Genomic DNA, 72,089 nt, shown 5'->3' with positions numbered 1-72,089 from the left:
CGACGCGATGCCCGCGATTTTACATAGGGACCAATGTTAAATGTCCCAATTGACCCGCGATGACCACGATTTACCATAGGAAACAATGTTAAATGGATCAATTTCCCCAAATTATCATAGGGAACAATGGGAAATGGGGCAAAAACACCCCTGAACATAAAAATGTCCCCCCAAAAGTAGTTAACACCACCCCGCCATCAACGTGAACCCGAAGCGTGGCGAGCGCAGCGAGCCCGCGAGGGGCGGCGGTACGCGTCCTCCGACCTTTTCATGCCCTACTATCCACTAGGGCGTGGAGTGAGAATAGAATAGTGTGGCGAGCGCAGCGAGGCGAGCGCAGCGAGCCCCGCCAGGGGACGCGGATACCTTCACAGTTATACGCGTCCCCTCGCGGGCTTCCCAGGTGTCCATGGCGACGCGGACACCTGGGAAGCCCGCGAAGGGACGCGTTTACCTGTGAAGGTATCCGCGTCCCCTCGCGGGGCTCGCTGCACTCGCCACGCTTCGGGCTCGGTGGCTCGCTACGCTCGCCACACTATTCTATTCTCACTCCACGCCCTAGTGGATAGTAGGGCATGAAAAGGTCGGAGGACGCGTACCGCCGCCCCTCGCGGCCTCGCTGCGCTCGCCACGCTTCGGGTTCACGTTGATGGCGGGGTGGCGTCAACTACTTTTGGGGGGACATTTCAATGTTCAGGGGTGTTTGTGGCCCATTTACTATTGTTTCTATGCTGATTTGGGTAAATTGATCCATTTAACATTGTTTCCTATGGTAAATCGTGGTCATCGCGGGTAAATTGAGGCATTTAACATTGTTCTCTATGGGAAAATCGCGGGCATCGCGTCTGGCCCATCGCACCCGATTTTTTATCGGCCGCGATGCCCGCGATGGCCCCGATTTTACCCCCGATGCCCGCGATTAAAATCGTGGGCGCCCAGATAGGAAACAAGTACCAGATATTCTTGTATCTCAGAATCTGTGGCCGTCTCCCCAGACTCATACAGTCCCTGATAATAGTCCCTAAACACCTCAGCCACATCTCTAGGAGAGTGGCATATCTTCCCCTGTTTATTTCGGATGCCTGATATCAAGTTACTGCTTTTTACATCTTTGGCTATGAATGCTAGTTGTTTTCTGCCTATGTCTGATTGATAATATTGTTTATGTTTAGAAAATTGCATCCTTCTTTTAGATTTGCTATATAGATATGTAGCCATTCTTGCCTAATATCTGTTAAGTTGTTTCTATTAATAGTCGCTCCTGATGTAATATATTGAAGTTCCGCCTTTCGGTATATTCTTTCTAAATCCTGTTCCTCTTTTCTTCCATTTCTTTTTATCTCTGTTATTTTTTTAAAGAATGTGCCTCTCATTACTGCTTTAAAGGCGTTGTGTCTTATAGCTGGATTTTCAAATGAGCTATTATTGATAACATATTCCTCCCAGCTGGATATCAGCTCACCATTATTAACAATCACATCCAACCAGAAGGGATTCAACTTTCATGCTATCACGCCCCGGTCCATTCTCATATTTATTTTTAGCAATATGGGCGAGTGGTCTGAAATGCCTTGCACAAGGTATTTTATTTCTGTTACCGTGGGGACTAATATAGAAGATATTAGTGCGAGATCTATTCGCGAGTATGTATTGTGGGTGGTTGAATAGCATGAATATTGCAATCCCTCCTGATTCCATAGCCGCCAGATGTCTATCCACCCCAATTCATTAACCAGTTTTGAGAACGGGGTAGGGTGTGTATTTTCCGGAACCTCTAACCTCTGTCCGTTCTCTTTCCACCTGTCAAAATTTTTACACATCACATTATTGAAAACCCCCATACATATAACTGGAATATCTGGAGATTCGGATGTAAACTGAATTGCCTGTCGGAGCACATCGTTCTTATACCGGGGGTGGTATATAAATTGCTATTATATGTAGTAGCTTATGGTTGATACTGGCTTTAAGAAACACAAATCTACCATATGGGTTAATCAAACTCTTTTCCAATTGGAAGGCAACTGTCCGTTTAATTAGAACCGTCACCCCTCTGGAATTTTGCGTAAATGTTGAATTGAACATATGTCCAATCCATGGTTTTTTTAATGAAAGAACCCGTTCGCCATATAGATGTGTTTCTGACAGGCAGATCAGATCCACTCCATATTTTCTTATTTGTGTCAGAACAAGAGACCTTTTAACTTTGTTATTTAAGCCTCTAACATTCCAGCTCAATACGGAGTACCCAGTCATTCCCCTTTTTGCATATATCTTTTAAGGATATTCATGTTGATGGATGCTAGACGATTACATATAATGGTATTTGTTCCTTTTGATGACCTTACATATACACATTTAAAAAATAACATACATATTATACACACTTTACTACATAAATTCCCACATATACCCGCCTCCCTAACCCACCCTGTATAACCTCCAAGACACAAGGTATACCTAATTCCCATCCTCCACTTAATCACTCTTTGGGGTAAAGGAGACAAGTCCTCCTTTAGCTATTTTTAGCATTTAGAGAACACTCCCACCCTATATATATATATTTTTTTCCCTGTTGGAAACCACAGAGGGAAAATAAAAAATAAAAAACCTCACTATTTGTAGCTTCTGCAGTTCATCTTAGGCGTCTCATTCTTATTGATATAGCATCTGCAGTTCACCTTCTCTTATTAATAGAGAGAGAAAAAAAAAAACGAGGTCCCGCAGAGAGACATCACACATTTATGTCCACATACATCTATCCATTTTAATTTTTAGCTTGTGGCACCTGCAAGGCTGGATTTAGAAAGAAATGGGTTATATTTTCATGTATTATTCTTAATTTAACGGGATATATCATAGAATATTGTATATTCCGGGTTCTCAATTGTCTCTTGACTTGCAAAAATCCTGCTCTATTTTTCTGTACCTCGAGGGCAAAGTCTGGATAGAACGATATCTGGTGGTTGTCATGTTGTATTTGGCCTTTGGCCCGGGCTAGTTGCAGCACTGTATCGCGGTCCTTAAAGTGCAACAGTTTGGCTATTAAGGTGCGTGCAGGAGCTCCAGGATAAGGCATTCTTCCTGGGACCCTATGCGCTCTCTCCACAGAGAACTGCTTGGTAAATGCGTCTCTAGAAAATAGTTGCAGTAGCCAATTTTCAACAAATTTCTCTGTGTCCACACCTTCTGTGCGCTCCGGTAATCCAACTATGCATATATTGTTGCAGCGCAACCTCCCCTCCATATCTGAGAGTTTGGAATGGGTGCTTGATATCTGTGTGGTTAAATCAGAAACTTTTTTAGTGGGTTAACATCATCCTCAAGTTGATATATGCGTTTTTCTGTCTCATCTACCCTTTCCCTGATTTTTTGAAAGTAATGCCTTAGTAGAGAGACATCTAATTGGACCTGGCCAATTTTTTCCATAACCTTTTGCTCTGATGCAGTAATAGCTTGCAATATCTGTTGTGTGGAGTGGCTTGGTTCATTAATAGAGCTTTCTGCCTCTACATGTGAGGATGGTGAGCTGGACACACTCTGGCCGGCTGTTTTTGTGGAACGTGCATATCTTTTCAATTTTGCGGCTGCGGCTGCTGCAGTCCCTGTCTTCCCCATTTTAAAGATCTACGACTCTTTTATATACTCTAGAATTTTTATAGAGCCCTAGGGGGAGTTTCTATGGGAGTTTATATGTTATAGAGTTTTTTGACTTGACTGGATTCAGCTTAGTGGCAAATATCAAGCCCACCAGGGTCAGTGTTAGTTTTTACTGCACCACTCTTTAGACCAGAGCTCTCAGGAACACTTTTAAACAGTTTTTGTGAGCAGGTATATTATACATTCAATTTGGGCAGCTCTTACCCCTTCCTCTGCATACTCCTGCTCGTTTGGTCAGCATCTGCGGGTCTGTGCCTGTGGGTCTGCTGCTCCAATGAGCTCCTGCTGGTCTGTTGGTACCTGCTGGCCGCTTTTCATATAGGGCGGTATTCGATACCTCCTCACTCCTGTCCAGCTGGCGTCACCCGGCTCTCAGATCTTTCTAGAGGGTCTCAAAGGGGCTCTCAGGGGCTTCTGGGGACTCTCAGCAACTTTATCCTGCCGCCGCACCACTCGCTCACTTGCCGGTCCTCTGGATGGTGACTGCATCTCCCCTCCTTAGCGGCAGCCAAAGTCTCTGCCCGGCACACTCGCCTGTCTCTTCAGGGGGAGAGTAAGGAGCCTCTCTGCAGCTCTCCCGGCCGTCCGCAGCAGCGCTGCTGCCTCACACTCGCGGCATCCTCCCGCTTCCTCACCACACAGTGTCTCGCGGTAGTGTCGTAATCCACCTGCGGCGTTTGCCTGGATATGCGTCACTCTCGCCGGCTCTCGTCGGATCTCGCTTTTCAGCACTGGCATCCCGTCACTGCCCAGACACCGACGCCTGCCTCATAGACCTCCGCAGCCTCACCAACTTTGCCAACGTTACCAGGTGCCTTGTGTATTTCTTTGAGCGCTTGCTCTGTAACCTTTTTTTTCCTCTGCGGGGGTTTCCAAACTGGGTAATACAGGATTTATCAGGAGCTATTGTGGGAGCTGCAGCACACTGCTGCTATTCCATGCTACACCAGGCTCCTCCCCCCAAAAAGCCAGACCGCTCCATGCATATTTAATGAGTGGGGACCTAGCGCAGTGCATATGTTATGAGCAGGACCCGCAAGATTTTGTCTGTTGCCCTCTAGCAACGCCGGTAGTTCCTCATTTTGGTGCCCTTGCCAGCAAGAACATTGTAACCCCACTCCCCATGACCTCTTCCACATCTCTATTTTCATCAACCTCAGAGGGCAGTATTCAATGAGGATAATTCGCCCTGTTTCACAGCGAATTTGTGCTATTTTCGCGTTGGAAGGTGATTTTTTTGGGGTCAGAAAGCAAATCGCCCTATTCAACGTGCACGTTCACTTTTTTGGGCTTCCCCAGAGATTTTAAAATTATTGCTCCATGTCTGTCTACTATATATCTATTCTACCGTTTTCCCTGATAATAAGACACTGTTTTATTTATTTATTTTTCAACCAAAAACACCATAGGGCTTATTTTACAGCCACCATGCCCCCAGTCCTGCTTTTACAGCCATCATGCTTCCAGTCCTGCTTTTACAGCCACCATGCCTCCAGTCCTGCTTTTACAGCCACCATGCCCCCAGTCCTGCTTTTACAGCTACCATTCCCCCAGTCCTGCTTTTACAGCCACCATGCCTCCAGTCCTGCTTTTACAGCCACCATGCCACCAGTCCTGCTTTTACAGCCACCAGTCCTGATTTTACAGCCACCATTCCTCCAGTCCTGCTTTTACAGCCACCAGTCCTGCTTTTACAGCCACCATGCCTCCAGTCCTGCTTTTACAGCCACCATGCCCCCAGTCCTGCTTTTACAGCCACCATGCCCCCAGTCCTGCTTTTACAGCCACCATGCCTCCAGTCCTGCTTTTACAGCCACCATGCCTCCAGTCCTGCTTTTACAGTTACCATGCCACCAGTCCTGCTTTTACAGCCACCAGTCCTGATTTTACAGCCACCATGCCTCCAGTCCTGCTTTTACAGCCACAAGTCCTGCTTTTACAGCCACCATGCCTCCAGTCCTGCTTTTACAGCCACCATGCCCCCAGTCCTGCTTTTACAGCCACCATGCCCCCAGTCCTGCTCCTCACCTACAGCACTTTTCAGTATTTCAGGCTTTCCCACGGCACCTCTGCTGATTTACTCCGCTCCCGCCGTGTACAGAAGCTGCGCGGATGTGCGCAGTGATGTCATGCGCAATGCATTGCTGGGACCGGGAGCTGGAGACGGAGTCTTCAACGGTACAAGGGCTGAAACAGTGCTGTGCAGCATCCCTCAAGCAGGGCCGCGGTGAGGGGGATAGTGGGGGTATTGAATTTAGTGCACGGACTCAGGTAATGGGAATAGGGCTTATTTTGGACTAGTGCCCAAAAGTAAGGGTAGGGCTTATTTTCGGGGTAGGGCTTATTTTCGGGATAGGGCTTATTTTCGGGATAGGGCTTATTATCGGGGAAACACGGTAGTACATTGCCCTCAATCCAATGTGCATTAAAGAGAGAGAAGAGTGGCTGAGGGCTGCATAAGCCAGAGGCCATATAAGAGCCCTGACTTAGGTTCACAGAAAGTTCAGCAGAGAAAAACTTAGGCTAAACTGTTCTGTCTGGATACAAGCTGGTGATCAGGCAGGGACCTATCAGGGGGTTAAGGGGAGTAGCCAGAAGTAGGTTATATAAGTCAGGTGATCATGTGAACTCTTCCTTTTTTTACCATTTTGAAGTGCTGGAGCTCCTGCGCAGATCTGGTAAGAGTTTTCTTTCCTGTCAGTTTACACTTGATTTATTAGCATGCCTCGCCCGAGACGCTCTGCCCCCCCTCCCCGCCGCCTGGTGGGCGCGGCCCGGCCGTTATCTGCACCGGGGTACCGCCGTCCTCGGGTTAGGGTGTTGGGGGTACAGGGTGTTGCGGCTCCCCCGGGGTCCCCTATTTGGAGCCCGTCCCTGGGGCTTAACCAGTCTCTCCCCAGTATACTACCTCCGGTGAGCGTGGTCAGCGCTTCCCCGGAGGGTGGTCACCCTTGCGGGTGCTCAGGTTGTGGAGGTTGGCGGGGTTGTGGGGTCCTCTCCGGGTCCCTCGGCGCTTGCGCAGCCTCCCCTGTTACCCCAGGCCACACCTGTCATGAGCGCGCGGCCTGAGGCTTCCGGCCCGGCGCCAGAGTCTGCCCCGTCACTCTGGCGGTGGGCGGGCTTCCGGCGTTGTCGCAGGTCCCGGCTGGCGCTGGGCCTGTGACCTCAGCTCAGGCTTCAGGCGGGCCTTCGGTACCGTCGCAGGCCCCGGAGCCGGCTGGCGCGGGGCCTGTGACATCAGTACAGGCTGATGGCGGGCCTCCGGTTTTGTCGCAGGCCTCGGCGCCGGCTGGTGCGGGGCCTGTGACATCAGGGCAGGCTGTGAGACTCCCAGTGCTGGTCATCTCGGTGAGTCAGGCCGCGGCATCAGAGAACGTGTGGCCTAGCAGCTTTAATAGAGAAAATGTGGTGTGTGCTTCTCCCCTTGCGGGGAGCGAGCAGGTTGTTCCCGGTGCTGGTGGAGTGAGTTTTAGTGCCTCACTAGGTTCAGGGGGGGGAGGTGCTTGGCGGCCCCGGGACCCCTCGCTCCCAGGGAGCAGGGATAGCAAGGGTTATGTTGCAAGACACCCCAGTAGGGACTGCAGCAGCAAATCCTGCTGTGTTATTTATTGTGGGCCCCAGGCCCCCGGTTAGTGTGGGTGTGGGGGGGGGGAGTCAGTTTGCTGCCCTCCACATTAGGGTCAGTCACATGGGCAGCCAGGCTTTACCCATGGGCAGTTTGGACAGAGGAATGGGGATTAATTCGGTATGGAACCCCGCGGGTTACACAGCAGCACCGCCGGGACAGATGGTGTATTCCAGCAGTACATTAGCAACATCAGTCCATTTGCATGGTGCTGCCCCCGGGGCACATCCAATGGTTTCCTGGGGAGGGGGTATGTCCACCCCTTTATGGCATGGTTCCCACTCAATTTCAGTGGCACAGGGCTCCCCCATCATGGGTTTCCCTGGGCCGTGGGCGCCCCCGGGGTCCCCTTATTTTCAGTCGCCTGTGGGCGGGGGTTATGGGTCGTGGCCTCAAGTTGCACCTTGGAGACATCAGGCTGTTTCGGGGGTGGTACCGCACTATTCCTCAGGTTTTCAGGGTGTCCCCACCAGTCAGCCTCTTTTGTGGTCCACGGGGGCGCAGGGTCACAGCCCGCATAGTTCTGCCGGGCTCGGGTGGGAACATGGTTTCGGCCCTTCTGGACCCTGGCAATCTCAAAGGGGGTCGGGAGTGTCATTGCCGTATGTCGGGGGTAATGCTTTTAGATCGCAGGGTGGTTATGCTCCATTGGGGGTCCTGCCTCTGCCTAGGGGTCCCCCACCCAGTGCCACGGTGTCAGCACCACCTCCCCCACCATTGGCCTCTCCGGTGGGGTCAGGAGGAAGGGGTAGTTTGTTGTCTTCTCCCCCCCTCCCGTTGTGTGTTCTCAGGATACGAGCGTCCAGGCATCGACAGTGATTTCCAGGAGAAGGAGTCGGGAGGTCAGAGAGGAGTCGAGGACGGCAACGGGGATTACGTCAGCTGGTTCCGGGTTGGCCGTTGCGGCCGACGAAGCTCCGGGGACGTCTGGTGCTGGTGAGTGTGCAGTTCCTTATTCCTCCTGTGATTCGACTGATAGTGATAGCACTAGCGGGGGGTCGGATTATCTGTGTCGCCTGCGTAAGCTGGCTAGGCTCATTGCACGTCACGTAGCGAAGGCAACAAGTAACGATAAGGTCGCTGGTTCTGCTCCGCCTCCTCCGGAGCCCCCGTTGTTTACCGAAATGGTGCATTGTGCTAATACCGCGGTGACTAGGGGTCTCCGGAAGAGGATGAGGGAGAAGATTAAGAAGGGGAAATACGTTGACATGTTCACCCTTACGGAGGACATGAGACAGGCCTTTGATAAGGCAAAAAAGGCTGATGGAATTGGTGAAAATGCCTTCAGGAATTTATATCAGTGGTTGAGGGGTTTCCTGGTTTTTGCAGCCTGTTACGCGGAGACCAGGCCTGCTGAGTATCCTAACGTTGTGAAATATTTGTTTTTGGTGCATGAAATGTACCTTAAAACAAAGGGTTACTCCTGGAGGGATTACGACTAAAAGTTTCGCCGAAAGCAGGATGGGAATGCTGTGTTGCCCATGGGTTTTAAGGACGTAGAGGTCTGGTTGGAGGTCACGCAGCAGACCAAGCCCCCTGGCGAAGTGGCGGGGTAAAAAGCGGCTGTGGCCGCATCTCCAGCCACTAAAGTAGCGGGTAAGGGTCAATGCTTTGCATTTAATGATGGCAAGTGTAATAGGGGGCGAATTGCCGTTTTCGTCACTCCTGCAGAGTTTGTGGGGCCAATCACCCAGCAAAGGACTGCACCGCAGCTCCAGCTGGCAAAACAGCCGATGCCGGGGAGGCTGGGGGAAGTCTCAAGTAAGGCGTTTTCGCCGGTTGTGATTTCCGAGCTTGGTAAATGGCTCAGGGGATATCCTGATGCCGCAGTGGCTCGTTTTTTGTTTGAGGGTTTCAGTTCAGGTTTTCGGTTGCCTATTAAGGGTGTAGTTCATGTTGTGGCTTATAGGAATTTGAAGTCTGCTAGGGATTTCCCTCATATTGTTAGGGAGAAAGTTGATGCGGAAATCAGGTTGGGGCGCATGTGTGGCCCTTACAGTGCGCCTCCTATTCAGAGATTGTGTATTTCCCCGGTGGGGGTGGTTCCCAAGAGCACCCCGGGAAAATGTAGATTAATACAGCATCTTTCTCACCCCCATGGTGGCTCGGTTAATGATGCAATACCGGAGGAGCTCTGCAGGGTTAGGTACCAGTTGTTTGAGGAGGCCCTTTGTTTGGTTCAGGATTGTGGGCGGAATGCATTAATGGCGAAAGTGGATATTGAATCAGCTTTTAGGTTGCTCCCGATTCACCCTGATTCTTTGCGGTTTCTGGGTTTTAAATTAGGTGGGGAGTTCTTCGTTGATAGGTGTTTGCCTATGGGTTGTTCAGTGTCCTGCGCTTATTTTGAAAAGTTCAGCTCTTTTCTTCACTGGTGCATTCAGGGAGCCTCGGGTTGTCAGGGTATTGCACATTATCTGGATGATTTCCTGTTTGTAGGTCCTGAAGGTAGTCCAGTTTGCAGGAGGTTGTTAGAGACCACGGAACGGGTTCTAGGGTTGTTGGGGCACTGTCTTTGTTATCTTGGGATTGAAATTGATACGGAGGCAGGGTGCTGCCGTTTACCGTCTGTTAAGGTGCATAAATGGTTGGGGCGCATAGAGGATTGTTTGGCCAAAAGGAAAGTGTGGTTGAATCAAGTTCAGTCTTTGCTTGGATGTTTCAATTTTGCATGTAGGGTGATCCCAATGGGGCGAGCTTTTTGCAGGAAACTGGAACGGGCAACCGCTGGGGTTGCTAGGCAGCATCATTCGGTGTACCTATCCAGGGAGATTAGGGATGATTTGCGAACTTGGTCTTCGTTTTTGGAATCATTTAACAGGGTGGTGTTGTGGCCAGCTCCTCCGTGCTATAACAGTGCGTTACAGCTTTTCACCGACGCATCTGGGAGCGTGGGCTTCGGGGCATTTTTTGGTTTGGAATGGTGTGCTGAGGGGTGGCCTGCCTCATGGGTTGACAGGGGTTTTCACTAGGAACTTGCTACTATTGGAATTGTTTCCGATTGTGGTGGCCCTGGAGTTGTGGGCTCACGAGTTAGCAGACAAACAGGTTGTTTTTAGGTGTGATAACATGGGTGTTATGCATACCATCAACAATCAAAGGACTTCGTGCCCACTAGCCTTGCGGTTGCTCAGGCATTTGGTCTTACAGTGTTTGTGTTTTAATGTGGTTTTCTCAGCCTGTCACGTTCCTGGCATTGATAACAAGATTGCGGATGCCCTGTCCCGTTTTCAGTGGGTTAGGTTTCGGGAGTTGGTGCCGGGTGCCGCAGCTGTAGGTTTACCCTGCCCACCTTTATATCTGGCAGATTATTGAGCCTGTATAGTGGGATTGGCCAGGAACGCTTTGGCACCTTCTACGCAGAAGGCTTATGATGCGGCTTGGAGGGATTGGCAGGCCTTTCTATGTAGGTATGGTCGGGAAGGTGAGTCCTTGGAGGATAGGTTGTGTGTTTTTGCATGGGAACACTACAAAGCAGGGAGGGCAAAAGGGGCCATGTCTGCTGCCCTTGCGGGCATTGCTTTTCATTCGCGTCTAAGAGGGCAGGAAGACCCAACTCGGTCTTTTGTCTTGAAAAAGGCAATGAAAGGTTGGGCAAAGGCGATTCCGGTGGGTAAGGATTCGCGGCGGCCTATCGATTTAGCTTTATTAAGGGAGTTGGTTAGGGTCTTGGCGGAAGTCGGAGAGTCCGATTTTGAAATCTTGCTGTTTCACACGGCTTTTGTTTTGGCATTCTTTGGAGCTTTTCGGGTCAGCGAGCTAGTGGCCAAGAGCAAGAAGGATGGTAAGTCTGGTTTGCTTTTCAGTGAGGTTCAATTGCACAGCGGAAGTGTGCTTTGCAAGATAGCTAGGTCCAAAACAGACCAGGTGGGAAAGGGTAGATGGGTTGCTTTGCAAGCTCAGAGCGAGGTGGGGATTTGCCCAGTCCAGTTGGTGCAGGCTTATTTGGGGATCCACCCAGTGGGAGTTGGGGGTCAGTTTTTGTTGCATGAAGATAAGTCTGCGCTTTCTAAGTTTCAATTTGCAGCTGTGTTAAAGCGTTGTCTCAGTGCATTTGGGTTCCCACCTCAAGAGTATGGTACCCATTCCTTTCGGATTGGTTCGGCTACACAGGCGGCGGCAGCTGGGTTGTCCCCAGGGGCAATCCAGGCGCTAGGCCGGTGGAAGTCTGATTCGTATAAAAGTTATGTTAGATTGGATAAATTGTAGTTGCGCCTGTTGCGCCAACCCTAAAACGAAGTTTACTCCTGGATTTTGAACGAAAGAGTTCAGGAATCGTGGGTGTGAAGGTTGCTTTTACTTTTTCCTCCGAGGGGGCCTAAATTTAATTGGCAAACCAAGGTCTACGGGAGGTTTTTTGAGTTTTCTCCTTCACATGGGTTGAATATTTAAGTTTGTGTGTTTGATAAGTTACTGACGGTAGGGATTCTTCTTTTTTCAGTTTCAATGGAATCCTTGGGACAGATATGGCTCATTGGCCATTCCTTTATTTACTGGGCAGGGAGGAACCCGATGGGGAGGAGGTCACATGACTGTTTAGGCCATAGGACAGTCAGGTGGATAGGTGTCAGAGGCATGCGCTGGGGAGAGTTTTTGAATGAGCTCTTCAGGCACGAGAGGAATTGGGGTCATCCCCAGTGGTTGGTCATCCACCTGGGTGGCAATAACATGGGGATGGTCAAGGGCATAGACTTGATTTTGAGTATCAAGTCTGATTTGGTGGCTGTGCAGGCTCATTGGCCCAATGTGAGGATAGTTTGGTCCGAAATTATTCCTCGGTTCCATTGGCGGGGTGCTGTCCAGTCCTCTATTGAGAAGGCACGGAAAAAGGTGAATTCAGCTATAGGCGTCTTTTCGAGAGCTATGGGTGGTATGGTGGTAAGACATCCTTTACTTGTGCTGGATAGTGTGAGATATTATAGAGAGGATGGGGTGCATCTTTCCCCTGTGGGAAACTGCATTTTTCTTGAGGACATCTTCCGTTTGTGGGCTTGAGTAGTTGGGGTGTTTTCCCAGGTAGTTATATTTTTCTTTTGGGGATGGCGGCGGCGGTTTGTTAACCTTGTTGTGGCGGGAAGTCGCTACCAGGCAGCGGTCAAAGAGGGGCACAAGCGGTCATCGTGGGGCACCACCCCTTTCGTAGGACGGCGGGTGGTCCTTCCCATGTGGGTGGTGAACCCCTCCTGCAGTTCTGTTTTACGTATATCAAGTTGACTGGGCTGGCGTGTTGGTAGCTGCTTAGTCTTTGCCATCCTCCAACCTTTAGTTTAAAGTTAGGGACTCGATACCCAAATTCAAATTCCAAATTTACTAGTCTAGCTTACAAGGTCTTCAATAAACATTCCTTTTGACCTTTTTAAACTTAACTCTTGGAGTCTGTGTGGTTATTTCTTGTGCGTGTGAGTTATTTGGTGTCGTCTCATTCATTTTAGATAAGGGTTTTTCATTAATAAACAATGTACAGGTATTTAAGTTATGGGCTGCTTAAGCAGCGGCGTAGCTACGTTTTGGGCGCCCCCCCCCCCCCCCGCCGTTAGGGGGGGTGCGCCCCCCACCGCCCATTCAAACCCCCCCCCAATCCCCCGCAGCCTTACCTTTCGCGCTGGTCCCGGCGGCTCCGTTCTTTTGCTGAGGACCACCACAAAATGGCCGCCCCCAAACAGCAGACAGTTTCAGAGAACTGTGTGCTATATGGGGACGGCCATTTTGTGGTGGTCCTCAGCAGAAGAACGGAGCCGCCGGGACCAGCGAAATAGGTAAGCCTGCGGGGGATTGGGGGGAGGTGTAACTATAGCACCGCAGCCCCCGGCACCCCCATATGCACAGCGCCCCCCCGCGGTGGCGAGGGCTGCGGTGCTATAGTTAGCCCACTGTGCTTAAGGCAATGTTATTAACTGAGCCCTAGGGGTCTATTTATTAATGTGAAGCCCCCTGAACCATGATGGTATTACCATATAATGCTAATGATTGCTTTCTCATGCCTATTTACTGTACAAAGGATATTACTATTATTTATTATTCAGATAAAACATTTCATCCTAAATGAAAATACCAAAAACATATTTTTACATTTGTTGTTATGTTTATGTAAGCTGATACTGTGAAGTGTGGGCTTGTGGTGCCACTGTGCTTCCATAGGGTCCCAAGACTAATCGGTGAGGCAACAATAGCTGCCAGACGGGATCACTGGTGAGCTCACTATCGCTCAGTCAAGAGTTTTCTCTGATAAACAGTGCTATGAAATGTTTTCTACCATCACTTATGTTAAATAGACCTCCAAGTATCTCATACCCTCCAACATCTGAGGGGAAGAATTCGGTACACAATAGGAAAGGGGGCGTGACCACTGGGAAAGGGGGCGTGGTAAAGCCTCCTTTCATATACTTTCATATACATGTAACTGTAAAGTTCGTGCAGCCTGGCTGAGCACCCTGCCCCACGGTACAGCAGCTGATGCAGCTGAGCTCATGTCACATGGTGGCTTGGTGGGCTGCTGGCATATTAAATAAGTATATTTAATATACGTTTAATAAATAAGTATATTAAATATACTTATTTAATATGCCAGCAGCCCACCGTGTAACATGAGCTGCAGCCTGCAGCAGGTCAGGCATCACACCACTGTGGACAGTTAGTACTAGTTACAGCCAGAGCCACACTTGCTGCATTTTAACTTACAGTGTGTGTTGGCAGCTGAGTGGCAGCAGGCTCCGACCTCCGATGGCATCGCCGGCGGTCGTGCAAGATGGATCCCCCACAGTGTGAGCGCCGGGGCTGGCCACCGCATCCCTCACTAAGCAGTTGATTCGCGCCGGCCTCTCCCAGGGTGCGCGGTGCCGGCGCGCGACGTCATGATGCGCGGCACCGCGCATTGCACTATTGGGAAGGAACGTGTGAGGAAAGGGGAGAGCTCAGCCGGCGCAGTCCGTCGGTCCAGGACTCCAGTCCAGGCAGGACATGAAGCCGGGGAAAGGAAATAGTTACAGTAGTTACTAATGTGAGTCTGACCGCTGAAAATGCGGTACATTCGGTACAATTGCAATTTGCCGGTACAGACTGTTAAAAAACGGTACTGTACCGGCAAATTCAGTACTGTTGGAGGGTATGGTATCTGCCTGAATTACTTTGTATCAGAAGTATTGAGCAGTAATACAGCATACCTCTCAACTGTCCCAATTTTGGCAGGACAGTATATTTTTTGGGCACTGTTCTGCCTGCAGTGGAGCAGGTAGTAAGGAGTCCTCCTACACACAGGATCTATTCACTGGAGAAAGAGGGACGAGGGCGATGCCAGTAGATCACATGGCCATTCCCTCCATACTGATTAAAGTGGTGGGCATGACATGCGATTGTGGCATTCTTGGTAGCTTTTACATTTGGCTGTTGTGTCACACTTGGGGGGTTTGTGGGACTGACAGGAGAGGAGGAGCTTAGGAAGTGTTGGTGGGATTCTGGGGAAAGCTTGGCAGCCGTATGTAGTAAGAGAGACTCGAGGATACTGGATGAAACTGAGGAGAACCAAATAAGGTTTTGAAGGTTTAATGAAAGAATCTTGCAGTACAGTTCCATAATCGCATTTGCAATGGTCTGAAAAAAACAAGCATGCATGTAACGATACTGATAGCTAGTGGAGGATACTGGACATGAACTGGAGCCGGATCAATATAGAATAGCAGACTGAGGATAAAGTCATTATGGAGTAACCTGAAGACTTACAGAATGTGGTAGGGATACAGTGATAACAATACTGGAAGACTTGTAAGATGAGACTGAAGAAATGCCGTAAAGACTTGCGATGATGGTTTGCGTTATAATATTGAAGAATACTTTGAAGAATAAAACGGGCAGTACGGATGGCGTAATGGTTAGCATTACTGCCTCACAGCACTGAGGTCATGGGTTCAATACCCACCATGGCCCTAACTGTGCGGAGTTTGTATATTCTCCCCGTACTTGCGTGGGTTTCCTCCGGGTACTCCGGTTTCCTCCCACAATCCAAAAAATATACTGGTAGGTTAATTGGCTCCCAACAAAAATTAACCCTAGAATGTCCGTGTGTGCATGTACATGTGGTAGGGAATATAGATTGTAAGCTCCACTGGGGCAGGGACTGATGTGAATGGTGAAATATTCTCTGTAAAGCGCTGCGGAATCTGTGTGCGCTATATAAGAAACTGCTAATAAATAAAATAAATAATAATAATAAGAAGTTGTGGAACTGTTTAGAAGACGAGAATTCTGTGAAGACTTTGCAACTGTGATTTAGAAAATGAGACTTAAAATGTTGTGAAGACTTGGTAACTGTGACTTGAGACAGCACTGAAGGAAATAACTACTTGGAAATGATTCTAAAGAACACTGTGCAAAACTGGTGACTTGGAAACGATGCTGAAGAACACTGTGCAAAACTGGTGACTTGGAAACGATGCTGAAGAACACTGTGCAAACTGGTGACTTGGAAACGATGCTGAAGAACACTATGCAAACTGGTGACTTGGAAACGATACTGAAGAACACTGCGCAAAACTGGTGACTTGGAAACGATGCTGAAGAACACTATGCAAACTGGTGACTTGGAAACGATGCTGAAGAACACTGTGCAAACTGGGGACTTGGAAACATTGCTGAAGAACACTGTGCAAACTGGTGACTTGGAAACGATGCTGAAGAACACTGTGCAAAACTGGTGACTTGGTAGCCATGCTGAAGAATACTATGCAAACTGGTGACGTGGAAAGGATGCTGAAGAACACTGTGCAAAACAGGTAACTTGGAAAATATGCTAAAGAACACTGTGCAAACTGATGACTTGTAAACGATGCTGAAGCACACTGTGTGGAGTACTGACAATACTGAACCCTGACACAGACAAGGCTGAACCCCTGCAACAACCTGGCTGGCACAGAGGGCAAACAATGTAAACCTGTAGCCATTCTTTCAGACAGGGAACATGGAATGTAATGTGGCAGGGGATACAGATTACCAGCTTAGCAGCTCTTCTAACACACCCATGAGGTGGCTGCTCAATGTCGTTTTTTTGTGGGGTGTCGCCAGTAGCCCTAATCCCCAGCTTGTTCACGTCAATTCCCTCCAGTTTCAAAACAGAAAATAAAGTAAAAGAGAACAACACTGTAAACATGTAACAATGATTGTTACACTAGACACTTCTATATTGCTGCAGGAGTCTTGGTAATTTAGTAATTCAGCGTTTTGGTATCACATAACATTTAGCACATTAAACACATTATTAGAGCCCTAAAAAGGGCTAGGTTAGAGAGACGCTAAATACACTTATATAGTATGAGGAGAGACTGTACACATATCGTGCACCCACACGGCCGTGCTGCCGCATGCGTTTCGCTTCCCGATTTTTCAAGGCAAAAGTTTTGCTTTAGCGGACACACTAACTATCAGCGGGTATCGCTGACATATTCTGAGCGCCGCAGGATCACGTATTGGCTTGGCGCCGTGTGTCTCCAGCCCGGTTAAGGGCTCTGATACCATTCTTTACTGCAACAGTAATTTACATATGTATTAAATACCGCTAAGATCTCCTAGTTCAAAGCGGGTACATACATAATAAATAAACACCGCAAACACGCTGACGGGTGCAGTGGTTCAGCACCACAGATGACTGGTTGCCATATATTGAAACAGTCAGGCTTGACTAGTGCTCATGTATAGATAACCAAGGTACAGGGTTATAATGCTCCTAGTATGAGGTACACCATATGTCCACTAAAAATATACAATTTAAGCACAGTTTGACTATATAAAAATTGACTGGCTTATGTAACACTGAGGACATTAATTGGTTGTGTACTATCATCTGAAGCACATATATACACCCCGGACAAGTGCGGGGAGGTGATTTACAGCCCTATTATGAGCGAGAATCCTAAACTCAACTAAGTCGACATATGATGTGTTGACGCATCCACTAGACCTGTCAGCGGTCGCATTTTCTATTTTTACACATGCGCTGCCTCAGCACAAGCATCTGGCCATCAGAAGGCATTAACAAATGATGTAATAAGGGTAAGAGGAAGAATGTTATTTTGAGAACAGGACACTGTGGGCCTTATTCTGATCGGTGCGGATTTCTCCGCATGCGGTCGTCCCGCCGATGGTTATCGTCTGCGCATGTGCAGAGGTCACTCTTCGCATGTGCAGGCGATTTCGCCGCACGTATTCTTTACACGCCGCACAGGGGGCGTAGAGGGGCGTGAGGGGCTACTAAGCCTCATTACCCTATGCATACGCCCCGCGTTTCATGGGCGTTCCCATGCAAACGCGGGGCGTATGCATGGTAATGAAGCCGTGACGCGTGTGTAGGGGGCGGGCATCTGACATCGCCGGATGTCAGCTGCCCGCCCCCATACATGATTTCACACGGACAAGTGTCCGTGTGGTCTTGGGTGGCGGGACCTAGTGGAGCGTGCGGCCCTGCATTCGATGTTCGGCGACCATCGAATGCAGGGGCTGCTCCCAAGACGGAGGAGGCGTATCCCCGTCCACTTTCATGCGGATCGCCACATATCCGCGTACGGACGGAGGTGGCGATCCGTATGGAAGGCGGGGATTCGCCTGCACGGTCGTGGCCGCATATTCTGATCGGGCCGCACCGATCAGAATAAGGGCCTGTATTACTAATACCAAGCAGAGCCGGCCTTAGGCATAGGCAAACTAGGCAATTGCCTAGGGCATTTGGAATGCCTAGGGGCATCAGCAACTTCTGCTGATTAAAATGATATGCAGCATGCCTATATTCTGTGTGTGAGTGAGGCTGTATCTGCATATGAAATAGTGTATTCATGAAAATCACTGTAACATAGCATTCCGTATGCAGGTACAGCCATAGTCGCACACAGAATATATTCATGCCACATATCATTTTAATCATAGGAAGCTCCTTGTGTGTCTTGGTCACATAACAATGCAAATAAGATGAATTTTCAGCAAAAAAGGCACCCAACATTAGCAGAACTGGCCAGGAGCTGCATGGCCTATTGAGGCAAGATGTATGAGGAAACATTTGTATCCAAGCACAGGCAGAAATCACAGTGTTAGCGGCTGTGCGAGTGCTGTCTGCAGGTGGGTTGGTTGTGCAATAGTGTTCGGCATACTGTATGTGTAAGGTGCATTATGTGTGTCATGTGTATAAGGGCATTAGTAATGTGCAACATATGTGTAATGGGCATTATGTGTGTAATGTGTATAAGGGCATTAATAATGTGCAACATATGTGTAATGGGCATTATGTGTGTCATGTGTATAAGGGCATTAATAATGTGCAACATATGTGTAAGGGGCATTATGTGTGTCATGTTTATATATGTATGAAGGGCATTAATAAAGGTTGGCATAATGTGTAAGGGGCTTTATGGTTATAAGGACATTAATAATGTGTGTCATGTGTAAGGGGCATTACTGTGTGGTATTATCAGGGGTGCCGAGAGAAAGGGGTAGGGGGTACAAATTACCCAGGCCAAAGTCTGATGGAAGGGCCCAGTGGGGGCCCCGGGCCCCCTCCCCTTAAGTGACAGCAGCAGCTGCAGCTCTCTCCTCTGCCCAGCACACACTGCTTTGTGCTGGGTTGCAGTGTGGCCATGGTGCTTAAAATACAATGGGCGAGATGTACTAAAGGGAAAATGCGGTAAAACCCCCGTTTTACCGCATTTTCCTATGTACTAAATCCCGTTCGCAGCGGTTTCACAGGGCAGGGTATCGCCACCTTTGGGTGGCGATACCCTATAGAAGCCTATGGGCTTCTTTTCGCCGCCCGCCGCGTCGCCGCAACCCGCCGCCCCCCCCTTTCCCCCCTCCCTTGGGCTTACCTTCTTGCAGGTCCTCCTGGACCCCGGAAGGTAAGCCCTTCCTCCCCCTAGCAACGCAGCCGGACGTCCTTCCGGCTGCAGGGGGAGGAGGAAGCGCCGGGGACAGCTTCCTTAGCTGTCCCTGGCGTGAAAGCTGCAGAAGCCGGCAGGGAGGTGACGGAGACCCCCCGCAGACCACAGTACAGGTATCGCGGGGGGCCTCCGTCACCGCATCGCGATGCCAGCCGCATATGTTAGTACATATGCGGCGGCATCGCGGCGGGGGGGCGCGAAGGGCGGCGATGTATTTTAATACATCCCGCCCAATATGTTCTCAGGATTTTTTTCTAAGGGTATAATGTGAATAATGTGAGGAGTAATGTACATAAGGTAAAGTGGTACTACTGTGTGATGTAACGTGAATAAGGGACACCATCGCATGATATAATGTGAATAAAGTTGCACTACTGTGTGGCATAATTTGAATTGGGGGTACTATTGTGTAGCCATGCCCCTTTCCAGCAAGAACACACCCCTGTTTGGGCTGCGCACCGAATGTGTGCACTGTTTCTATTTAAAATATTGCGGGTAGGGACTGCTATGATGAGGGTTGATGTTGCTGGGAAAGGGGAGCAGGGTCAGAGGCGGAACTAGTGGCGGTACTAGGGGGCACCAGCCAAAATCTTGCCTAGGGCGTCATTTAGGCTAGGGCCGGCTCTGATACCAAGAGACTTGCTTTAAGAACATATGGGTTTATTCTAGTTCACTCAGAAAGGCACAATCACTCTCTAATGGATAAAACCATGTGCACTGCAGGTGGGGCTGATGTAACATGTGCAGAGAGAGTAAGATTTGGGTGGGGTTTGTACTTCAAACTGATATCTATATTGCAGTGTAAAAATAAAGCAGCCAGTATTTACCCTGCACATAAACAATAAAACACCCAAATCTAACTCTCTCTGCACATGTTACATCAGCCCCACCTGCAGTGCACAAGGTTTTATCCATTAGAGAGTGATTGTGCCTTTCCGAGTGAACTAGAATAAACCCCATAGTCAGTCCCCACACGTGCTGTTTTTAAACACGCACTATTGTTCACTTTGTTTGTCATTTGTATGTCTCTTTTAAAAAGAGTTTTAAAAATACTCAATTAAAGGTTACATTTTATTGGCATCAATTACTTCTTAAAGGTGCACCACACTCAGACACATTTTCTCTTTCTGTGTTTAATATGATATTTTTGTGTCAGTGGTAGCACACCCCTATTAAAAACAGTAACTACAAATCTGTTTGAATTAAAATAGTAGGGGGTCATAACTGATACCTACAAATACAATACTTAAATCCTGTGCGGCAGATCCACCCAGTCTATGTTTTGACCTCAGTCATGTCCCTCTGATGTTCTGGCTGGGTCCATCTAAAATTATATTTCATATATTTATTGTAGATATAACAAATAGCCATATGTAACATGTAAAGATCAGATATTGCTGGTGTACAATAAGACTTCCAGCAATAACATGATTTATATATTATATTACTATACAACTGAAAAACAGAGCTGTAGCAGTATGCAGGGGCAGATTGGCCCGCCGGGAAACTGGGCCATTTCCCAGTGGGCCGGTCCAGATTTCCATCTGGCTGGGCCACTGACTGTGCTACCAGGGCCGGTGCTATGAGCCCTGCGGTGCGGTGGCCATATTCTTTATGACCAGGCTGCGGCCGCTGGGGTCCCTGGCTGGTGACATCACCCGCTAGCTGATCCTTCAGCCTGGCGATGCGGCATCCCAGCCCCCCCCAGCCCCCCCCCCCCAGGAAGTAGCGTGCGCACCCCTGGCCATCTGGCCCTCATATGGTATAAATCAATCTTTTTATTTATTATACATGGCAAGTTTCCCATATATCTTTAAAGTGTGTTCTAGTAATGAAAGTTGAATAGAGTGGTCTCTGTTGTTTCTGAAATCACCAGCACACCACAATGCAAGTGAAATAAAATACTTCTGGAGTGCCCGCCCCCTCCCCCCTCCTAGAAAGGGGGGCAAGCCTTCATGCAGAAAAATCACCAGTATGCATGTTAGTAGAATACAGCTTCAGACAAAACCGCTGCATTCATCTATGTAACTGCAGTTTATGCCAGAGGTGAAACTAGATATTTGTAGGCCCCAAAGCAAAAGTTGTAATGGCAGTTGGGAGTCCCACTGTCACAAACTGCTCTATTCATGGGAGACAGAAGGGCTGGGGGCATGGCCAGCAGCTCCTAGAGTACTGGTCATGCCCCCTACACTGACAAAAACAGGAGGCATGGCTAACAAGCACATGTCATTCATGTGAAGCCATGCCCCTTTACACAGGCCACACCCACATTGCGGACACGCTCACACATTCACCACATGGTAGTCCCAAGTTAAATGTACTGGATGTTGGGAGGTATGCCCATGTAACTGTGACATGGAAAGTGGCCCCTCTCAGCTGTGGGCACCATAGCAGCTGCACTCCCTGCATCTATGGTAGCTATGCCCTTGTATATATAACACGTGTAACTGTGACATGGAAGGTGGCCTCTCTCGGCCCATAGCCAGGGCCAAATTAACAATGGGCAGGATGATGCTGCAGCTCCAGGCTTTCACATTAAAATAGGCCCAACATGGAGGTTCCGGTTCCGGCGCGGCTGATGTAAGGCGGCTCTCCTTACAGCTCCGGTGACGTCCCCGCAATTAACCCTGCTAGAGCCCTAGCGCTCAACCCGAACACCCGACAGACCCCCCTGCTGCGGTCCGCAAGTCACCCGGAGCCGCATGGACAAATACCTGCCCGGGACAATGCCGGGAAAACAGCACAAACAGAAGACAGAGGGGGAACGTGGAGCGCCCAGCAAAATGGCGGCCGCGCCGATACAAGACGGCGCACACAGCACCATTACCCTGCCACAGGTAATACCGCCGCTCAGCTCCCGGCCCCAGCAACAAACTCCGCAGCATCCCTCGCCCACATCCACCTCCCTAGCCCAGTTAACTTACGCGGATCTGATGCAGGCAGTCAAAGAGACTGTTCAGCCCCTCTTACAGGAACAAGCCACCACGAACGCTGCTGCGCTGCAGCAAGCAGTGTCAGACATCAAGGGGCAGTGTAGACAGCTATCTAAAAGGCTCCAGGCGGTGGAGCACACCACAGGAGAGAATTTCAAAGCTATCGAATTTCAAAGCTATCGCAGACATGCAGGACCTGACGACAAGACTTCAGAAATCTGACACGCAAGTGTGGGCTAAACTGGACGACTTAGAAAATAGGTCCCGCAGGAACAACCTGAGGGTTATAGGTCTGCCAGAGTCTATGAAAGGACAGGCATTGTACCATTTCTTAAAGCAAAATCTACCAGAAATGCTTGGTGTCCAAGATGAATGCAGAGAGCTAGTCGTCGAGAGGGCTCACAGAACGGGCCAGCTGCGAGACAATTCCTCTTCTAGACCCAGACCGGTATTATTCAGATGTCTGAATTATGTCCATAAAGAAACTCTCTGGGCAGCGTCACGGCGAAGGAGAGACATCAAATGGGAGGAATCAAAAATCCTGATCTTCCAGGATTACTCGCCAGAGCTCACCAGAATGAGGAAGCTCTTCACCCCAGTATGCTCCCACCTTGCAAAGGAGGGGACAAAATTTGCTCTGATGTACCCTGCGCGCCTGCGCATATTCGAAGGTACTACATTTACCGATTTCAACACTGCTGCAGACGCGGAGGCATATTTAGAGGAACGAAGGGGCGTGAGTGCAGAGGGAAACTGATCGGGTTCGATGGAGACTCAACTACCAGCCTGCCCCCTCCGCCTACTCCCCCCCAACCTGCCTCTCCTGGACATCTTTTCCCACAATCGAGGACTGCTGATCTGTCACCTTGTTTGTGCACTCAAGACGGGCAGCCACAGGCCAGGGCGAAGCAGAAGTGACAGAGGTTTGCCCACGGCGCCACATAGATAATTGGTGGTCCTTTCATCCAGCTAACCCACACCTCTCGCACAACCATGCTGTGATGGTCTGCTTTCCCCGAACGCCGGTCATCGGCCTTCGGGCTCTTCTAGCTTACACAGGTTGTAGAAAGTTATTTATGCTTATGTGTTTTAATTTGGTATGATCTTTGGGATTACTGGACTGCCCGGAAGATACCGGGAAAAGTTTACAAGTTTATAGTGCTGGGGTCTTACGGGTTTCTTATCACCCCTTATAGTGTTAGAGATGTTGCGGCGGACTGGCCAGGGGCCCCGTCATTACTTAGATGTTATTATACCATGTTTAGGAACTGTGAAGAAGTTAAATATGTTCATTGTGGAGTACAGTGGTTACTCCTTCTACCTTTAACCCCTCTTTTCCTCCCCCCCTCCAACCACCCAGTTTATGTCATTATTGTGCATTTTAGGGATGTGATAACAGATATGGATCCTAATGTTTGTGAAACATGTCCTCGGTTAAGGTAGCCTCTTGGAATGTTGGAGGGATCCACTCTCCTGTAAAGAGGAAGAAGCTGCTCCTATATCTCAAGAGGCTCTCTATTGATATAATTCTCCTGCAGGAAACGCACCTGTTACAGCCAGAAATAATCAAATTAAACACTATGGGCTGGAAGGTTTGGGCGGCAGCTCCGTTTACATCCAAAGCTAGAGGGGTTATTTTGATGGCTAAAGCTAGTCTTCCGATAACACTCACACACACAGAGCTTGATCCAGAAGGCAGATTCCTATTGGTGGATCTTAGCCTTTATTCACAAAGGTACATCTTCTGTAATATTTATGCACCGAACTCACACTCCGGTCCCTTTTTTAAAATGATCCAGGCTAAATTAACTCCATACATGTCGGAAAGATTGATATTGGGAGGCGACTTTAATGTTATCTCCTCACGTATTATGGACTCTAGCTCCCCTAAGACCAGGAAACCCCCCCCACGAATTGGTATACCATTTCTGATGCAGCACTTAGCGCTGACTGACGCATGGAGGGCACTCCACCCTGTCGATATAGAGTTCACTTGCCTTTCAGCCGCGCATGGCTCGCTGTCCAGGTTGGACTACCTATTACTATCTGATGCAGTCTTTATGAATGTGGCCGATGCTGAGATTGAACCTATGTTTCTCTCCGACCATTCACTTATTTGGGTTTCGTTTACCACCACGCTAGATGTAGGCTCCTATAGACTATGGAAATTTCCCACACACTTTGCCTCGTCCTTAGGCTTTCGTAGCAAATTAGAGTCCTTCTGGGAGGAATATAGACTTGACAACATAAAAGCTCTTGAAGAAGACCCAATCTTATTTTGGCAGACTGCCAAAGCGGTTCTTAGAGGCCGAATTATCCAATATGTATCCCAAAAGAAAAGGGAGTTTACTTCCACTTATAAAATGGCTCAATTACACCTGACTGACACTTATCAAAAATATAAGACAGACCCCACGCCAGTCAACAGAGTAGATTTTAATCTTGCCAAACAGTCATTTGATGGTATCCTTGCCTCTTTGGGGGACCGCCATACCTTCCACAAAGATCATAGATTCTATAGGTTTGGCAATAAAACGGGCAGACTGCTCTCAAACCTATTGAAGTCCTCCTCAGGAACAACACTGATAGAATCCGTTAAACGCCCGGATGGCTCATATGCCTCCAGCGGCAAAGACATAGCCTCTACCCTTCATGAGTTTTACTCTGACATTTACTCCCAGCCAGCAAGAGATGAATCGGGGGAGGCAAACTTCTGGAAATCCATTACATGCCCATCTCTGCCCACAGAGTTGACAACCCAAATCACTACCCCTTTTACCTCTCAAGAGGTGGAGGCGGCGATCAAACAACTAAAACCACTGAAATCACCGGGCCCTGACGGTTACTCGGGCGAATTCTACAAAATTTTGCTCCCCCGTATATTGGAGACTGTGGTCCTGGTGTTTAACAATATTATGTCGCAAGAAAAAACCCCTCAATATTTTACTGACGCCATTATTAGACTACTGCCAAAACCTGACAGGGATCCACACCTGCCAGGATCATATAGGCCAATATCCCTTCCAAACGTGGATTATAAACTATTCACAAAATTGATAGCAGACCGAATCAAACACCTAGTCCCCATGGCGATACACCAGGACCAGTCCGGTTTCATAGCAGGAAGACACTCCACGGCCAATATCCGTAAAGTGATTGCGGCTTCTCACTGGTACCAATCCAACCCCCACACATCACTCCCTTTCCTCCTCGCCCTTGACGCTGAGAAGGCGTTTGATATGGTGGCCTGGAGCCACTTGTTCCACACGCTTTCTCAATTTGGATTTCCTAGTCAATTTATCTCCCTGTTAAAAATGCTATATTCCCAGTCACAGTCCAGGATCATATGTAATGGCTACCTATCACCTCCAATCCCTCTAGGTAGAGGCACGAGACAGGGATGCCCATTATCCCCTCTGCTATTCGCCATTGCCATTGAGCCCCTTGCTATCGCCCTACGCGCATTACCTGAATTCCAAGGACTGAGAGTAGCCCAGCATGAGCTGAAGGTGGGACTTTTCGCAGACGACATGCTGCTTTTTATTTCTAATCCGCTAACCTCTATACCCGCTATCTTTCAACTTATCACAAACTTTGGCCTATTTTCAGGATATAAAATAAACAAAGACAAATCAGAGTTATTGCCCCTAACGAACCTAGCAGCATCCTTTCTTGCCTCCCCAGCAGCAAGCCTCCTGCCCACCCTAAAACACAATACCACTAAATTGAAATATTTGGGAGTGTTCATTCCCACCTCACTAAAAGATATTTATGCCCTTAATATCTCACCAGTGATTAGGAAAATTACAACTCTCTTGGAGTCATGGGTAGCATTGCCCCTGTCACTCCTGGGCAGGGTGGCAGTTTTGAAGAGTATTGTCTTCCCTAAACTCTCCTATGTTGTCCAGATGCTACCATTTGCCCTAACCAGGGCAGACATCCGTCAGTGTGACAGAATCTTCAATAGATTTTTATGGTCAGGAAAGAGGCCACGCATAGCCTTATCTAAGCTTAAACTCCATAAAGATAAGGGAGGCCTGGCGGTCCCCGACATACAAGTGTTCGTTAGAGCAGTGGCGTTCCGATACATACTAGACTGGATACATGCTCGCTCTAGCTACATCAACTACCAATTAGAACAGGCTATGATCTTCCCCTATGACATGAAGGCCTTAATACACACACCAAAAAAAGATCTACCGCAATTAGCTAAAGCCAATCCCCTGTTCTGGGACACGTATCTAGCGTGGTGGTCGGTAAATAAATCCCTAAAGAGAAACCCAGCATACACTAAGTTTATTCCCTTTATTGGCAACCCATGTTTCCAGGCAGCCATCGATAATGGGAAATTCCACCAATGGCGGCAAAAAGGCATTGCCATCATTAAGGACGTCTTCGATCCAGGGGGACAGATAAAACCCTTCTCAGATCTTGTTGAAAACTCCCAGATCCCAAGAGCTGACTTTTTCATGTACCTCCAAGTGAGGCATTATGTGAACTCGCTAACTAGACCACAGATGCCCTGTACCACGACTGACCCTATAATATCCTTAATCAACCTAACGAGTACAGCGCCTTTCAAAACACGATATCTTTATTGGGATATCCTGACGGGACATGAGGAGAAATTGTGGGCACTCAACGTCCGAAAATGGCAAGCGGATTTGGGTATCACGATGACCTACCAGGCACTGATGGAAAATTTCCCTGAAATTAGAAAAGCATTATATTCGACCCAACTCCAAGAAACCCATTTCAAATTCATAAATAGAATATTTATTACACCAGGACAGAGAAAGCACATGGTCCCAACAGAGACAGGGTCTTGCTTGAAATGCGGGGCATCCAATGCCCTATACCTACATTGTTTCTGGAGTTGTCCCAAAATCAAGAAATTCTGGTACAAAGTCTTGGGTTATATTAACACATCCTTCCAATTAGCTTTGAAGTTAAACTGCACCGTCATGCTCAACCTACACCTGGCTGAATGGGGCATCCCAGAAGACAAGAGGTACTTGAACCCTATCCTATATGTAATCCTAACACTGGGGAAAAAACTCATACTAAATAATTGGATAGTACGATCCCCTCCCAGACTGGATAATCTAAAAACACGACTACTCCACCTCCTCTACTTGGAGCGGCAATCAACTCTTCCTGATGTGGAATATAATGTTCCCCGATTTTACAAAAAGTGGGGACCGCTCATTGAATCTCTAGATAATACACAACAACAGAAAATACTAGCACTATTTGACTCCACGAATTGGGCTTTGCTAAGACGTGTGGCAGATGAAGGTTAAGGTTCACAATGTATGTCTCGCACCCGCTGTAAATATTAGGAAAGAATAAGCAAGATAAGCTAAAGCTGATGGCTAGATGAAGGGTCGGTACGGTTGAATATCGAGGACACTCCAGGGAACCAGAAACTTTGGTTACTAATAACATAGTCACGCTAGAATGCATTGTTGCTCCTATGCCCCTCCCCACCCCTCCCCATCTTCCCCTCATTTGACATTTGTACTGGTTTTTGATTTGATGTGCTGTGATGGTTGAGGCAGAGTATACTCATCTTATGAATGATACCCTCGATACGCGGGCATCTCCCTAACGAGGGTACACCTCACATAGTCAGAAGTGTTGACAGAATAGTACTATTATGACACCATACTCGTTGGAGGTGCACCCATGGAACCGCACACTATGAGGTCTCTATACCCATCTAAATGATTAAATGCTCTTTCTGTATTCTTTTATCACAGCACCCTCTCTGTATCACAATTGCTTGTTATATTTGGAAAATGCAATAAATATATTTAAAAAAAAAAAAAATAGGCCCAACATCATGACAGCATGATGATCACAGACAGATACCAGCTGGCCACATGGTTCACAATAAATCCTAAGTATTACAATTGCATTCTATTTGACACATTTATATCTTATATATTTAGGGATACACTGGGGCTTATAGTGTATGGGTTCTATATGCCAACATCCACTTCTCATAATAGGCCCGCTAAGATTTTCAGCTCCAAGTCCATTAGGCCCTTAATCCCGCCCTGTCCACGACCCTCCAACATGCTTGTGCCCTGGTAATTGGTTCCGGATCACTTCTCAGCGGCCTAGTGGTGGCTTACATTCTATTGGTGACCACAGCAGATCTACAGAAATCTTCCAGGTCACAGCGATCACGTAAGAAGCAGTTCCAGTGGCAATGTCTGAGCAACAGCATGCCTGTGAGGATTTTACCTCCTATTCCTATTCCTATTACCTCCTATTCCCCCTTCCTCCACACCTTAACAATAAACATTGGCATTCTAAGTATGTCAACATTTTACATGGCAACATTGTGAACATGTTGACGCTCTGTAGATATTGATATGGTTCCTGCCGACATGCTGAACCATGTCAACTTTGTTTTGTTAACATGATGATTGTTGAAATGGCAACTGTCGACATGTGACTTACCCTCTCCAAAGGGTTATCCTATTACTGTGGGATATACTGTATAACACCAAGAGAATAAATGTAAGGAAGGTACCACAGCGTGCATAATCTCTGTGAAGGAGAAATAATGGTGTCATAATTTAAGGGATAGAGTTAAAACCCGGGGGTGGGGGGGCATTGGGGGTATCTGCAGCACTAAGAATGTTTTTTATCTATATTAAACAAATATTATTTTTATGACACAAAACTAGTACCTAACGGTCCATGTAAGATAGAAACAGAGTTTGATGACAGATAAGAACCTTTTGGCCCATCTAATCTGCCCTTTTTCATTATCCTTTTGGTAATTTCAACCCTATTTGTTCCTTAGGTCCTTGTAAGGATATTCTCATTTCTATTCCAGGCATATTTATGTAATATGTGTGTGCAGAAGCAGTACAAAGTACAAGGGGCGAGATGTATCAAATGGAAAATGCGGTAAAACCCCGGTTTTAACGCATTTTCCAATGTATCAAAAATGATTTCGCACTGAAGGGTATCGCCACCTTTGGGTGGCGATACCCTATAAAGGCCTATGGGCTTCTTTTCGCCGCCCGCCGACGCCAACGCAAACCCGCCGCCTCGCCGACCCCCCCTCTGGCTTACCTTCCTGAAGGGTCCTCCTGGAGACTGCGTTTACCTCAGATGATAACTTTACGACAGACAGACATTTATGTGCTTCCTCATCGATAGAAGTCATTTTCCCTGACTAATATTATTTGATGGATAAATAGTGACTGTAATAAGCAATAAGTTGTAAAGACTTTATACAGTTGGCTTCATGTTACAGTGACTTACACGCTTAGCCAAAGGATATGAAGAAAAGTGAAGAGAGGATATATACAGTGTTGTTACATTGTGATTAAGCCAGCAATTATTACCTGATTCACTCTCACTTGTGGATTACAAATACAGTAAGCCCATTGCCAGGATACTCAGTGCAGGACTCCAATCTACAAAAACAAAAATAGCCGCTTTGGTTATAGTCACTACCTAATAAGTAGAGATACTAAGGGCCTTATTCTAGTTCACTCTTTCTGACAAAATCCTTCTAAGATGGACAAAACCATGTGCACTGCAGGTGGGGTAGATGTTACTTGTGCAGAGAGAATTAGATTTGGGTGGGATTTTACAGTGTAAAAATAAAACAGTCAGTATTTACCCTGCACAGAAACAAAATAACTCACCCAACTCTAATTCTCTCTGCACATTTTACATCTGCCCCCCTGCAGTGCACATGGTTTTGTCCATCTAAGAAGGATTTTGTCAGAAAGAGTGAACTAGAATAAGGCCCTAAGTAACAGTTTACAGCTGCAGCAGGTATATTATTGCGCAATAATAAAGAAGTATTTAGCATATAATAGTGATAATATTGTCATTTTGATGTCATGTGAAAATGGTAACAGTATATCTATGTTGAATATCTATATATAAATTGTCTTATAGGGGTTTATTCTAGTTCACTCGGAAAGGCACAATCACTCTCTAATGGATAAAACCATGTGCACTGCAGGTGGGGCTGATGTAACATGTGCAGAGAGAGTTAGATTTGGGTGTTTTATTGTTTATGTGCAGGGTAAATACTGGCTGCTTTATTTTTACACTGCAATATAGATATCAGTTTGAAATACAAACCCCACCCAAATCTAACTCTCTCTGCACATGTTACTTCTGCCCCACCTGCAGTGCACATGGTTTTATCCATTAGAGAGTGATTGTGCCTTTCCGAGTGAACTAGAATAAACCCCATAGTTCTGTGTTTTGTGTTCGTCGTGATCGTAACTATCTTTGTTACTGTATTAATGCAATGTTTATTGCATATAGCTTTTAATGTTTTAATTTATAAAATAAAATACCTGATCTATAAAAGAAAGAAACATTGCCATGGACATTCCTACAGTTAATACACTTACCTGCTAGAGAAAAGGAAAAGGGAATTAATTAATACACTTTCCGGTATATTACATTTATATTGCTCTTCTCAGGGGGTTTTAAGAGAGGAGGAGGAGGCCCATGTTGCCAGATGCTAAAGCCGGGCCCCCTCCTCTCTGCGGGGATGCTGGGAATAGCGTAGAATAGTAGGGTACTAGAGCGCTCAGACCCTACTGCGCATGGGCAGATCTCTGTAAAAATGGGTGCAGCGTGTGCAATGTTGGCCCCCCTGGGACTCAAGGGCCCATGTGCACTGCGCACACTGCACCCAATATTAATACGACACTGGCTCTACTGTCTAGCGGGGACGCAAGCAGTGTAGGACTTACTTTAAGGGTTGTGTCCATGCTTCAAATGACGTCTACTCCTGCATACCCTCCACCATGACCCATCCCATTAGGTACAAAATGCTCTGTTCCTGGACTTCCCTGCCAGTGACAGTTACAGATGTGAGCCTACAGCACAGTCCAATATTCAAAGAGGGGGGGTCACATCAACTCTCAGTTATGTTTGGGATGGCAGCTGGTGTGGCTCCCCTTTTTGAATATTGGACTGTGCTGCACGCTCACATCTGTAACTGCCACTGGCAGGGAAGTCCAGGAACAGAGCATTTTGTACCTAATGGAATGGGTCATGTTGGAGGGTATGCTCCTGTGTGCAGTGTTGCCGTGTGTCGACTTCACTAGCTTCAGATTAAGTGGCACTGTCCGCTGGTCTCTGCTGCTTCATGTCTCGTTATGTCTTGCTCCCAGTGAGGGCTTATTCAGTATAGGTCAGACGAGGTTCCCAAACTGTGTGCTGTGGCACCCTGGAGTGCCTCAGAACACTTGCAGGAATGCCCTGAGTTGGTGGAACAGGACCAAATAAATGATTTCTGATCAACACAACAGGCAAAACCAGTGCTGTCAATGATAACATGTGGACAAGTAGCAAATCCTGCCCATTACCATATAACTGACCCTAAGGATGACATATAAACATAATTTACTTAATTTTATATATTTTATATATTTTTCTCAATAATAAACATTCGGCCTAGGGGTGCCATGAAAAAGGTTTTGATGATAAAGGGCGATGTGCAATTTATACAATGTTGCGTATTGTAATGTGGCTTGTATTTGATGTGTAGCCAACGCATTTCAGCAGTAAATGTCTTTTTTAGACACCACAGTATCGCAGCCAAGCAGACGACAAGAGGGCACCGAGCACAGCACCATGCCATCCCACCCACCGGGACCGAATTTGGAGAAAGCGGGTGCACCAATTGGATGCCCGGCCCCAGGCCACCCACTAAACTGCAGACTGATAAGACTAACTATTGCGGGACGCCACTACCACACAGTAAGCTATATACATTGCTACAGATCAATATACATCACTCAAGGCGACCTAGGTATCGGGAATAGAGAATTCTACAGGGGTTCCCTAAAGGATCGCCTGAACCCATTAAGTGGAATCCCCATGGGGTGACAGTACATGAATACCTAAGAGATCACTGCACATCACTTAGGGGGACCATATGCCTCAGGATTAGAGACAGGGAATTTAAAGGGATCCCTGAATGATCGCCTGAACCCTCGATGAGGAATCCTCCTAGAGTGACACTGATATAGACATCAATTCCGCCATATCATCGAACTAAAGCCATTGGCAGAGTGAAAGACTGCAGAATCCCATCCCAGTTTCTTCCTTACCCCCATACCTATCCCTACCATACCAATAAAGGCATATCACATTTTGTGAGACCACACCTGTGCGTCGCTATCCATTTATTCACAAACACACTTCATTTCAGCCACACGTACAGAAGTGTGCAGCGCTCATGACCAAAAATAATAAGACAATAAATGATGGAAAATAAATGGAAAAAAAACATATAAACACAATAATTAAAAAGAAGGCATAAATATAAATCATAAAGAGATAATTTGTCACTTATACCCCTTTCACACCGCACAAATAACCTGGGTCAATCCCGTTCACTTATATTAAGGAAGCAGCAGCGCCACCTCAGTGCTGCCTCCACCCGCCTGATGCGCTGCCTCCCGGATTACATCAATAAGCTGGGTCGCTGTGAGCAGCAAACACCGCAAGTGCTGGGGCGCTTTCAGGACAGACCCGTATCCAAATCTTGGCTGCGACCTGGCATTTGTGATATGAAAGGGGTGTTAGAAATGTTAACCTTTTTCACAGCACCTAGGTGCTTCCTTAGTGGTGACATTTGACTGGAATGTGGAAAGATGGTACACAAGCGAATATCGCTGCAACTTTACTTTTGTGACATAGCTACAGGTAGGTCATCTCTATTCTAAATGTATTTGCTGTGTTTGGTTCTGCTAGACTGAGCAGCGCTTGTTCCACCCCGCCCTCCCTTCCTGTTATATATTTATACATCCTGTGGTAGATGAGTGATGTCCTCCGGGTAAGGTCCTGGAGGGGCAGGTGCCCCACCAGTTCCCACTGTGCATGCGTGTGGGAGATAGGACACATTTTAAGAGATGATATAGATTTTTTAATGTATGGCTATAGATTTATATATCTCTTTGATAATATTTGTGTAAATGAAATAACCCTTTACTAAGACTAAGTTACAGTAGCACTTATGTATTAACATTTATCTATATAATGCCAGCATATTCTGGTGAGATTTTACAATTTCAACTTTTGCCGGCAAGGACAAAAAAACAGAAAACAGAAATAAAAGGTTACAAATGGATGAACGGCAAGGGGGACGCCGGCGGATAGAATACTGATGCAGGCATCCCAAAGTAGGGAATTCCGACAAGGTAAGCAAGTACTAGTAATTTTGGTTTTAGTATTGCGCTCTACCCTAGAGGCTGTGTGGTGGTGCAGCAAATCTGGGTCTTGTCCAAAGACCTGGTAACATAGATGTTGTATTGGGGATAGAAATGCGCACTCTGTGGCTTCTGATGTATGTGGTTACTGTTTGTACCAAAGTATGAATGTACTGTGAGACTGATGGTAGTGAAACAAATTTTCTTTATTGTCACTGGTACAAGTTTGATAAAATGTCTCTCAATAAAGGGTTGGGGTGGAATGGGGGTGGTCAACCTGGGGGTGTGCGTCACTGGAACCAGTGGTTCACTGTGGATCTCACTGCTGTGTCTTCCACAGGCTCTGGTATGTGTGTCGGCCTCCCTGTGTCGACCTGGGTGGGCTGGGGGACCAGTGGGGGCTCCGTGTGGGTATGAGCACCGGGGTCCTGCTGGTGGGAGGTGGGGGTTAGGCTGTGATGAACACTTGTGGATGTGGGTGGGGCGCTTGGGCTGGCGGTTCACCGGCTTGAGTCTCAATCCGTGCAGGTGTACAAGTTCCTGGTGGTCAAGGAAAGTGCTGGGTGGTACCGGGGGCTGGCGACCCTAACCCTCCGGTGGTGCACCAGGACACTTACCCGATACCCGGCAGTTGCTGCGGCAAAGTTGATCTCTGCCTCGCATCCTCTTCAGTCTTCACCGGCGTCCGCACTTCCCGCGGTGCTACCGGCAACAGGTCCACACCGCTGCTACAGTCGTTCCTTCCACTTCCGGGTTCAGCTGGCATGCGTCACCCGGGGTGTCAGGGCGGCTGGAGCGGCGTGCGCTCGACTCTTTCTGGAGGAGACTTGTGTAGTGCTGGGTGGGTGCAGGACTGCCGTCCTGAGGTCCTACGCGTTTCAGCACCACATGCCTTTCTCAAGGATTTTGAGAAAGCACCGCGGGAAGTGCGGACGCCGGTGAAGACTGAAGAGGATGCGAAGCACAGATCAACTTCGCCGCAGCATTTTATCAAACTTGTACCAGTGACAATAAAGAAAATTAGTTTCACTACCATCAGTCTTACAGTACATTCATACTTTGGTACAAACAGTAACCACATACATCAGAAGCCACAGAGTGTGCATTTCTATCCCCAATACAACAAGCAAGTACTAGTGCCTAACCTTACCCCCGCCACCTAAATCTAACCCCCCACCCCCACCCCGCAGCCTTAGGACCCATAAATATTACACAATACCCACTGATGCCAGTATTAGCAGCGGAGGGACCTGACATCAGAAAGTGTATACACGTTTAAGTGGTCCTCACTTGTCTGTACATGTACAGACGCACAAGTGCACATTATTAACGATATTGAGTATACACACTAGACAAGATACTAAATGATATCGCACTGAAGGGCTCTTCTCAGCGATATCTTATACTGTCTCGTCTAATGTGTATGGGGCTTAACCCTAACCCCCCCTCCCCCCTCTAACCATAACCCTTCCCCAGCAGCCTAAACTGAAGTCCTGAACTAGTGCTAAAACCTAATCGGAGTACTCAGTCATCGCACCAGAAAAGGTTCCGGTAGGTGGCTTAGCATGATCATTGGGTCTGCATACATCTAGTACTGCACTACAGCTTGTCACATGCTTATTAAGACTGAGCTTATAGGCAAAACCTGACAAGAGGTTTGTGACATTATATATAATATACACCCATCCAAATACTCCAAATAGCAATTGTAATGAGATTTTATTTGCCTGATGACGTCCAGCTGTGTTATCTTACTTTCCAAAGGAGCTGCAGGCCCAATCCAGCCACGGTTCTGGCAAGTGGCAGCTGAGAACACTTGGGTAGGGAAAAAGTGAGAAGGTTGAAGTAATGGGTAAAGTATTCCTAAACCTGACAAGTAAAACCAAGCAGTGAGTGCAAGTTACGCTATGGAGGTGTTCCTGTGGGAGATATTAGCAGCAAAGCAGCCAATGAAGCAGTGTGGCTCAGTGCTGTTTCTAGAGAAAGCCACCAGAGTGTAGAGATAGGTGCAAACCAGGCCACACCCTGCCTCAAGTGACAGCCATAGTAATTTAATCCAATGTCTGGAAACCCATTGCCCACGTTCATTGTAGGTCTCTTTGTTCTATGAACAAATGGCCCGATTCAGACCTGAAGGCAAGGCAGCAAATTCCCAGCACTGACGATTATTGGACGAGAGTGTATTCGCACAGTATACTGTGCGCAGGTGCGAGCCATCCATGCAAAGACAGACAGCAATGGCTAGCCATCGCTGGTTGCACACAGGGTGATTGATACCCTGCGGCCTTTTGGGGGTGGTAATTGTGTATTTTCTGTGAGTGCCCCAGAAATTGCAGACATTCCCCGGCCGTTGGGAGGGAGGACCACTGATGTCAGCAGTGGCCTCCTCCTCCCTGCGACCTTTGCAGCAGAGAAAACCCATTCAATGGTGAGTGGTTGCGAATGGTTCCCCCCCATATGTGCACAGCTGTGGCACTTCTCATGTGCAAGCGGCATATACCTGATCGCTGGGCTCTAAAAATTTACAGCTCAGCGATCAGGTCTGAATCAGGCCCAAAGTTAGTACACCATTAATGCAACTGGACTAATACTGAATCCAGAACCTTAACTGGCAATGTTTAAAATACACAATGTAGACAAAAGTGATTGGACACTGATAGCAAATAGATCAACAAGATGTAATTGTTGTACTTGTAGGTCTACAATATGCAGGGATAACCGCAGACACTCTTCTTGGCAAACTGTCTGCAAGTTCCTGTACAACAGCAGGCGGTATGTCTACACATTCCCGCTGTAAGTACAGTGACCAATTGTGACACTGCAGAAGGTCAAGTCAGCCCAGAATACACCTGTTGCTCCAGATGTTCTCAAAGAGGGTTAGGATCTGGACTCTGAGCTGGCCAGTCCATCCGGGTTACCAAATTTACTGTAAAACCAACTGAAGCTGCCCCACGGTATAACACTACCACCTCCATGTTTTACTGTATCCACTGTACAATTTGGCCTCAGACATTCTCCTGCTTATCGCCAAATGATCCAAACGTGTCCGTCTGCCGAAAATGTTTTATATATGCACAAACACACACCTGCAAGCAGGAGCACACTGCTCTGTCTGTGCTGTACAGCCTAGCCACCTGTAATACTCCATTTTTATAGATGAAAGAAGGAGGGATTTTTTATTTTATTTTTATAATTGATTGCTATAGTGCTATAGTAAGAAGATGCTCCGATATCGGATCTTATTGGGCCTCCAGGCAAATTCATAGTTCTTACAGTATGTGAAAGTGAAAGGCAGGAGAAGAAGCTGCTAGTTGGCAATCTTTTCACTTTACGCTTATATTTTAGCACAGCTGCTTTTTACATAGAAACTGCTTGTGCTGTTTACATACAACTATATATCAGCCCCCACTAAAGGATGGCAAAGTACCCAGACTCCCACAACCTAAAGGAGTTCTGAAGTTCCTTCTGTTAGGTACTGGCATCCCCTGGGGAAGAAGAAGCGACATCATCTCATGTAACCTAACTGTTAATCTGGCCATGCACTAGTCCAATTTAGCCATCCCCCCCCCCCCCCCCCCCAACTTCAAGGGATCAAGCTGAGAAAAGTGGCCAAATTGGATGTGTTTGATCTGATGCGCGGTTCCGTGCACTTCGGAGTCAGCGTTTGGACCTGCTTGCACATCCGACCTGCGATTCGGCAGAGCATTCCGGCAGCATGATCACATGCGATATATCGTATGCGATCCTGCCATCTGGGAAGGTCCCGGACAGTTTAAGGGGGATCGGCCACAAATTCTCTGAGAGGAGAAGTCGCAATAATTTATGGCCACCTTAACTTTTTATTCAGTTACAGTATGGATGGTGTAATGGTTGGCATTACTGCCTTACAGTACTGAGGTCATGGGTTTGATTCCCACCATGGCTCTAACTGTGCAGAGTTTGTATATTCTCCCTGTACTTGCGTGGGTGTCCTCCGGGTACTCCGGTTTCCTCCCACAATCCAAGATTATACTGGTAGGTCAATTGGCTCCCAACAAAAATTAACCCTAGAATGTCTGTGTGTGCGTGTACATGTGGTAGGGAATATAGGGGCAGATGTATTAAGCCTGGCGAAGAGATAAACTGGAGATAAAGTGGAGAAAAAGTGGAAGGAGATAACGCATCAGCCAATCAACTTCAAACTGTCATATTTCAAACACTGCTGATTGGCTGGTGCATTATCTCCTTACACTTTTTCTCCAGTTTATCTCCAGTTTATCTCTTCCCCAGGCTTAATACATCTGCCCCACTGATTGTAAGCTCCACTGGGGCACGGACTGATTGAATGTTCAAATATTCTCTGTAAAGCACTGCTGAATATGTGTCCGCTATATAAGAAACTATTAATAAAGTTACAACACAAGTCACAGTTGCAACAACTACACTGTGCTATCACCATGTCAACATAAATCACCAAGAGTCAGATTGCCAAAAACGTATTTATTTTGAATAACACAAGTAGATGTTTGTATAAATGTATGTACGTATATAACATAATGCACCACCTACTGTAAATCATTATGGATAGTGGAAGTCACCTCAGTCTTGAGCTGTATTCACATCTCGGAAGCTTGAGTGGAAAACTTTACCCTCCGGCAATCCCGGTTAAGGTTCCACAGCGATCAGCCTATTGATGGTGCACTGTGTGTGTTTTACCTCATGGCCAGCTCCAATAGGCATGCATCAGATCTTATGTGCTGCCCGCTGCCCTTCAGTTGCTGTCACCAGGCAGTGAATTGGGCAACAATGTCAAAATCGATAGCATAAGCTAGCAGAACGGTCGGTGTGCAGTTACAGTTTTCTCACATATCGCTACATAATATATCTGCCCCAGAATTCCTTGGTGACTTCTAATATCCATATAACTGAGAGAAGAAATAGCTAGAAACATACACCTAACACTATAAAAACATTTTTTACTTTCCTATATATACAAACCAACCCTGTGTTCTAGTCTAGCAGCTCGGCTTGTTTTGAAAAGGCCTAGTGTATCCATGGCCTACATGTATATACTCCACATTCACCTATGCCAATGGAAACTTTTCAGAGTAGTCGTATCAACATCCACACAAAATAAACAATGGGCGAGATGTACTAAGCCTTGAAAGGAGAGTTATAAACCACCAACCAGCTCCTGTCATTTTCAAACACAGCCTGTAGCATGGATAGAAGCTGATTGGATGGTACTTTATTACTTTATCACTTTTCAAGTTTAGTATATCTGTCCCTCTATGAGGGAGAGGTATCAAGACTTAAAGACAGACAGAATGGCAGCTTCCATTTGACATGCTGTGTTTGTAACGGACAGTTAAAAGCTGATTGGTTGCTATTTTATCTCTCTCCCAAGTTTGATACATCTCCCCCTGCATGAGAATGATGTGCAAGTGATTCCCACATTGGTGAGTCAGCAGTTCCAACGAACGTGTTCAGAATGATTTTGATTTATATCTAAACCTGTTTCACCACACCCAAAAGTTTATATTATTATTATCTAAACTAAACTAATACTTAATATACTGCAGACAAACGAGTAACATATGTAGATGTACACCCATAGCATGTAAGAATGTGATAAAGGAGGTGTGTTCTGTGCGCCCTCATGAACACAATTACCATTTACCCAAAAGCAAGCTCTTAAGATCAGGAATGAAAATGAAACATTCTTTCTGTACTTGGAATGTGTATGGGCCCTTGGGTCGACCCCATTTAGGTTGACATGCCTTGACACCGACGGTAGACACCTGAAATAGGTCGACAGGGATGGAATGTCGACACAAGCATCATGTTGACAGTCAAAAAGCTTGACATGAGTTTTTCATATTTTTTGCACCTAATGTTGACATAGTCGACATGGACGCCGTCTAAGTGTACCGCGTTCCCTCGCACGGCTCGCCCTGCTTTGGGCACGGTGCCTCGTTGCATTCAACACACTGTTATATTCTCCCACCACACTGTAGCGGATGGTAGGTATGAAATACCGCCTGTCGGCACAAAAAGCCTTGAAATACTTATGTCGACCTTCCCATTGTCGGCCAAATGCTTGTGTCGACCTTCCGACCCGGATGACTGTAGCCATGTCGACATAAGCCCTGTCAACCTTCAGTGGTCGACCCAATGCATGTTGACCTAGTGACCGTATCTCTTGGAAACAATATGAAATGATGCTTTGGAGACAGTTCTTATAAAATAAAGTAACAGCTAATGTCTATATATATATATATATATATATATATAGGCTTGTACAAACTGGTTGTTTCAATGAGCATTGTTTATAAGGGGTTAATTTATCAAGATGTCAGAGTTATTGAAGATGGGATGTTGCCCATAGCAACCAATCAGATTCTACTTAATGATTATGTACCTTAATCTAGAAGATAATAGATAGAATCTGATTGGTTGCTGAAGGGCAACATCCCATCTTCAATAGAACTCCCATCTTAGTAAATATACCCGGTATTATCTGTGACAGTTATGTTCACTGTCATTATTTATATAATAAATCATGAAGCCGCCAAGTACATTGGGAATTTTCCAAATCAGGGAGAAGGGTGGATCTCTATTGATTTAATGGTTCAGTGGCGTCTGCCAACTATGCAGGAAACAAAGACCAGGAATGAAGTGTTTATGGCTATTCCACAAAAGCCAGGTTCTCCGCACCTGCAAGATGAATATAAAATAAGTTTCAAATAAGTTTCAGTAAATAGCAATGATAAAACAATTTATATCACAACTGCAAAAAATCATAAGAATGAAACCTATCCCACAAAAAAACAGGAGGCGTGTTGAGGAAATACATGTTCCTGCTTCTGTTGCGATCATTGACTCCTATGTGCGGGGCCGATACAGAATTCTCTTGCACAGCTGACTGTGGGCCTTATTCAGATCTGAGCTCAGTACAAATTTGTTTGGAAAATGGGCAAAACCATGTGCACTGCAGGTGGGGCAGATGTAACCTGTGCATAGAGAGTTACATTTGGGTAGGGTGTGCTGAAACTGAAATCTAACTTGCAGTGTAGAAATAATGCAGCCAGTATTTACCCTACACAGAAACTAAATAACTCACACAAATCTAACTCTCTCTATACATGTTACATCTGCCCCACCTGCAGTGCACATGGTTTTGCCCATTTTCCGAACAAATTTGTACTGAGCTCAGATCTGAATAAGGCCCTGTGTTCCTAGTTCCTACACAGGGTGAAGAGCGAATCAGCAGTGCAGAGACATTTCTCCTGTTATACAGCTTTCTCATAGGATGAAATTTAATAGGATGAGAGATTCAAAAAGTGAGAAATTTGGTAAGAAATCTCCATTTTTTTTTTCTAAAGCGGCAATCATTTACACTGCAAAATCACTTTCTGAATCTCTCATCCTATTAAATATCTCCACAATGTCAATCACTGGACTTGTAGTAGTACAAGACAGCATCGCAAAAGTCTTCTAGAAGTGCTGATCTAATGTGTTCCTTTAGGTGTTAATGATGAAGCTGCTCTGCGAAGCGCGCGCCTGATTGATTGTGTGATTGTTTCATTGTATTGATTTACCTAGTGTGTCTCCCCTGCAGCCCTTGTGAGGTTCCAGGAGATTAACTACTACCTGATGTTTATTGCACAATGCATTTACTTACACTGTATAGTGTGTGTATTACTACATCTAGGCCCTCATTCTGGTTAATTAGCAGTTTTCCTGGTCATCTAAACACCACCTTCCGCCCGTATGGACACCCCCCCCCTTTCGCAGCCTTGCATGTAGGGCAAAATCTCTGGTGTCTTAGATCTGTGGGTCCCTGTACGGGAAGCAGACGGGCAGCTGACATCCGCTGATGTCATATTCCACCCCCCCATACCTGTGTTACTGGCACATTACACTGGGCGTTCCCATGGGTGCTGCCCACTGCTAGGTGTGAACAGGCTGGTGAATAAGCAATGCGCTGCGCCACTCGCACAATGCGGCTGCACATGCGCATAAATGTTTATACGCATGTGCAGCCGCCAAACATTGCTCCCTGTGCAAAGCGCAGGGGAGCGAACAAACTAGAATGAGGGCAGTTATCCCTCTTTGACTGCAGCCTTGCGAGTCAACCAGAATAAGGTCCTAAATGTGGAAACCCCATTTTCACTATAACAATTATATTGAAGGTGATGTATAGTGTATTGGTGCTCAGGACTTGCCACATTAGCTCCAACTGTTACTAGGAGAGAGGCCCATAAAACATTGCCAAGCTATCTATTCCTCTTCAATTAGTTCTAAGGTGTGTCCTCAAAAACCAGTCTCCATAGACCATGTAACAGGAGATGCTCGGCGAAAGTGACCACCAAGTCCTGTACAACTCTGTTAAAGTTGGGCATCTTTTCTTGCCAAATATGTGTATTTGCCACACTAGGACCCAATGAATGTGAATGTGATATATGACACTTGTGTATTGTGTGTGGCCTTGTCTGTATAGAGAGCAGAACAGAACCTGGATTTAAAAAAAAGCTAAAAAAAAGCTACTGCTGCCACAGTTTAGCACTTCATGTACAGCAGGGATGGGGAACCTTTGGCCCTCCAGCTGTTGTTGAACTACACATCCCAGCATACCCTGCAACAGTTTTACCATGGCCAAATAGCAATAGCAATAACTGTAGCAGGGTATTCAGAGACTCGGTCAATTTACTTAGATGGGAGTTCTATTGAAGATGGGATGTTGGACATAGCAACCAATCCGATTCTTTCTAATCTCCTTTAGATGTGCTATATAATACCATTTTCAGACCTCAAATGCCGAGTCGCACCCGGGATTAGGACATGGATCAATCCCAGAAGAGACCCGGCATTAGTGGTCTGAAAGCTCGGGGTCCGACCCGGCACATCATCAGAGGGTGGGGTAGGAGGCAGCGCTTGGGGTCCATACTGTGAACGGGACCCGGTTTGCTTGAACTGGGTTACCTGTTCACACTGCACCTGACACAGGTCAGAGCCTTGTTGAACCCTGGTCATGACCAGGGTTGAACTCCCGAGTTGCTCGACCTGGGGTGGCCCTTTCAGATCACACCTCGACCCGGGTTGGTGACGTAACGGCCCGGCAATAACCCAGGTTGAGAGTTCGGTCTGAAAGGGTTATAACTAGGATGTAGAATCTGATTGGTTGTTATGGGCAACATCCAAACTTCTACAGAACACCCGTTTTAGTAATTTACCCGTCTCACACATACAGATGGAGCCCCTGTCATCTTTGCTCAGCGCCCGCCAGAACGTCCCCTCTGGCGAGTGCTGGCAGACAGGGACTTAATTGAACTAGGACACGCGCCCGTGCGTCCCAGTCTCTCGGCGGCATCCTGCCTGTCTCTGCTTCAGGGAGACGGACAGGGTTAGGGGTGGGTCGGGCGGCGAGGGTGACAGTCGACAGCGGTGGGGGAGGCGGCAGACGTCAGCGGGGAGCTCCGTTGCACACCCTACTGGCGAGAGGTGGAGGCTGGCGATCCTGCAAAGATGAGACCTGCTACATCTGTACAAACAAGTGGTATCATAGATCAAATAATTAGCACAGTCTCCTTGTGTGTCCTAGTGGCACTGCGACCAAGATGCATTCTCAGACACCCAATGCTATAAGATTCTCACAGGAGCTGGCGCACTAAGAAGGGCGCACTGCAGCAATGACACACGAGGACACATCTGTATGGTTAGTTTTCAAAATGATGTAAAAAGCATGGAAAAAAAATTTAAACAAATGGTAAACTTAACTTCTTAAATAGGTATTGTAATAAAACCTAGGTTATTGGGGCCGTTTGTTATATATGGGCATGTGCAAACACCCTGTTGGAACGCCTTCAGCCAGTATTGCACTCGCCGAGGCGTTCACACTGGGAAGGGGGCGGAAGCAGGGGGGGGGGGGGGGGGGGGGGGGGACGCCCAGCATTTTATAAGCATCCTTATAAAAATGTTGGGCGTTCCCCTGAGAACGTAGGCGTGGCGATGCCTGGTCAGGGTGGGTGGCTGACGTCACATGACATCAGGGCCCACCCCCAATTCGGCCATCTGAGAAGAAAGTACGGACTTACTTTTCACAGCAAGAAGTACACAAACATGCTTTTAATGAACAATGCTTCGAAAATTAGGCCAAATAATAGAAATAACCATTACCGTGCAAGCTGACGTGCAAAGCGTTGCATAGAATCAGAAACCTCACTTACCACCTTATTTAGTTGGGTAACTCGATAAACCACTGGTCTCACCTGGATAAGGTGGGGGTACATAGGCTTTACCAAGCTGGCTATCAGAGGAGTTTGGGATTGGCTGGTATCCTCTAGGAACTGAGGAATATGGGATTTGCACCAGAGGTTGAGAAGGAATGACATGAGTGACCAACATGTTGCTGCTCTGAGCTGGAGTAAGACGAGAAAATGATTGTTAGGTTTTCTCCTCTTCACAAAATAAGGCAAGAAAAAAAAAACATAAAAAACAAAAATTAATGTAAATATTCACTGTAAAACTAAAGAGAAATACAATGTTTATTTTAACAAAAGATATATCTAACAAAGCATTTTATAACAATTCAATAGACTACAGCAGCTCGTATACAGTGTCATTTCCATGGCCAATTTTGGTTAGTTAAAAATGAATATAGTTAAAAATGCCACAATAATCACCTAGTCCTAAATGCTGAGGTTTATCGGATGATCACATCCATGTGTGTTGTGGCAGCAAGCATTACACCCCTAGAGGTCCTTTTATTCACACTGCCCACTGAACAACTCTCACACCTGTCCCAATTTGGCCAATGACTTAAAGGAGAGAGGGCGGCCTGCTGTGCCCCTGCTAAACCGTCCCACTTATCCCTACCCTTGAAATCATACTCTGAGACCAGCGTTTGCAGGGTGAGGACAGAGAGTGGTGGGCAATCTGCAAGAGCCTATCAATGCCGATCATTGATTTCGCGGTGGGGCATGCCACATACCTACGCGGTAGGCCCTCGGCAACGCCCCCTCCCGTTCTGGGAGCCAGCCCCTGCAGATCACTTTCGCTTGGCGCGCAGCCGATGGCCCGCCGTCGAAAGCTGGAGCCTGGTGTGCAGCCCCGCGCCGAGGGTGAATCTGCCACCTCAGCTAGTTCCCCTCCTCCGCCTGCCTTGCGCACCGCCTCTTACTGCCACTGAGGTTTCTGGGTATTGCCCGGGTACCGAAAAGACCCCCCCCCCCCCTGCACAACGCCCTTCTCTCATGCCCCCAGCGCTTCCTGGAGTGCGTTGTTAAACAAGTCAATGCCGATGTCCAACAAATGCACTCCATCTGCCCTATACATGCCATTGATATTCTGGTTGATATCCGCATGGCGGATAACCCCCCCCCCCATTTCCAACACACGCTTGGCTACCGCCACATTTACTTACTTCCCGGTCCTTTCAATGGTTCCTCCTTTCTTTGCCCCGCGCCATACCAACCTGGGGATAATGCTGGACCACAGCACCCTAACCCCTTGCCATCGGGCTTTCGCACACTCTAAGTCGACCGTTCTTACCAGGTCCAGGGATCTGGCATCCCCAAGTCATTACCTCCCAGGTAAATAACTATCGTGTCCGGCGTGCCGGCCATCCCCTCCCCCTTCATCAATGCTCCCCCGAGTCTGCTCCACCTCATCCCCCTCCACCCAAACCAAAACACTTGCCCTTCCCTCCTTGACAGCCCTAGCTGCCTGCCGTAGGGCCTGGCCGCAGCCCTGACTTCGGCCCAGTGAACGTAGGAGTGGCCGACAATCCATATCCATTGTGGATGGGGGGGGGGTTAATTATCTGTCAGGTTGTTGGTGACTGGCCTGACATAAATCTTATAACGATCCGATTTCCACCTGCCCAGCGCTCTGATCTCGGGACATGCGCGGCCCTCGCTAGCCGCTGAAGTGGCCGCCCCAATCCTAAATGAAAGGGAGCTAAACCTCCCTGCTGGCGATCCGCTCACCGCTACGCCCTTCCTCAGGATAGCTGAGAACCGGTATTTGGTTAGCGGTGACCCGTCTGAAGTTCCCTTTGCTTGCTGTGCCCATGCCTATGAAGACCCTAACCGCCGCTACTGGGCACATTGCAGGGTCCGCGTGACGGTTAAGCTGGACCCATTTACCCTTGCCCTCCTGATCTGTCTTTGACCTGTGAATCTTGCACAGCACCGCATGCTCCGTTACTGCCACGTTGCAATACTGCAGGCCCTCCGTTGACGACCTCGTTCCTGCCACTAACTCGCTGATTCTGAATGCGCCACTAAAGGCCATTGTGAATGCCGCCCTGAACAGGGCTGCTTCCCTCTGACCCTGGCAGACCATTGGTCCAGCAAAATCCACAACCTTTCTATTGTGATGGGTTGCCTTGCTTCTGCCCTTTTTGCCTCCATCCTGGCCCAGCCCCTCACGATTGTGCGCACTGCGAATGACTTCGTATCGTCGGCCCTGCCATTGAGCTTGTCAAAAAACGAGATGCCTGCCAGCAAGGTGCCTACCCTGGGAGCACACAGCGTCCCTCCTCCCCTGCTCAGTCTTTTAACCCCCTCCCGGCCGCTCCATCCCCCCAGGTGCCCTACTGGCTGCCCTTGGTCCCCCAGGTGTGAAAAGGAGGACGGGGACACCAGCCCGACCCCCCCTGTTGTGCCGGGTCGCCGGCCGCGCGGCCTGCCCCTCCCCTTATGCCGCGTCGGCGCCATGACGGCGCCTGTGCTCCTTTGTGCAGCAAAACTGGGGGGGTTTGCCAATTGAAATGTTATGTGAGAAGTACTCAGCTATTAAGTTCTGAGACATCCCTGGAACAGAGCAGGAGGGCTTCACATATTGGGGGTTAAATGTAATAGGGTGCAAGAATCAGAAAGTGAAAGATTTTGGGAGTTTTCCCATTTTTTTTTTTTAAAAGAGACAATCAATCATTTACATGGCGAAATCAACCAGGTTTTTTTTTCACTGTAAATGATTGCTGCTTTAAAAAAAAAAAAAACTCTCCTCAAATCTGTCACTTTCTCACACCCAGTTACATTTGGCCCATAATGTGGGTAAGTTATTATAAGATGTGCATCATGCCTGTGATAAAGATCTCTCTAAAGCCCCGTACACACGGAGCGACCTGGCTTTTGTGTTGAGCGATGTGCTGCAGCAGTAATGCTCAGCACATAGAGGGACAGCGTTCGTACTGAGTGGGGCTTTGCCTATTTTTATAATAGGCAAGGCCCCGCGATCTGGGGACGATAGCAACGTGCAGGACTGCGCAGTGAGATTGCTGCAGGGTATACACACGGAGCGTTCTGTGATACTTTTCTAAGCGATCTAATCCGATCGATTAGAAATGGGGCTGAAATCGCCCCGTGTGTATGCCCCTTTACAGTGAACAGCACTGTATTATACACACAGAATACTGATCATATTATATTGTTTTAAATAGTGTTATATCTATATAGGCAGCATTTAAAAAATACATTTGCTTTAGCAATAGCCTATATACAGAAGTGTCTACATACATCTATCATATGTGCGCTACAAAATCGCGCTACATATAACACATGAGCACAGTGTGATGCAGTAGAGTTGGGCATATTTTCATGCAACTTTTTCCATTACAAATGCGTCTTATTTGCTACGTGATGCTTACAGGGCCTGATTCAGAGTTGATTGCAAAGGCGGGATTCAATGTCCTGCCTGCTGATCAGCTAAAAGGGGGCGTGGCTGCGAAAACGGCCGTGGATTGTTGAGATCATGGCCGGATATCGACAATCCACGGCCGTTTTTGGCAAAACGGGCCCACTGCTTTTAAAGTTGGGTCCGCTCTGACGAGCTGCCGCTTCAAGGCTGTCTGGAAAGACAGCACTGAATAGGTGTTGCCTCTATTTCACCTGTCCGACATAGTGTCGGGGATGGAATACCCCCCTATATATCTGGGATTTCTTTGTGGGTCTGAGCAGAACCAAAAAGAATGCAGTCTCTGGCTGCATTCTGGGCAAATTGAATAGTCCCAGAGGATCAATTAGTCAGTGGTAAATTACTGCAGTTAATTGAATTCAATTAAAAAAAATAATAATAATAATAATTATATATATAAAAAGCATTTACTGATTAGTCTATGCAGACTGGATGGGGTTCAGTTACTTACGTGGTGATGAGCAGAGTCGGCAGCATAGACAGAGTGATTTGCAGCAACAAACAATGATTCCAATTACCACTAATAAGAAGACTACAATACCACCTCCAATGGCAAAATAAAGGCTGTTGAAGAAACACATTATTATTATTATTATAGAACTTTACCACCTTATTGTCATACTTTTGCATCTGCTACAAATAACATTTGCTTGAAAGTGTTGTGTAGGAAGAAATCCTTGAGATCATTTAAACAATTTACCAAATAACTAACGTCTAGCATATATCACAGGTGGTAATAATGCATTATAATATGGTTGTTGCGGGTAATACTAAGGGCATTATCATATTGTAATTTACCGCATGGAAATAAACAGGCGATTTTAACCTGATGGTATTATAAGGCTGTCCAATTATAGCCATTTTAACCCATGCAGTAAATAACCAGTTTGTTGGGCAAAAGCACATGGGATCTGAGATAAGTTCCTCGACCCATGGGGCTGATGTAACTATTTATCGGGGGTTCTGCTTTAGGGCCAGCTTGTTAGGGCCAATTGGAAATCCCACCGGGAATCCTTTGTAATTTATTGCGCCTAATAGGACACCCTCTAAAACTGCTACCAATGCTCAGTGGTGGAGATAGGTCATCATGCTTTGCCCATTATTATGGTGAAGGAGGGACAAAAACTACCCAGCTATATGACAATCTCATTTGCTGATGATGCAGAGGGTTTAACCACCTGCATAGCGAATCGCACTCTCTCTACTAATTGTTCCATACCCGATGGCATAATAAGTGTCAATTATTCCATAATCTGCTAATAATACTTTTTTACACCATTTTATGTGATCCTTTAATATGACACTTTCATTGCATGCTATTGGCAATAACATTGATTTGCAGTTGGGCCCTTCCATTATTTAGGGCCACTTACCTGCAGCCTAGCAAACAGGTAAGCGCCACCTGCCAAACACATCCACCTGGCATGTGGACAAAGGGCAGAGAAATTATTTGTTGGTCACTGATCAAATGATTTTTCCCCCCTTCGATGATAAAAGTCAGTCTGAACTAACTTATATTACCGACGTAAATGGACGTATTTAGGGCGGGTGCTGACATAATGTGACGTCAGCCCAGCATAAAATGCATAAAATGTTGGGCGTAACAGTAATAAACCTGGGTAGTTTTGTAACTAAGGAGCCGGTTCAGAAACGTTCGTTCGGGCCCAAATTTGGTCCCGTGTCCGAGGGTGGGTGCATGTGCAAACCCCAGGGGCCAAATTTGGACCTGAACGGGTCTTAATTCTCTCCTTACTTACAAAACTACCCAGTTGTATTACCTTGTGACGGAATTTGCTGCGCCATATAAGAACCTGCTAATAAATACAATGTGCCACTTTATAGGAGAGGAGGTTCCCTAATGTAACTTACTTGTTCAGAATGCACATGAACTGGGTCTGATCCAGTGCCAATCCAGGCAACATACTACAGTACCGATTTGTGCAGGTTCCGGAGCAGAAGGACAGTATACAGGTCTGAGCCTGATGGAGCTGATAGTTTGAGTCCACATACGGTGCACAGTCATCAGCCAGCACTGAAACACAGAAAACTAATGATATTAGAAGGTGTTTTACCTAGACCAGGGATGGGGAACCTTCGGTCCTCCAGCTGTTGTTGAACCACACATCCCAGCATGCCCTGCAACAGTTTTGGCATGGTCAAATAGCAAAAATTTAGCAGGGCATGCTGGCTGTGTAGTTCAACAACAGCTGAAGGGCCTAAGGTTCCCTATCCCTGTCCTAGACAGTAACTGTAACATAATGATATATAGGCAGGAGAATGTCCAGAGTCCCTGGGAATTGGCCTTTCTAGGTGAGAGGTTTACCTCAGATTGCGCACTCTGACTAGAAATGGCCTTTTCTTATACTACCCCTGTTGTCACATTATGTTATAAATAACTGAACAGATCTCATCATAAGGAACATAAGGAGAAAATAGTAGTAATCACATCTATGTATATTACAAAGTAAAACTTTCCTCCTCTTTATTGGAACACTAGCTGACCCGCCCGGCGTTGCCCGGGAAAACCTTGGGGTTTCTTTATTTCCAAAATTGCTGAAAAATGTCATCTTACAGTATGCTGTGCCAAAGACCTAAGATTGTAATTTGTTATAGATTCCACCATAATGTTAGAATGTGCTTGCATTGATACTCAATGATGGCAATGAAATCAGGTGTGGTGTTGTTGTTTGAAACACAACGCTCCTGAGTTGAAAACTTGTATGTGTTGATGAATTACACATCCACTCATGAGATTTAGCACCTACTGTATGACATATCCTCCAACATCCGAGGGTCAGAAATCGGTACAAAATCAGAAAGGGACATGTCCACACCTCAATTTCTATACTTTCAATGGTACAGTTTCTAGGGTGTGTAATTACAGGCGCTGAGTGCATGGGGTCCGGGGTGGGCATTACTTACCGCTCCATAATTAATTAAAAATTCACTGCTCCCTGCCACTGCCACTCCCCTCACCGAACCTGCCTGCAGCAGTCTCTGAGGTCTGGGGATCTGTAAAGCACATGCACCGAGCATCTCTACCAAACAGTGGGGCAGGTCCGTGGGCCTGGCCACATGATGTCATGACGCGACGCACACTATCCGCACCACTGTAATGCACCACTGGGAATGGGTGCAATGGGCCAAATTCTTCCCTACACCCGCCGGGCCAATCCACTGATCCAGCCATCACAATCATCAATGGATGCATTGATAAGGTTTGGAGTTTAAGAAGTTGAAGAATAAGACTGAGAAAAAGAATTGCCATGTTACAAAGTGTACAATTTACTCAATAAATCGTGAAAAAAATGTAAGTGTACATAGAAGTACAATCAAGAAATGAAAGTAGGATTAAAAAATAAGTTCTGATTCAAACTGATAATTGTTTGGATGGGTTGGGTTGTGAAACAAATCTATAGGTGGGGGTATGGATATTGTGGGCATAATTGGTGTTTGTTCTCATCATCCCCAGTTGATGAGAAATTCTCACTACAGTGTCACCGTAGGGGGATTTCCAATTGGGGTTCAGGTGGTCTTTTAGGGACCCCTTTACAATCCCGTTGGTCTCTTCTCCTGGAGCCTACGGTCTCCCTCAGTGATTGACTATCATTAAGGGAGACTGTAAGCTCAAGGAGAAGAGACCTACAGGATTGTAAAGGGTCCCTAAAAGACCACCTGGACCCCAATTGGGAATCCCCCTATGGTGACACTGTGACCGTGACACTGTAGTGAAAATCCCATCAATTGAGGGCCCCCTGTAGGTGTACCAAACACCAATTATGCCCACAATATCCATACCCCCTCCACCTATAGATTTGTTTCGCAACCCACCGCCATCCAAACAATTATCAGTTTGTATCAGAATTTATTTTTTAATCCTACTTTCATTTCTTGATTGTACTGTACTTCTATGTCCACATATTTTTTTGACGATTTATTGAGTAAATTGTACACTATAACGTGACAAATCTTCATCTCAGTCTTATTCTTCAACTTCTAACACTCATAACATTCAAACAAATGCATGCAGCGCTTATGCCCATCGACCAAACATTATCTATGAACCAAAAGAGTCTGGGAAACCCTTAAGGCAGAGCAGTGCCTGATATCCAACTGACTAAAAGGGTGAGTGCAGTGTACCCACTTTGTATTGATCAATGGGTACATTGGCCAGGACAAAGATTTCTCAGTGCAACTGGCCGGGGAGCGCAGTGACAGGCTGGAGGACTGGAGAGACGGATATGGGGAACAAAGTAGAAACGGTACATTAGGTACAGTTTTTATTTGCCGGTACAGACGGTTAAATAAACGGCAAATTATTTTTTATGTGTTTGTGTGTGTTGTACTGTTTTTGTCTGTGTGTTGTAGTGTATGTGGTTGTGTGTGTTGTATTGTATGTATCTGTCCAATGCGTAAGTGTGTGAGGTGTGCTACGTATATACAGTATGTGTGTGTTGTGTCTTTGTGTATCTGTGCAATGTTTAAGTGTGTGTTTTGTGTGTGTCGTACTGTTTTTTGGGTGTGTGTGTGGTGAATGTGGGTGTGTGTTGTGCTGTTAGAGGTATGTTATGTGTGTGTGTTGTGTGTATCTGCCCTATGTGTAAGTGCGTAAGGTGTGCTATGTATAAATCTGTGTGTGTGTGGTGTATTGTGTGTATCTGTGCAATGTTTAAGTGTGTGTTTTGTGTATTGTACTGTTTTTGGGTGTGTGTTGTAGTGAATGTGGGTGTGTGTTGTACTGTGAGTGTTGTGTTGTGTGTATCAGCAGTTTGTGATGTGTGCTACGTATATATGTGTGTGTAGTGTGCTTTGCGTATCCTGGCAATGTTTAAGTGTGTGTGTTCTGTGTGTTTGTTGTACTGTTTTTAGGTGTGTGTTGTAGTGTGTATGGATTTGTATTGTACTGCATGTGGTGTGTTGTGTGTGTGTGTATCTGTCCAATGTGTAAGTGTGTGAGGTGTTCTACGTATAAATGTGTGTGTTGTGTGCTATGTGTGCGTATGTGGTGTAGTGTGTGTGTGTGCATGTACAATGTGTATGTGTGTGTGTGTTGTGTGGTCTATGTATATCCTCAATTATTTCCTAATTGTTTAAAGCCTTCACCATAATGTTAGAAAGTGTCATTCATACTCAATGACAGCAATGAAATCAGGTGTGGAGTTGTTCCTTCGCAAACGGTTTCCCAGATCATCAATGAAGGAAAATTACAACTTGGTGTTTTTTAAATTTCTAAGTGAAATTTCCCAAAAACGGCTTCGAGGTGCACACCATCGGGTCCAGAGGTATCTTGTTGCTGAATTTGGTGTCTCTGAGTGCCACGGTGTGTCCGCAATGCGTCGGACACGCACACACACACACACGCACACAGACTCTTCAACTTATTATATAGATTCTGGATAACAGGATTGCGAGCAAGAGATTTTATATAAACTTGTGCTAGTAAAAAAAACACCCCCAAAAAAGCCATTATTATTAACCCTTTGGAGTGCCAAGTGAATTTGTCAAAATTGGTGTAAAAATTGCCAAGCAAACATTTTAATTCATCATAATGACCTGAAATGTTTACCTTATAAAGGAAATACGTTTTTTGTTTGTTTTTTTTTTTACACATTTTTTATTTGAATTTATATAACACAAATGTGAGTGACGCCAGCATTTTTAACCGATATTTTGCACATCATCTCACAGAAATGGCATTTCTAACGGATATTTTGCACATCTCAGAGATGTTGCCACTCAAAGTGTTAAAAGATACCAAACATTTATTCTCAATTCCAAAAAAATAAACGTAGTACTATTTAAAACAGAATTATTTACATCCATTAATAAAATAAGAGGGCCACAAGCTTACTCAGCGCGAGCTCAAGGAAGGATCCTTACTGAATAGTACAATATACTTTGAATGTATAAAAAAAACTACGTTTCGTCCTTAGGATTTCATCAGGGATAGGAATCAAAATACATCTGAAAGGTGGACACAGGTTAATTTATTTAATTATACAGATGTAACTTCAAATACGATTGATCGTATGCACCGGCGTACGCATCGTGGACATTTTATGAACCACCAGCCTGCGTGCGCCCAAACCCACAGCTTTCTAAAGCAGTGACAACTGGATCATGGGTGTGAGCGTACACACACATCCACCACTCGCATATGACGACACATCTGTATAGTCACAAGATATTCCACAACACCTGGGAACAAGCAGTAACACAAACAGTAACATATTCCACAGCACCTGAGAACAAGCAGTAACAGTAACACAACAAGGGCCTAATTCTGCTTGGCTCAGTGTGAAAATCAGCGGTTACGAGCGCTGAAACGCTCGGTACCATGCAAGGGGATGTGTTCGCTATTTAATGGTCGCCGGCTAGGAAATGATTTCTCCTGCCTTCCGAAATAAGTCAGTTTCAACTGACTTATTTCCTTTGGTGTCCTCCGAAGATGGGGCGGGCACTGACGTCCTGTGATGTCGGGGCTTGCCTGCGCTTCCATGGGAATGCCCAGTGGTTTCATGGGAAAGACCATAAAACGCTGGGTGTTCCCATAGAGCGTCCCCGTCCCTCCCTCCCACCAATGAACATCCTGGTGAGTTAACTCGCCAAAGCCGTTCGGTGCGGAGGTCTGCACATGTGAAAATACGTGCAAGCACGGAATGGGATCATTGGGTCGACCTAAAGATGGTCGACAGTCATTAGGTCGACATACTAGAAGGTCAGCAGATGTATAGTTCAACATGGCACAAGGTCAACAGGTGGTTAGGTCAACACAAGCATTAGGTCGACATGGGGTTTTTCACGGTTTTCTGACCTGAATGTCAACGCAGTCGACATGAACACCGTTCTAAGTGCTACGCGTCCCCTTGCATGCCTCGCTGGGCTCGCCATGTTTCGGGCACAGTGTCTTGTGCACTATTTTATTCTCCCACCACGCCCTAGTGGATGGTAGGGCATGAAATACCACCTGTCGGCACATGTCGGCTCAAGAAACAGTGAAAAAAACCATTTTGACCTTTTGACTGTCGACCTAGACCATATCGACCTAATGTTTGTGTCGACCAAATTTGCCCCTGCCACCCCCCTCCCCCCCAAGTCTGTGTTTACAAACATTACAATGGGTTTGGAATGGTCTGCTATGTGGTTTATGTGATATTTAAATAACAACAGTGTTTACCTTGGAAATATTTCATGTGTGTACTTATTGTTTTAACTTCCCAAACAGGTTTCTGTGGTTTCTGCAGGGAACATAATATCAGTAGGAAACCAGACCTGAATGTGGACATGTGGAGGTCCTGTTCAGGGCAGCGACTGTTCCTGTGCAGCCATTAATAAACTGTTTCTAGGATGTGGTAAAGCAACTGAAAACTGCCATATTGGGGGCTTACTGCAGGTCATATATATTACAGATATCTGCTGCAGACTAGCAAGCCCTATAGGATTGGCTATGGAAGTTAATGGGCTATTCTTTGCAAAAGCCTCCAAAGGATCACTCTTCATTCCGCATTCGTAATGGGACTTATAAAGCCAGGAGGTAAATATTTTGCTAGAACAGCCCTATATTGGAAAGTTAAGCACTGTATACACTAGACAACTAGCACTGTTGCCGATACAGTAAACAATATCGGCCGCCCAGTATCGGTTGCTGCTTGCCCTAAGCCCCGTACACAAAGGGCAACCATATCCCCGTGTGTACAGGGAGACTGTCGCCGGGAGTGCGCTCCCGCGACCAACCCTGGGGTGGTCGCTGGTCGAAGGAGAATGCTCCAGTGATCAGCTGTTTGGTTTTTTTTTATCAGCGACCACCTCTGGTGTCTGATGAAAATGTTGCTCAGCAATACATTGCTCCGTGTGTATGGAGCTCTAGTGTTCACTCCTGCCCCTGTAGCAGCGCATTGCCAAAACAGCCTGCATGCTGCATCAGCAGTGTAAATAGATGCCATGTGCATACTCACATTTAATGAAGAATAGTGTAGGTGCCGGAAATGCCCCCATCAGTGACATCGATAGCTGGTGCCCATCACCTTTAGGGACGTAGTTGGTGCCGGACCGCCACCAAAAGTGATGCTGGTGTGGTACACCCCCTCCAACTTTCTACGTCCCCTTTTAGTGCACATATGCACTGCAACGCACCCCTCTGCCCTGCCTGCATTGCATCCTACCACAACACTATTGTCCAAAGAGCTTCATCATGAAGATCAGTAAACAATATATTAGAAAATAATTTTGATAAGTGAAAATCACCAAAGCACTATCAATTCACAGAAGATGTTTAAAAATCTAACATTAACTTAATAAAACCGGAGTTACACTTGTCCATGCCACGGATGGGAGAAACTGTGCATGAGAGAAACACAGCCAAGGCGCTTCACATATCTGCGCACAATAGTCTTATGGGGCCTACACACGGAGTGATGTGAGCCGGTGAGATCTAGCAATGCTAGATGCACTTACAATGTGTCAGCAATGTGTGCTGAGCAATCTGGCCGGGCCAGTGTTCTGTGGTGAGTATACTGCATGCAGGAAACATGGAGACGGGCAATGGCGACATCGCTCTCGCCCTACAAACGGATCGATTTTGGGTCATCTTAATGCAAGACCATTGTTGGAGTAAACTCACATGAAATCTCGCCAGAATCTATGTAAGAGATTGTGAGGGTAGCTAGCAAATATAGGTATTGATTAATTATCCCCTACCATGAATATGTTACTTTTGCTTTAAGAAATCTTTTGCTCAGATATTGGATTGACAGAGAAAATGTTACACACGTATATGAAACTACATACAATGGGGTTTATTCTAGTTCATTCTTTCTGACAAAATCCTTCTTAGATGGACAAAACCATGTGCACTGCAGGGGGGCAGATGTAACATGTGCAGAGAGAATTAGATGTGGGTGAGTTATTTTGTTTCTGTGCAGGGAAAATACTGACTGCATGATTTTACACTTCAATATAGATCTCACTTTGAAGAAAAACCCCACCCAAATCTAATTCTCTCTGCACAAGTTACATCTGCCCCACCCGCAGTGCACATGGTTTTGTCCATCTAAGAAGGATTTTGTCAGAAAGAATGGACTAGAATAACCCCCAATGTTTGGAAATATGGATAGAAAATGTTCCCCCAGATTGACATCTGGTGGCGGCCAGTTACAAGGACTGTTGGCTGTATGCCCAGAATACCATCGAAAAAACCTTGGAAAATACATTCAAATATAACTGAAAACTATATAGATAAAATGAATGTAAGTTAGTTAAGGGTTTCCGAAAGACCAAAACACCCTGCGGCTCTGAATTTTAATGGTTGCATACATAAGGGCAGATGTATCAAGCTTCAAAAAGTGATAAAATGGAGAGTGATAAACAGCCAGCCAATCAGCTCCTACCTGCCATGTTACAAGCTGGGTTTGAAAAATGACAGGGTACGAGCTGATTAGCTGGTTGTTTATCACTCTCCATTTTATCACTTTTGAAGCTTGATACATCTGGCCCTATAGTCAGTCTGTCTGTTGTTACCCAGTTTGTTTTATCTCTGTTTACAATTGTATAGCGCAACGGAATCTGCTGCGCTATATAAGAAACTGTAAATAGATTAGTGTCCAATATTCAGTCATAACTCCTTTTGTGATGACACGTGGGGTGGGATTTAATAGGATGAGATTCAGAAAGTGAGAGATTTTGTAAGAAATCTCCAATTTTTTTAAAGCGGCAATCATTTACACCGCAAAACCAGTGTGATTTTGCAGTGTAAATGATTGCCGCTTTAAAAAAACTGGAGATTTCTTGCCAAATCTCTCACTTTCTGAATCTCTCATCCTATTAAATTTCACCCATAAAGTTATCTAGTTTTCACTTAAAAGCGTGTAATGTTATCTAATTTTTACCTAAAAGCCCAGTACGTGTATTGTATATGATTGGATATATAACTACCCCTGTTCTGTTTTATATGCATAAAGCAGCCATCACTCGGAACAGATCTATGATGCTCATGGTCTTGTAATTATTTTAACCAGTGCCTGAGTAATCTGTTTCCCGATTATATATACTGTATTATTTTCAGAGTTACTGACTGGTGCCGAAGGGAGTTTATAGATCCACATACCAATAGGACAAAGATTCTATGGTCTAATGACCAAGAACGAACTTCAGGCCACAAAGCAATGATTCATGGTTGGTGCAGGCCAGAAATATTGTGTCATGAGTCAGACAATAACACTCCTTACACCATGGCAGTGTTCTCCCCAGGAAATGTTTCCAGTCGGGTGGCATCAAGTAGCTGGGTGGGGGTCTTCGCAATATAAAAAGTGGGGCACTGCACTGTCAGAGGGGGGTGTTTATCACCACCTATTGGCACTCATTGCAGTAAAAAAAAAAAAAACTCTCAGCCCACACCACCAAATACACACTAAAAATAAAGGACATCGCGCAACTAATGCCTACTACACCTCACACACCCATTACATGCTGTAATTCCCATTACACATTCAGGGTTCGCAAATACGCGCTATAGCGCATATTTTACCCTAAAACGGTCACCGGGGACTCCGTTTTTCAAACTGAAGGGGTCCCCGAGGACGCACTGAGCTACGCCTGTGAGCTGCCATGAGCCGCTGTAAGCCAATCACTGCAGCTGCCGGGACCCAATCATTGCACAGTGGCCGCCCGGCAGCCAATCACTGCAAGTGCACGCCCTGCCAATCACTAAAGCCACGCGTCCTGCCTTTTGTTTTGAGAGCAGGTTCACTGTCACCGTGCCTGTGGCTCTGTGCATCCTTCTGCCGCCACCGCCACCCCCCCCCCCCCCCCCGCCGTGTAAGTCCATTCTGCTGCTGAGAACGGGAGACGGGATGTGATATGGCTGTAACAACTGACAGCCACTCTCAGCATAAGAGATGAGCGGACTGTCAGCGCAGTGGGGGACTGGATGTGGCTGGAAGAGCTGACACGCTGCTCAACTCAACAACGTTTTAGGTATCCAGACACATCCAGTCCCCCGCCTCGCAGACAGCCCGCTCACCTACTCTGGTGAGCGGTGTATTAGCTTTAACTGTTCCCCGCATCGGCGCCAGTACTCAGCGGCATCTGCCTCTACTGCCTGTCTATTAATCTGCCCCTGCCCTGGGGTGATATCGACCAGTCAAAATCTCCTAGAGGGTTAGCCAAAATCTCCCAGTTTTTTCTCCTGCTTAGATAACGACGCTAATGGGGCCTACACACATAGCAATTTAGGGGCATTTTCAAAGTGTTCTCACTAGATTGCTTAGAAAATGCGCCAACATTGCTACGTGTGTAGGGGCGAGAGCATTGCGTGGCCCAGCGCATCTCTATTGTCTGGCGGTTAATATCCAGCAGGCTGGATATTAATCGGCCAGGACCAGTGTTCACACAGCGAGGGCATACACACGGGGCACACTCGGGAGCATACATACGGGGCACACACACGGGGTAAACTCGGCAGCATACACACGGAGCGATCTGTGCTTACTTTCCAGTCAGATCGCTTAGAAACAAACACCGTATCGCGCCATGTGTATGCCCCTTAATTCTCTCTGCACATGTTACATCTGCTGCACTTCCAGTGCAACATGATTTGTCCATCTGCAAAATGTGCAGCCTTGCTAACAGGTCTGAATCAGGCCCATGCTCATTTACACCACACGCTCACTCACACCATAGGGATGGCCATCGATGATTCAAAATCATTGACAATTTATGGTCGATGTCGAATACTTTTGCCATCAATGTGGGAGAACCAGATGGTTTCCCTACATCGATAGCACAGCAGAAACAATGATTCTTTTTTTTTCCCCCCAAGGTGCCTGGACACGGAGCATAGCCCCGCCCCACATTCTGATTGGCCTATGTGCCAGTCAAAGAGAATGGATGACCATTGATAGCTAAAACTATATATGGTTGTCCATCACATAGTTTGAATTAATCGATAGCTTGTTGCAGAATCATCATCGATGGTGACTACACTGATGGCCATTACTATGCCAGGTTGCATCCGGGATTTGGATGGGTCCATCCTGGGAGCGACCCGGGTTACCTGATTACACTGCCCATAAACCCTGGTCTGACCCAGGTAAAAAAACCTGTTCTTTTAACCCTGGTCGTAATGCCAGGTTGCTGGACCCAGGTTTTTTCTGTTGTGCTTTCACACCGCACAGTGACCCGGGTGAGCTGGCAACAATTTATTTGTGCGGCGTGAAAGGGTTAATACTGTATGATACTCGTGTGGCAATCTCACAATTACTTAACAGCGTGATGCAAGGAATCTTCCTTATAAGTAACATAATAGTTGCTATGGGCAACCAATCAGAATCTACTTATTAATTTAGCACCCTCTAAAACAGGCATGGCCAAACTATGGCCCTCCAGCTCTTGTGAAACTACAAGTCCCATCATGCCTTGCCCCAGTTTTGCAATTAGGGAATGGGATGTGTAGTTTCACAACAGCTGGAGGGCCTGAGGGGTAGATTTATTAATATTGCCCTCAGGTTCCTTAAGGGCGCAGGTTCGCTTCACCACTTTATCGTGGTGAAGGGAACCTGTCTATCGCCCTAATCTATTAATGCCCGACTGTACGTTATGGGAGTGCGCTATCCCCTCCTGCCGGGGATACGCTTCCTCCCATAACGTTTGTGCGCTCCCCCCCTTCTGCCGAGTACTGCGCATGCGCCGGTTACCTTGTCAGGCGATGTGTACCCGACGCATGCGCAGATACATCTGTCGCACGGCGGGGACCAGCAGGCGCCAGGGAGAGAAACATGTGTCAGCCGGGCAGAGGACCAATAAATTTATTTTAATGAACAAAAAAAAAAAAACTCAGTTTAAACTACTACACAGCGACAGAAAAATCCGGCGCTATGTACAAGAGCTAAAAGCAGCAGCGCGTGGCCACAAAGGATGTTGATAAATAAGGTATGAGGCAGGCGCCCACTTCCCCCTAAAGTATATAGGTTACCCCTCCTCCCCCATAGCGCCGAGCGTTACACACCCGCATCGCGGGTGTCATAGATGAAGTAAAGCGTTATCCCCTGCTTTAGCATGCGGGGATAACGCATATGCCCCACAGCGCCGCTTCATAAATCTACCCCTCAGTTTGGACATGCCCGCTATAAAAGATAATATACAGAATCTGATTGGTTGCCACGAGGCTGAAGTTAGCTTCTTATTCGGCCAGCTTCTTATTCACTTCTTATTCAAGCTCCAGCTTCTTATTCACTTCTTATTCAAAGTCCAGCTTCTTATTCAGGAAAATCAGTCTTGCAAGGGTTAATGAGTATTGGGACACAAATTTGACACCTGATATCATCAGAGGGGTGTCACTTACATGTGACCCAAGTGTATTTTGCCTGGCACAACATTAATTTGGGCATGAAATATGCTGGCAAAATATGCACATGCACAATATTTAATGATTTGAATAAGTAGCTGTAGTTTTACAAGGGTTAACCAGTCTTGGGCCACAAATTTGACACCTGAAATCAACAGAGGGGTGTCATTTACATATGACCCAAGTGTATTTTGCCTGGCCCAACGCTGCTTTGGGCATGAAATACATGGGCAAAGTGGGCACATGGACCATTTTATCATATTGAAAAGGCTGCAGTTTTGCAATGGTTAAAAAGTCTTGGGCCACAAAATTTACACCTCAAATCAACAGAGGGGTGTCACTTACATATGGCCCAAGTGTATTTTGCCCGGCCCAACGCAGGTTTGGGCATGAAATACATGGGCAAAATGGGCAAATAGACATCATAATGTCTCATTTTGAATCAGTAGCTGTAGTTTTGAAAGGGTTAACGAGTCTTGGGCCACAAATTTGACACTTTAAATCAACATACGGGTGTCACTAGCATATGACCCAAGTGAATTTTGCCTGGCCCAACGCTGGTTTGGCCATCAAAAATGCAGGCAAAGTGGGTACATTCACCATTTTATCATGTATCATTTTGAATAAGTAGCTGTAGTTTTACAAGGGTTACCCAGTCTTGGGCCACAAATTTGACACCTGAAATCAACAGAGGGGTGTCATTAACATATGACCCAAGTGTATTTTGCCCGGCCCAACGCAGGTTTGGGCATGAAATACATGGGCAAAGTGGGCACATGGACCATTTTATCATATTGAAAAGGCTGCAGTTTTGCAATGGTTAAAAAGTCTTGGGCCACAAAATTTACACCTCAAATCAACAGAGGGTTGTCGCTTACATATGGCCCAAGTGTATTTGGCCTGGCCCAACGCTGATATGGGCATGAAATACACGGGCAAAATAGGCACATGGACATCAAAATGTCTCATTTTGAATAAGTAGATGTCGTTTTGCAAGGGTAAACGAGTCTTGGGCCACAAATTTGACACCTGAAATCAACAGACGGGTTACACTAGCATATGATCCAAGTGAATTTTGCCTGGCCCAACGCTGGTTTGGCCATCAAAAATGCGGGCAAAGTAAGCACATTCACCATTTTATCATGTATCATTTTGAATAAGTAGCTGTAGTTTTACAAGGGTTACCCAGTCTTGGGCCACAAATTTGACACCTGAAATCAACAGAGGGGTGTCATTTACATATGACCCAAGTGTATTTTGCCCGGCCCAACGCAGGTTTGGGCATGAAATACATGGGCAAAGTGGGCACATGGACCATTTTATCATATTGAAAAGGCTGCAGTTTTGCAATGGTTAAAAAGTCTTGGGCCACAAAATTTACACCTCAAATCAACAGAGGGTTGTCGCTTACATATGGCCCAAGTGTATTTGGCCTGGCCCAACGCTGATATGGGCATGAAATACACGGGCAAAATAGGCACATGGACATCAAAATGTCTCATTTTGAATAAGTAGATGTCGTTTTGCAAGGGTTAACGAGTCTTGGGCCACAAATTTGACACCTGAAATCAACAGACGGGTTACACTAGCATATGATCCAAGTGAATTTTGCCTGGCCCAACGCTGGTTTGGCCATCAAAAATGCGGGCAAAGTAAGCACATTCACCATTTTATCATGTATCATTTTGAATAAGTAGCTGTAGTTTTACAAGGGTTAACCAGTCTTGGGCCACAAATTTGACACCTGAAATCAACAGAGGGGTGTCATTTACATATGACCCAAGTGTATTTTGCCCGGCCCAACGCAGGTTTGGGCATGAAATACATGGGCAAAATGGGCACATGGACCATTTTATCATATTGAATTAACTACGGTTTTGCAAGGGTTAATAAGTCTTGGGCCACAAAATTTACACCTGAAATCAACAAAGGGGTGTCTCTTACAGATGATCCAAGTGTATTTGGCCTGGCCCAATGCTGATTTGGGCATGAAATACACGGGCAAAATGGGCACATAGACATGATAATGTCTCATTTTGAATAAGTAGCTGTAGTTTTGCAAGGGTTAACAAGTCTTGGGCCACAAATTTGACACCTGACGTCGACAGAAGGGTGACACTAGCATATGGTCCAAGTGTATTTTGCCTGGCCCAACGCTGGTTTGGCCATCAAAAATGCGGGCAAAGTTGGCACATTCACCATTTTATCATGTATCATTTTGAATAAGTAGCTGTAGTTTTACAAGGGTTAACCAGTCTTGGGCCACAAATTTGACACCTGAAATCAACAGAGGAGTGTCATTTACATATGACCCAAGTGTATTTGGCCCGGCCCAACGCAGGTTTGGGCATGAAATACATGGGCAAAGTGGGCACATGGACCATTTTATCATATTGAAAAGGCTGCAGTTTTGCAATGGTTAAAAAGTCTTGGGCCACAAAATTTACACTGCAAATCAACAGAGGGGTGTCGCTTACATATGGCCCAAGTGTATTTGGCCTGGCCCAACGCTGATATGGGCATGAAATACACGGGCAAAATAGGCACATGGACATCATAATGTCTCATTTTGAATAAGTAGATGTCGTTTTGCAAGGGTTAACGAGTCTTGGGCCACAAATTTGACACCTGAAATCAAAAGACGGGTGTCACTAGCATATGGTCCAAGTATATTTTGCCTGGCCCAACGCTGGTTTGGGCATGAAATACATGGGCAAAGTGGGCACATGGACCATTTTATCATATCGAAAAGGCTGCAGTTTTGCAATGGTTAAAAAGTCTTGGGCCACAAAATTTACACCTCAAATCAACAGAGGGGTGTCTCTTACAGATGACCCAAGTGTATTTGGCCTGGCCCAACGCTGATTTGGGCATAAAATACACGGGCAAAATGGGCACATATATATGATAATGTCTCATTTTGAATAAGTAGCTGTAGTTTTGCAAGGGTTAACAAGTCTTGGGCCACAAATTTGACACCAGAAGTCAACAGAAGGGTGACACTAGCATATGGTCCAAGTGTATTTTGCCTGGCCCAACGCTGGTTTGGCCATGAAAAATGTGGGCAAAGTTGGCACATTAACCATTTTATCCTGTATCATTTTGAATAAGTAGCTGTAGTTTTACAAGGGTTAACTCGTCTTGGGCCACAAATTTGACACCTGGAATCAACAGAGGGGTGTCATTTCCATGTGACTCAAGTGTATTTTGCCTGGCCCAACGCTGGTTTGGGCATGAAATACATGGGCAAAGTGGGTACATGGACCATTTTATCATTTTGAATTAACTACGGTGTTGCAAGGGTTAACAAGTCTTGGGCCACAAAATTTACACCTGAAATCAACAAAGGGGTGTCTCTTACAGATGATCCAAGTGTATTTGGCCTGGCCCAATGCTGATTTGGGCATGAAATACACGGGCAAAATGGGCACATAGACATGATAATGTCTCATTTTGAATAAGTAGCTGTAGTTTTGCAAGGGTTAACAAGTCTTGGGCCACAAATTTGACACCTGACGTCGACAGAAGGGTGACACTAGCATATGGTCCAAGTGTATTTTGCCTGGCCCAACGCTGGTTTGGCCATCAAAAATGCGGGCAAAGTTGGCACATTCACCATTTTATCATGTATCATTTTGAATAAGTAGCTGTAGTTTTACAAGGGTTACCCAGTCTTGGGCCACAAATTTGACACCTGAAATCAACAGAGGGGTGTCATTTACATATGACCCAAGTGTATTTTGCCCGGCCCAACGCAGGTTTGGGCATGAAATACATGGGCAAAGTGGGCACATGGACCATTTTATCATATTGAAAAGGCTGCAGTTTTGCAATGGTTAAAAAGTCTTGGGCCACAAAATTTACACCTCAAATCAACAGAGGGTTGTCGCTTACATATGGCCCAAGTGTATTTGGCCTGGCCCAACGCTGATATGGGCATGAAATACACGGGCAAAATAGGCACATGGACATCAAAATGTCTCATTTTGAATAAGTAGATGTCGTTTTGCAAGGGTTAACGAGTCTTGGGCCACAAATTTGACACCTGAAATCAACAGACGGGTTACACTAGCATATGATCCAAGTGAATTTTGCCTGGCCCAACGCTGGTTTGGCCATCAAAAATGCGGGCAAAGTAAGCACATTCACCATTTTATCATGTATCATTTTGAATAAGTAGCTGTAGTTTTACAAGGGTTACCCAGTCTTGGGCCACAAATTTGACACCTGAAATCAACAGAGGGGTGTCATTTACATATGACCCAAGTGTATTTTGCCCGGCCCAACGCAGGTTTGGGCATGAAATACATGGGCAAAGTGGGCACATGGACCATTTTATCATATTGAAAAGGCTGCAGTTTTGCAATGGTTAAAAAGTCTTGGGCCACAAAATTTACACCTCAAATCAACAGAGGGTTGTCGCTTACATATGGCCCAAGTGTATTTGGCCTGGCCCAACGCTGATATGGGCATGAAATACACGGGCAAAATAGGCACATGGACATCAAAATGTCTCATTTTGAATAAGTAGATGTCGTTTTGCAAGGGTTAACGAGTCTTGGGCCACAAATTTGACACCTGAAATCAACAGACGGGTTACACTAGCATATGATCCAAGTGAATTTTGCCTGGCCCAACGCTGGTTTGGCCATCAAAAATGCGGGCAAAGTAAGCACATTCACCATTTTATCATGTATCATTTTGAATAAGTAGCTGTAGTTTTACAAGGGTTAACCAGTCTTGGGCCACAAATTTGACACCTGAAATCAACAGAGGGGTGTCATTTACATATGACCCAAGTGTATTTTGCCCGGCCCAACGCAGGTTTGGGCATGAAATACATGGGCAAAATGGGCACATGGACCATTTTATCATATTGAATTAACTACGGTTTTGCAAGGGTTAATAAGTCTTGGGCCACAAAATTTACACCTGAAATCAACAAAGGGGTGTCTCTTACAGATGATCCAAGTGTATTTGGCCTGGCCCAATGCTGATTTGGGCATGAAATACACGGGCAAAATGGGCACATAGACATGATAATGTCTCATTTTGAATAAGTAGCTGTAGTTTTGCAAGGGTTAACAAGTCTTGGGCCACAAATTTGACACCTGACGTCGACAGAAGGGTGACACTAGCATATGGTCCAAGTGTATTTTGCCTGGCCCAACGCTGGTTTGGCCATCAAAAATGCGGGCAAAGTTGGCACATTCACCATTTTATCATGTATCATTTTGAATAAGTAGCTGTAGTTTTACAAGGGTTAACCAGTCTTGGGCCACAAATTTGACACCTGAAATCAACAGAGGGGTGTCATTTACATATGACCCAAGTGTATTTGGCCCGGCCCAACGCAGGTTTGGGCATGAAATACATGGGCAAAGTGGGCACATGGACCATTTTATCATATTGAAAAGGCTGCAGTTTTGCAATGGTTAAAAAGTCTTGGGCCACAAAATTTACACTGCAAATCAACAGAGGGTTGTCGCTTACATATGGCCCAAGTGTATTTGGCCTGGCCCAACGCTGATATGGGCATGAAATACACGGGCAAAATAGGCACATGGACATCATAATGTCTCATTTTGAATAAGTAGATGTCGTTTTGCAAGGGTTAACGAGTCTTGGGCCACAAATTTGACACCTGAAATCAACAGACGGGTTACACTAGCATATGATCCAAGTGAATTTTGCCTGGCCCAACGCTGGTTTGGCCATCAAAAATGCGGGCAAAGTGGGCACATTCACCATTTTATCATGTATCATTTTGAATAAGTAGCTGTAGTTTTACAAGGGTTAACCAGTCTTGGGCCACAAATTTGACACCTGAAATCAACAGAGGGGTGTCATTTACATATGACCCAAGTGTATTTGGCCCGGCCCAACGCAGGTTTGGGCATGAAATACATGGGCAAAGTGGGCACATGGACCATTTTATCATATTGAAAAGGCTGCAGTTTTGCAATGGTTAAAAAGTCTTGGGCCACAAAATTTACACCGCAAATCAACAGAGGGGTGTCTCTTACAGATGACCCAAGTGTATTTGGCCTGGCCCAACGCTGATATGGGCATGAAATACACGGGCAAAATAGGCACATGGACATCATAAGGTCTCATTTTGAATAAGTACATGTCGTTTTGCAAGGGTTAACGAGTCTTGGGCCACAAATTTGACACCTGAAATCAACAGACGGGTTACACTAGCATATGATCCAAGTGAATTTTGCCTGGCCCAACGCTGGTTTGGCCATCAAAAATGCGGGCAAAGTGGGCACATTCACCATTTTATCATGTATCATTTTGAATAAGTAGCTGTAGTTTTACAAGGGTTAACCAGTCTTGGGCCACAAATTTGACACCTGAAATCAACAGAGGGGTGTCATTTACATATGACCCAAGTGTATTTGGCCCGGCCCAACTTGGGTCATATGTAAATGACACCCCTCTGTTGATTTCAGGTGTCAAATTTGTGGCCCAAGACTGGGTAACCCTTGTAAAACTACAGCTACTTATTCAAAATGATACATGATAAAATGGTGAATGTGCCCACTTTGCCCGCATTTTTGATGGCCAAACCAGCGTTGGGCCAGGCAAAATTCACTTGGATCATATGCTAGTGTAACCCGTCTGTTGATTTCAGGTGTCAAATTTGTGGCCCAAGACTCGTTAACCCTTGCAAAACGACATGTACTTATTCAAAATGAGACCTTATGATGTCCATGTGCCTATTTTGCCCGTGTATTTCATGCCCATATCAGCGTTGGGCCAGGCCAAATACACTTGGGTCATCTGTAAGAGACACCCCTCTGTTGATTTGCAGTGTAAATTTTGTGGCCCAAGACTTTTTAACCATTGCAAAACTGCAGCCTTTTCAATATGATAAAATGGTCCATGTGCCCACTTTGCCCATGTATTTCATGCCCAAACCTGCGTTGGGCCGGGCAAAATACACTTGGGTCATATGTAAATGACACCCCTCTGTTGATTTCAGGTGTCAAATTTGTGGCCCAAGACTGGTTAACCCTTGTAAAACTACAGCTACTTATTCAAAATGATACATGATAAAATGGTGAATGTGCCCACTTTGCCTGCATTTTTGATGGCCAAACCAGCGTTGGGCCAGGCAAAATTCACTTGGATCATATGCTAGTGACACCCGTCTTTTGATTTCAGGTGTCAAATTTGTGGCCCAAGACTCGTTAACCCTTGCAAAACGACATCTACTTATTCAAAATGAGACATTATGATGTCCATGTGCCTATTTTGCCCGTGTATTTCATGCCCATATCAGCGTTGGGCCAGGCCAAATACACTTGGGCCATATGTAAGCGACAACCCTCTGTTGATTTGCAGTGTAAATTTTGTGGCCCAAGACTTTTTAACCATTGCAAAACTGCAGCCTTTTCAATATGATAAAATGGTCCATGTGCCCACTTTGCCCATGTATTTCATGCCCAAACCTGCGTTGGGCCGGGCAAAATACACTTGGGTCATATGTAAATGACACCCCTCTGTTGATTTCAGGTGTCAAATTTGTGGCCCAAGACTGGTTAACCCTTGTAAAACTACAGCTACTTATTCAAAATGATACATGATAAAATGGTGAATGTGCCCACTTTGCCTGCATTTTTGATGGCCAAACCAGCGTTGGGCCAGGCAAAATTCACTTGGATCATATGCTAGTGACACCCGTCTTTTGATTTCAGGTGTCAAATTTGTGGCCCAAGACTCGTTAACCCTTGCAAAACGACATCTACTTATTCAAAATGAGACATTATGATGTCCATGTGCCTATTTTGCCCGTGTGTTTCATGCCCATATCAGCGTTGGGCCAGGTCAAATACACTTGGGCCATATGTAAGTGACAACCTTCTGTTGATTTGCGGTGTAAATTTTGTGGCCCAAGACTTTTTAACCATTGCAAAACTGCAGCCTTTTCAATATGATAAAATGGTCCATGTGCCCACTTTGCCCATGTATTTCATGCCCAAACCTGCGTTGGGCCGGGCAAAATACACTTGGGTCATATGTAAATGACACCCCTCTGTTGATTTCAGGTGTCAAATTTGTGGCCCAAGACTGGTTAACCCTTGTAAAACTACAGCTACTTATTCAAAATGATACATGATAAAATGGTGAATGTGCCCACTTTGCCTGCATTTTTGATGGCCAAACCAGCGTTGGGCCAGGCAAAATTCACTTGGATCATATGCTAGTGACACCCGTCTTTTGATTTCAGGTGTCAAATTTGTGGCCCAAGACTCGTTAACCCTTGCAAAACGACATCTACTTATTCAAAATGAGACATTATGATGTCCATGTGCCTATTTTGCCCGTGTATTTCATGCCCATATCAGCGTTGGGCCAGGCCAAATACACTTGGGCCATATGTAAGCGACAACCCTCTGTTGATTTGCAGTGTAAATTTTGTGGCCCAAGACTTTTTAACCATTGCAAAACTGCAGCCTTTTCAATATGATAAAATGGTCCATGTGCCCACTTTGCCCATGTATTTCATGCCCAAACCTGCGTTGGGCCGGGCAAAATACACTTGGGTCATATGTAAATGACACCCCTCTGTTGATTTCAGGTGTCAAATTTGTGGCCCAAGACTGGTTAACCCTTGTAAAACTACAGCTACTTATTCAAAATGATACATGATAAAATGGTGAATGTGCCCACTTTGCCTGCATTTTTGATGGCCAAACCAGCGTTGGGCCAGGCAAAATTCACTTGGATCATATGCTAGTGACACCCGTCTTTTGATTTCAGGTGTCAAATTTGTGGCCCAAGACTCGTTAACCCTTGCAAAACGACATCTACTTATTCAAAATGAGACATTATGATGTCCATGTGCCTATTTTGCCCGTGTATTTCATGCCCATATCAGCGTTGGGCCAGGCCAAATACACTTGGGCCATATGTAAGCGACAACCCTCTGTTGATTTGCAGTGTAAATTTTGTGGCCCAAGACTTTTTAACCATTGCAAAACTGCAGCCTTTTCAATATGATAAAATGGTCCATGTGCCCACTTTGCCCATGTATTTCATGCCCAAACCTGCGTTGGGCCGGGAAAAATACACTTGGGTCATATGTAAATGACACCCCTCTGTTGATTTCAGGTGTCAAATTTGTGGCCCAAGACTGGTTAACCCTTGTAAAACTACAGCTACTTATTCAAAATGATACATGATAAAATGGTGAATGTGCCCACTTTGCCTGCATTTTTGATGGCCAAACCAGCGTTGGGCCAGGCAAAATTCACTTGGATCATATGCTAGTGACACCCGTCTTTTGATTTCAGGTGTCAAATTTGTGGCCCAAGACTCGTTAACCCTTGCAAAACGACATCTACTTATTCAAAATGAGACATTATGATGTCCATGTGCCTATTTTGCCCGTGTATTTCATGCCCATATCAGCATTGGGCCAGGTCAAATACACTTGGGCCATATGTAAGTGACAACCTTCTGTTGATTTGCGGTGTAAATTTTGTGGCCCAAGACTTTTTAACCATTGCAAAACTGCAGCCTTTTCAATATGATAAAATGGTCCATGTGCCCACTTTGCCCATGTATTTCATGCCCAAACCTGCGTTGGGCCGGGCAAAATACACTTGGGTCATATGTAAATGACACCCCTCTGTTGATTTCAGGTGTCAAATTTGTGGCCCAAGACTGGTTAACCCTTGTAAAACTACAGCTACTTATTCAAAATGATACATGATAAAATGGTGAATGTGCCCACTTTGCCTGCATTTTTGATGGCCAAACCAGCGTTGGGCCAGGCAAAATTCACTTGGGTCATATGCTAGTGACACCCGTATGTTGATTTAAAGTGTCAAATTTGTGGCCCAAGACTCGTTAACCCTTTCAAAACTACAGCTACTGATTCAAAATGAGACATTATGATGTCTATTTGCCCATTTTGCCCATGTATTTCATGCCCAAACCTGCGTTGGGCCGGGCAAAATACACTTGGGCCATATGTAAGTGACACCCCTCTGTTGATTTGAGGTGTAAATTTTGTGGCCCAAGACTTGTTTACCCTTGCAAAACTGCAGCCTTTTCGATATGATAAAATGGTCCATGTGCCCACTTTGCCCATGTATTTCATGCCCAAAGCAGCGTTGGGCCAGGCAAAATACACTTGGGTCATATGTAAATGACACCCCTCTGTTGCTTTCAGGTGTCAAATTTGTGGCCCAAGACTGGTTAACCCTTGTAAAACTACAGCTACTTATTCAAATCATTAAATATTGTGCATGTGCATATTTTGCCAGCATATTTCATGCCCAAATTAATGTTGTGCCAGGCAAAATACACTTGGGTCACATGTAAGTGACACCCCTCTGATGATATCAGGTGTCAAATTTGTGTCCCAATACTCATTAACCCTTGCAAGACTGATTTTCCTGAATAAGAAGCTGGACTTTGAATAAGAAGTGAATAAGAAGCTGGAGCTTGAATAAGAAGTGAATAAGAAGCTGGCCGAATAAGAAGCTAACTTCAGCCTCGTTTGGTTGCCCATAGCAACATCCAGTGTGAAATAAGACTCCCATCTTAGTAAATTTACCCCTTAGTATCTTTAAAGCAACCTTTTTACCCCACATCAGCACATACACGTGTAACTAGTGGTGCATATGATACCACAGCAATCCCCATCTGCCCATACTGATAACAGCGGAATGATGCACACATGGCATTGCCAGCCTTATTTATGCCATAAGACGTGGTGAGCAGGGGAAGCATGTACCCCAATACTAACTGCTCAGTGAGTTCCTCTGATCTCCCAAGGACTCCGGGTGCCTGACACCAAAGCGCATATAGCGAAATGCAGACTGGCACAGATACCCACCTCCTGGCATGTACAGCAGGCACAGCGCACAGACCAGCCTGGCGACTTGTTTCAAGTTCTGATCCATGGTGAGCGACGGCCGGGGTATATATATCTTATTATCGGCAATAGGACAGAGCCTCCGCTGTAGCCTGCACTGCTTCTGTGTGTGCTGTGTTATGTGATCCGGCTCCAGCCTCCTAGCGGACAGGTGGGTCCTCCTCCCGCATGTGCTGCTGCTCAACCTGCACCACCCCCATCCCCGCATCGATCTGCCGCTACAGGCAGTAATAGGTCACCTCTGTTCTGAAGGGCCTGGGCACTATGATTTGGGCTTGGAGCAAACATGCCCCTACCTAAATCATGGCTTACCCCATTTATAACAATAGTGATTGCTGTACCAGGAACTTCCTCATACTTCATATGGACCATAATGTGCTCGGGTCGCCCCAATGATTGTTATTAATTACTGCTACAGTTCAACACGTTCACCTACCCACTGATGGGGGATTTTATCTGGGAGCATGTGTATAGGGTCTCAGGAGGACTGACACTACAATGCAGCTTGCACAGCACAGTACTACCGCGGCGCTGTCTGGCTGTGTGCTTACTTCGCACCCTCCCCTAGTCCTATCTTCCTCCAGTGCAGTCCTCCTGACTGTCCTCATTTCCCTCCCTTCTGTATGGGACGGGTGGGATGTACTCGCAGGGAATCCTGGGATTTCTCATCACTGATAAGTTTCGTTTCTCCGTCGCTGCCTCAGGAATCAAACAGCACACCACATAGACCTCTCCCTCCCACCTGGCACCGTTCCATATTGTTCTGGCTGCGCAATAGTAGGAGGCTGCTGCTGAGAGTAAAGTTCTTGTTAGTGAATTAGCAGTCACAC

General features: G+C 46.1%; 1 protein-coding gene across 2 annotated transcripts; it reads right to left on the bottom strand.

The window, feature by feature from the left end:
* Positions 1 to 37,807: 37,807 nt before the first annotated feature.
* On the bottom strand, positions 37,808 to 71,421 carry LOC146026022 (uncharacterized). Of its 2 annotated transcripts, none has more exons than XM_083156335.1 (5): positions 71,221 to 71,421; positions 48,893 to 49,055; positions 47,475 to 47,587; positions 43,552 to 43,743; positions 37,808 to 40,039 (listed from the first exon to the last, which is right to left on the bottom strand). In XM_083156335.1, exons 1-4 carry the CDS (start codon positions 71,285 to 71,287, stop codon positions 43,556 to 43,558), a joined length of 531 nt encoding a protein of 176 aa, XP_083012461.1. In that variant the 5' UTR covers positions 71,288 to 71,421; the 3' UTR covers positions 37,808 to 40,039; positions 43,552 to 43,555. The 2 variants fall into 2 exon arrangements, with proteins under 2 accessions (XP_083012461.1, XP_083012462.1); XM_083156336.1 differs by having other exon boundaries at positions 43,594 to 43,743; positions 71,221 to 71,413.
* Between the last annotated feature and the right edge of the window lie 668 nt (positions 71,422 to 72,089).

This window comes from Crinia signifera, chromosome 8 (genome assembly GCF_055691185.1).
Source record: "Crinia signifera chromosome 8, ASM5569118v1, whole genome shotgun sequence".
NCBI classification, from domain to species: domain Eukaryota; kingdom Metazoa; phylum Chordata; class Amphibia; order Anura; family Myobatrachidae; genus Crinia; species Crinia signifera.
The sequence above is the reverse complement of the archived record's forward strand: the minus strand, read 5'-3'. Positions and strand labels throughout refer to the sequence as shown.

Bases quoted from the DNA above. Each gene is read 5' to 3' on its own strand.
- LOC146026022 (XM_083156335.1), bottom strand. From the start codon at position 71,287: ATGGATCAGAACTTGAAACAAGTCGCCAGGCTGGTCTGTGCGCTGTGC. The intron at 49,056-71,220 runs GTGGGTATCTGT...TCTGTGTTTCAG, and splicing joins CCTGCTGTACATGCCAGGAG to TGCTGGCTGATGACTGTGCA. The intron at 43,744-47,474 runs GTAAGTAACTGA...GTCTTACTCCAG, and splicing joins CCGACTCTGCTCATCACCAC to CTCAGAGCAGCAACATGTTG.